This window comes from Dermacentor andersoni, chromosome 4 (assembly GCF_023375885.2).
Source record: "Dermacentor andersoni chromosome 4, qqDerAnde1_hic_scaffold, whole genome shotgun sequence".
Taxonomy (NCBI): Eukaryota; Metazoa; Arthropoda; class Arachnida; order Ixodida; family Ixodidae; genus Dermacentor; species Dermacentor andersoni.
This window is the reverse complement of record NC_092817.1, coordinates 90876779-90937726: the sequence shown is the minus strand read 5'-3', so window position 1 is coordinate 90937726 and position 60948 is coordinate 90876779. Positions and strand designations below refer to the sequence as shown.

At 45.3% G+C, this 60948-nt stretch overlaps 1 protein-coding gene across 1 annotated transcript; it reads right to left on the bottom strand.

Annotated features, from left to right (window-relative positions):
- Positions 1-761: 761 nt before the first annotated feature.
- LOC129386322 (putative fatty acyl-CoA reductase CG5065) lies at positions 762-27280 on the bottom strand. Its single transcript, XM_072287628.1, has 11 exons — positions 27132-27280; positions 24164-24306; positions 21504-21579; positions 18270-18449; positions 16338-16444; positions 15115-15289; positions 12510-12628; positions 10803-11042; positions 7546-7675; positions 6924-7051; positions 762-2140 (listed from the first exon to the last, which is right to left on the bottom strand). The coding sequence occupies exons 1-11, from the start codon at positions 27267-27269 to the stop codon at positions 1978-1980; spliced, it is 1599 nt and encodes a 532-aa protein (XP_072143729.1). The 5' UTR covers positions 27270-27280; the 3' UTR covers positions 762-1977.
- Positions 27281-60948: the final 33668 nt, after the last annotated feature.

The window sequence follows — 60948 nt, the reverse complement described above, 5'->3', positions numbered from 1 at the left end:
CCGGCGACGTAGCTGGGTTAGCACTACTTCCGCTGGTATCTGAGTGGCGGAGGCAGCGTCAGTAGCCATAACAGCGGAACCGATGTGACGCCCGCTGCGAAGATCCAGGGCCGGCTTGTGGCGAGAGTACCCCGCATGTCCACCAAAATGTTACGAGGAGAAAATATATGTATTCACAATATATACAATTACAAGGTTGTAGCTCAGTAGTCAGGGCAGCACCATCTACCGATCATCGAGACACTTTAATCTTCTCTTCACCTCCCAACGTCCCTTTGTCCACAGCGGCACACACTCGTACCTGACAATATACCGGGGCATCACACACGGCGACAAGTGGCCCCAGGGGTACACACCCAGTAGCGCACATCGGCCCGCATTCTGACGGTCCTACTTCCGGGATCGGCCCACGAAAATGGCTAGAAAACACCGGATGCAAAAAAAGTGGTGGCAACTTTCTTAAAAAAAGAATACTAGAAAAAGAATACATGTGGCTTCTCTCATAGACTATCGCATCGCAGCGCTCTCAAGAAGGAAGCGTGCGTTCGGCTTTCAGTGGCGATTGCTTACCTGAGACGGCGGCGCACCCTTTCGGCGCTCCGCCGAGGTGCAGACGTACTGTCAGGCCTTGATGATGGGAGTGGCGGTCGCTCCCTCCGCCATGGTCCGTGCGGACAATATTCCACGATTGCATAATAATGCAATAATGAAAGACGAAAGAAATAAGCAAATTCAAGCAGTGAATAGCTTTGATGGTGTAAAGGTTAGATTTATTATTAGAAGCCACGCGCATTTATATGCCACTTCCGGAAACGAAGCATTTGGTTATTGTTAGTACTCCTTCCTGGTTGTTCCCGTGTCCCGAGTTGCGCCGTTAAATCTGCCGTTGAGCAAGATCTGTGCCAAGCAGTCCGAGCGAGCGCGGCGTATAGATTTGCTGCTCCAACTGCGTGGGCGCTCGCGTGGCTGATGTGTGTCGGAACTAGTTTCCATGAATAGCCATTGGCGTAATCATAGTGTTACCCAGAAGTGTGAAATTTAAAAGAGCTTTCCACTGTTTCTGGCACAGCAAGTGCAGGGATTGAAAAGGGCTAAGCACTATACTGCGATGTTGTTTGTCGGGCTCGGGTCATAGGGATCGCATCATCTTTGACACGTGCGCCGAAGTGTCGATGTATGGCATAAATGCGATGTTCTCGAACTGCTGAACTGCTGAACTAGAAATTATCCGTAAAAAAAGGAAGGCAGAGGCCAGTTGGTCAATAACTTTTTTGACCATGTTCTCAAATCACCAACGTCTTCTACACTGGTCTCGCTTATGCATGCACCCAGCTGCCTTCGCAAAACGTGTACGGCTTGTAACTAGCGTAAGACGTATCATTGAACAAGATACAGGACTCACTTTACGTGACTGCACAGCTTCCTTTAGGTCATCATGCCTGTAGCTTGGTGCTTCTTATCATTTTCTTCTTTCGTATCGCAGGGGATAAAGTGCGACCAATTGCTTTACCTTATAGCCGCAAGCATCGGACTCATGAAATCCAGCTCCGGCGGCGATATGTCCTGCAGTGGCTAAGGATTGTGCAGATAACGGAGTCTCGTGTTTGTACAACTTGGCACGAAAGTTAATGGGGCAGATTCCACAGCAGTTATACGCCGACGAAGCTATATCCCTTATAGCAGTAACTTTAGAATGTCTCAAGATTGTGTATACTTTGCCTTCTGCGGGCTTGTGCGTGTATGCAAAATCTATAGAGAGTCTACTGAAAGCAGCCAACTTTATTTCATTTAGTCAATTTCTGATTCATAATGTATTATGTTGAAGAGCTCTTGAAATAAGCCAGCAGACATGATTTACGAGGTCGTAAGCAGACAGCTTGCTCATATATATTCTCTGGACTTATATAGAAACAGGTCTACAGACTTTCCACGAAAGCGTCTATTAGTTTATGTGAGGGATAGGAGCTACGTTGCCTGCTACAGCTTAGGCGGCAGACCTAATGGGACTAGCAGCGTTTCGCATGTCTTTCGACCAAGCAGCATCGCTGTGGTGCCGAGGTTCCACGCTGTCGGCGTCGTCAGCAGTCGACACGCTGAAGCAAGCAGGAGCGCCTGCAAGGACAACCGCATGGCGTAGAGCCTGCGAAGGATAAATAAAATTGTCGTTGCCTGTGATGCCTTCACTTGTTCAGTTCTTGCGCTGATACGTGGAAATCCTTATTATCACATGTAATTCGACTGGTCTCTGTACACTTAATGTGCACTGTTATTTTGGCGTACTCAAATGTAAGGCATCCTTCTAAGAAGCTCCTTGAATATATGTCACAAACACAAGAAAATGTGCCAAATAATTATAATTTGGAGTAGAACAATATTATTCTGCGTTCGGTCGAAACTGATAAAAATGTATTGACCTAAATTATGTGAAGAATGTATGTAGCCAAGCTGCCACTAACGAGTTTACGTGCGCACTGTCTACGCTGAATAGCCGTTCTAGACACCTAAAACATTTCGTGGTCAGTGAGGCATAGCGGTCGAACTCCAAGGCAACTGCACGGCGCTTTAGCTGTGAAATGTAACAACTTCGATTAAACATTTTTGTGTCACCAAATTTCTGAATTTAGGTGCAATATGTTTTTCGTTTAATTTCGTATTCATCAATAGGACGTGTGGCCTGCGACTACGATAACGTAGTCCCTTAGGACCCAATAAACTTTTTTGTCTGTCTGTCTGTCTGTCTGTCTGTCAAAAGGACGGAACCGTTACACCGACCGTATACTTCCTGTCACTTTTCCGTCATGTCTTGTTATTACTTTTGCCTTTTTTTCAAGCCACGAACCACAATAATTGATTAACAAAGTCTCTGTTGAGTAAATTTCTTGTGCTAAACTAAAGATACAGGAAGCACACAAGCTTACTTCTCCCATATTTGTTTATTGAAAATACTTGAAGACATGACGGTGATACTTGAAAATACTAGAGGATGGTAGTACTATGCGGTGTCAGTGAGCGACTTTTATTCTGTATCTGCGCTAGTTTCATTTTTTATCTCTTCACTTTCCTGTCACTTTACCTCCCCTCCCCTTTCTCCAACCAGCATAGGGAAGCAATCCGGATGTTCGCCTCTGATTACCCACCCTGCCCTTCCCCTTTCTTTTGTCTCTCCCACTCTCTTGAAGACATGTATTCGTGACATCTGTATAATTTTCGGATTTCGGTGACGGAGCACTCTTATTAATTTTTCATATGAACAACAACAACAACAACAACAACAACAACAACAACAACAACAACAACAACAACAACAACAACAACAACAACAACAACAACAACAACTGTAATAATAAGCTATATTTATGTGCACTGCAGGACGGAAGCCTCTCCCAGCGATCTCTAATTACCCGTGCTTTGCACTAGCTGGCTCCCAGCTTAACCTGCAAATTTATTTTCATAAACCATCTAATTCGCTGGTGTCCTCGGTTGCGCTTACCTTCTGTTGGCACCATCCTGTAACTCTAATGGTCTACCGGTTAACTGCCGTACTCATTACATGACCTGCCTAACTCCATCTTTCCCTCATAAGAGGAAGCTTTAGCTCTGGGCCTGCTGTCTAAATACACGGGAAATAAGAAATTGTTTTTCTCGGCAACCACTGCAACACATTTGATTGTTTGTTGCGCTTAAAAGAAAATATTTATAGTCTAGTGACTGTTGGTTGCGAATTTTTTATTTACGGCGTCAATATTATAGTAAAAATTGCCAAAAAGTTGCAAATAGCCATAAAAGGAAACTATAGGTGGCTTGACGCACTGGCGCCGCCAACGTAACCGGACGCGGCCAACGCGCTCCGACGCGCCCTGCGTCTAACGACGCTCGCCCGCGCGCCGATAACATGGAACTATAAACACGCCATTAGAGCCGCCCCAGCCCAGGCAATCCGATAGCAACGAGAAAAAGATAACGAGCTGAGGGAGTGGAAGGCCGAAGCAATCCGGCACCGTCACCTGTGGGTTACTTGACCATGACGAAGGCCAGGTGCACGCAGGACAAGGTTCTCTTACCCCTCTTTTCCGCTACGGGAAGGGTTTGTAATTTTTTTTTCACCGATATCAGATATAACGAAAACATTTTTGTGTTGGATGTGCGACTTCATTATAACAAGGTTCGGCTTAATGCTCAACCAAAGAGCGGTACACAAATGCATAAGCATCCTGCACTTACTGAAATGTAGCTGCCACTGTCTGGAATTGAACCTTTGACCTTGTGCTCAGCAGCAGAACTAGTGCATTGAGTTGGTTGCATGAAGTGGGAAAACGATTAAAAACTCGTAATACAAAAAGACGCCGGACTCGAATCTTATTGCTGTGAAAATAAAGTTTACGCGCTCTCTCTCTCTCTCACAATACAAATAATCACAGAATAAATGCATGAAACTCCATGAGGATGGGTGGGAATACTATGAATTTGTTCGTATCTGTTTAACATCCAATGTCCATTTGGTCGTGATCTAGCCTCGACCTGGGCGAGAGCGCCGCATGTCCTGCACTAAATGTTTCGGTAAATGTAATGCATGGTGAATATTTTTTTCGCCAAGATTAAAATTGTTATTAAGGTTTCATTACGTACACGATTATTTTTATGTTGGCTTTGTCCACGTGAAGTTGTAGCGTTTGACAATTTATCAAGGAGTGAGAAGACTTTGGGATCGTGTATCGTGCATCCTTGCTTGGAAATGCATACGCACGTCTGATGCACACTTACGATGGCTAGCCTTGTTTTTTTGGGGACACTAAATGCGAAATCTCCCGCGTAAACACACATTGGACGTTTATTACGCTTTGTGTACAAAATGTTGGCTGGCCAGTCTACAAATATCCGTTACTGTGTTAATGGATCGCCCGTCTCTCGATATAACGAAAACGGCTATAATGAATTACCGGATACAAGTAAGTTAAAATATTTCTCGCTGCAGCTGTGTTAAACGTGTATGCGTATAACGAATATCTGATGTAATGGAGTTATTTGTCTTTTTGACTGTTGGTTGCGAATTTTTGATTTACGTCATCAATATTTTAATAAAAATTGCCAAAAATCGCAAATCGCCAGAAAAGCAAACTATAGCGTTTAAAACTCTGAAACTCAGCAATGAGAAAAGATAACACAATTCTGTAAATTGCACCTAATAGTACACATAAAGTGGACAAAATTGATACATATGGCTTTTACATAGATCACTAATTTTTGAGCAGAGCTTTTGCAAAACTCTTGTAGCCTACGTAAAATATTCGCGTAATATATAAATTGGCATATCAAATTTGTCCGCTTTGGATAATCCAAAGAAGCCACGCGAGCCTTATGCACTGACTGAGACTTCGTGCCGTCCTTATATACGCCATGTTATCGCCATCTTGCTGGCCGTGCGGACAGCCCGGACTGTGAGAAGCAGACTATATAGATCATGTTCGCTGTGTGTGTGTCCGCTGCAATTGCGTGAAAGACAATTAAAGGTGGGATCTTTCGCACTCATCAATAACCGGCCACTTTGTGAGAAGCTTCCTTTAGGTCCATTGCCAAAATACTCCGCGAGTCAGGCCATGAAGGTCATTGTGTGTGTGTGTGTTTTTTTTTTTAGAAATAGTGAACTGCTTATACGACTGTAGTAAGGGTTTCAGGTAAACTTGTTTTATTCATGCCTTTTCTCATCATCATCTTCAATTTCTCCCTCTGCTTTTGTTCGCCTTTCTCCATACCTTAACCCTGTGTAGCAGGTTAGAATACAGTAGTTCATGATAGTAGTTCAGGCCGACCTCTCAGCTTTTCTCTCATAATGAATCTCTTTCTCAGAAAAAGGTCCTATAGTTATGAAATGTATCGGAACCTCTTGAGCAATGTACGTTTAAAAAATAAATACACAAACTATGTCGATATTAAACAAAAGAAAGCTAGCAACTAATACACTTAAATAAATGCAATATAAGAGATACTTTGACATGAGCACAAAGCAGTGTAATACTATACATTAATTGATTTTGCGTAGGTATTATATATATATATATATATATACATATATATATATATATATATATATATATATATATATATATATAATGAAGAAGAAGAGCACGACGTAGGTTGAATAGGCACAGTATATTTGACTAACGTTCCGGCTGGTGGACCAGCCTTTCTCAAAGGCTGGACCACACACATATATATATATATATATATATATATATATATATATGAACGCATGTCTGCATACAAACCTATTTATGTAGGTATGAGGTAAGAAAACTAGTATATAATAAATTGTGTAAAATGAAGCTAATGCATACATTATTATGCACGTCACGACATTCACAAACAAGCAAAAAGGCAATTGTAGTTTGTTGATAACGAAAAAAATAGATTTTAATGTCTTTTTAATTTCCAGATTGAAGCTTCAACAGCTTTACATCAATAAAAAGTGGCACAATTATAAAATTATAAAAAGCTCGCCGTGATTTGGTAAAAATAATTTTTTTTTACGCGCGGACTTCACAGTATTAGCTTTTTTCTGTAAGGATTTTGGAATGAAGTAATCGGGCAGGTTGTTGGTCTGACAAATACCAATGTTGTACTTCGAGATCCTGACGACAGACCAAAAGAGTTTTGTTTTGTCCATCGAAGATATGCAATAGATTTGTTATAATCGTTTTGGAACCCATAAGATCTTGATGAAATCACGCAGTGATTGGCCGAATCACACATTTATTGACCGATCTATGTAGAATAATTTCATATCTTCTTGACACAATGTTCAATAGAGAGAGAGAGAGAGACAGAGAGAGAAACTGCACCTCTCCTTAACAGGTTATGTTTAAAGGCCACCTTCTGATGACTCGGACAGCACACAAGCCATAGTTTGCATTTACAAATGTACTCACCATCTCAAACGGCTTCGTGCATTTGGAAGCTCCGAATCTTGCGCGTTGAAAAGATATTTGCGAATTCCCAAGAAGTAATGATCCCAGTATGATTGCCAGTCCAGGCTCCGCATGTCAATGTTGAACAACTGAAAAAAAAAAAAGAATGATAATGAAGTCCGTTATTGACAGAGGGAGCTGACTGGGGAGGGGAATGCAGGGGGTGGGGGGTAAGCGAGGCAATTGCTAGACGGCGCGTTCTCAGGCCAATGCGCTTGCTGCGGTAAAGCTAGACAAACGATGGAACATGTTTCACTAGAATATGAAGACATCTGCCCAGGGGTCGATTTAGGCACCACTGGCCTTCTTGAAGCCCTTGGTTTCAGCGAGAGCAGGGGAAAAGTAAACATGTCCGCAATAGGTATTGGTAAAAGGCGATAGGAAGATTGGTGGAAGAAAAGTAGGAAAACGACAAAAAACGGAGACGTAAGAAAGCAAAGTAAAACCGCCCGATGCTTGCGTCGGCGGTTAGGCAAATTTGACGTCAGGACATTGGAATGAAAACATATTGGAATAGTTTTACGTTATAGGGCCCCAGTTTAAATTTCAGCGATAAGCATACATTATCCATCTTTAGACGTGCCTGTTTATCCTTGGGAGAGAGCTCACGTGCAAGTCCCACGACGTTGTTCGTTCTGAACAGCCATCCGTGAGTCGTGAAGTACTGTACAACGTCCATGCGTTTGCGAACATTCTTGTAAAGTTGCACGAACCTGCAGAATAAAGAAAAATGAAATAACAAACAAAAAATATCGAGCCATTATAGCCGCGAGCTCGTGGTTGTCGACCAAGTACTTCGTTCGCCATATATTATCGCACTGCGGCATGATTTTATGACAGTTGTCATGCGAACTAAATGTAGGCTAATCGTTCGGAGTCCTGCTGAGCACATCACGACTATCCCCACACTGCTCGTGCACAACCGTGTAGATTATAGTCTAAACAATAATTAGATACTATATCAGCCGCGAGGCATTTGGTTGGGTTTATTGCGCCCTACTTACGAGCCTTACTTATCAGCGACGATATTAATTGATCAAGTTTCACAAGAAGAAGTTGCGGTGAAAGGGCTAAATTAAAATATGAAAGAAATAGAAGTCTTCAAACCGATACGACTTCCGTGTTCATTCTTTGAACGCTTAAAAGCTCTGTAGACCCTCCGATTATCGCAGCGGAAGCTGACTGGGCTTTGAGACATTTCTTATTTGCATCTTTTGAGTCAGAATGTGATTGCCCAGTTCATGTCCCTTACAGTCAATAAACTCGGCAGGCAAGAGCTATTACGGCTGCAAGACAGCAGGATAAAAGGGGCAGCGTATGGAATCTCGCATGCTGCAAAGCTGTAGCCAATTAGGAGCGAACGTGAATTTTTTTTTGCACAACTTCTCTTGAGTCTGCCACCAAGACCTCATAAAGTTGACGCCGCACTCGCTTAAGTAGCAGAAGTATAAAATCTTCATTATTCATCAAGTCTGATTTGCATGAAACGTATATTTTCCAGTAATATTCGTGGCACTGGAAAGAACAGCCTTGATGGTGTCCGTTCGAGTTTGAGTGTACGTTTAGTAAGGTTACTTTTTTCACACAGTTTCTCTTATGTCCTGGGTATTGTGGTTGCCGATAAGTGAAAGAAGAAAAGAAAGTGAAAAAAGAAAGCTCGAACGGCAGTCTCATCACGTATATATCATAACGACCACTCTAGCCTAATACTAGTTACTTCGTCTCACCGACGTTAATGCCATTAGAGACTTTTAGCGTGTCCGCTATTGCGGCATACCGGGACGGTTTGTGCGGATTACCGGATGGTCGGGGGCGTAAACGTGAGCGGCCGGAGCAGTACAGCCGCCTGGTGTTGTAGAGCTCAATCAGACAAACGCAGAACTAAAATTGCAGTAACCTACTTTATTATGCTTCGCTGCTGGTGCAAATTGTGGCAGCGGCGTAATTGTGTTCACAATTACACCGCTGTCGAAAACTTACACCCCAGCTAAGAAGAATATAGTAATTGGCCCTGTGTTTAGGTGGTTGAGCTTTGCACCACCAGATGGCGAAACCAATCTGGCCACTCACATTTACGCCCCCGACCATCCGGTAATCCGCCCAAACCGCCCCGGTTTGCCGGAATGGACGTCAGACTCTGAAGTTTTGCAAGGCGCGTAGCGCCACCTGCCGGTGCGAAGAGGCAGTAATTGTGTAGTGCGAAGCCCGACTCCCTTGCTAAGTTGCCTATGCAGCTAGCGACTGCGAAACAACGATTTAACTAGATTTTGGTCCATATTGCGAGTGTTTTGCGCATTTAAAACCCAGACAGCGAGCTATGAATTTCTACGCTAGTCGGACGCGCCGCCGAACTGCCATAAAGCGCTTGCTGGCTCACTCTTCAGACCGATGGTGGAAACGACGGCAACCGCGATAGCTCCGCGCGCTACGAAGAAACGCCGCAATCGACGCTGCTGTTGTGTTGTAAATTGCCATGAACGTGAAGGACTGAATCACAACGTTCAGTTTGACCGATTTCCACTGCGATCGTATGAAGGGAAAAGGCGAGAGCGCTGGATACGGGCCGTTCAACCTGTTGGCCAGGTAATCGGATATTACTTGCATTCCCCACAACACAGCGACTTGCATGAGAAAGTGCGATAATTTTGTTCTTCTGTAATTGTGTTGCGTAGCCCTGACGGAGGACCGTGGTAACCAAGCGAAAACTCAAGAATCTGCAGCCGCCACTTCGTTGATAACATAAAAAAACAACGTTGCGAACCATCCTGCTTATCCATCGATATCTCGCCTTTTAACAGACGTCCGCCTCCGCTTGACACAACAAGTGGAACGGAGAAATTCGGCAGGTCAGCTTAACCAAACATTTTGGTTCGTTTATGAATTCAAAATCCTGCTCTAGAGCATCGTTGTATGGCGAGCTCATTTCTACTTTCGGTATTTTGTATGTCCTGCGCCGATACAACAAGCACGCTTCGCAATGTGCTGAGCCTGCTCGACTGCGTTTTTCAAATGTGAGCAATAAAGTTGCTGTAGGAACACTGGATGAGTAATTGCGAAGTAACGCACGTACGTGTGTAAAGAAAATAAAATGTCGCGTTTATTTACATTTATTTGTGCGCGCTTGTTGCTCGAAGCGTCTGCGAAAAGTTCAAATTAAGGTACTGAGCGATGCTGTAGCTCCTGCGAGAAAGAAAGATGCAGTGCGTAGGCACTGTAGGAGCTTACTTTCGTTATGATCGCACGCTGTTTGCTGCCTTGGAAAATGTTTTCTGTTTGCTTCCCTGGAAAAGGCTATGAAAGGATTTACTCTGTAAATAATTGCGAGACAAAACATTACGATAAAATAAAGATATACATGAAAATATAGGGGATACTTCAGTCTTGTGTTCAGGACATATTCAATATGAACCAATTTGAAATGCTTAGATTTTTATGCTGATATGCCTATAGACAAACCGGATGCCCTCTGTACATGCGAGTTGCAGCACGCCGAAATAACACCCGAAACTTTATTTTATATTGTTCACGTACTTCGCCCTGCTGAGCTTCCTTTCCAAAGCGTGGATGGGCGGAAGAAGCTTTCCAGGTCCTTGATTTTCAGGAAACCGTGCCTCAACACAAACGAAAGAGAAGGGTCCATTGTGGCCTATGCACCTTCGCTTGCAGACAGCTCTCCTTGCACTACTCAGTTCGTGCCAAAGCTGCGATGGGGGCGCTGGTCACGGGTTTTTCCGCAGCGCCGCCTGGGCAGAGTCTGAGGTCTATAGCGGACACGTTAAAAGTCTCTATTAATTATTAGCGTAGCAAAACGCGCGGTGGACTACGGTAGGTGATACCAACCTTGGCTTTCTTCTCATCAACTTCAAGGCCAAGTCTGCGGCGCTCGCAGGCAGATAACGCAGGCAATAGAGATGGATGTTGTACCGCAGCTGGCTGTTGGTCGCGAACATCGTGGGGAAGAAGCGGGCATCTGGCAGTGGATATCGCGAGCCTGCTCTCTGTATCGCTTCAACCACATCAGCCCACGTGTGTTGCTGAAGGGTGCCGCTCGTGCAGTGATACACCTTCATGTACGTTGGCCTGCAACGAGAGACTTTGTCCGTCAAGTGTGAAACAGTCCACTTGTGAAATGGTCGTGGTAAGTAAATGTGCAACACCGTGGGGGGTGGTAATGTTTTTACGAAATACATAGCGAGAAATCAGACTAGTGATGCGCTGATCATATCCCGATTTAAATGGGTGTGGAATTCATAACACGCTGGTGCCGCAAACAGTGGGGCATTGTGAACCCCCTCATTGCTAGTTGTCATAAAATGACAAGCACTTTGGTAGTTTCTTCATTAACGACAGTCAGCAGTCATCACTGAGTTGGCAACGTTATCTGATGCTTTATTACCTCGACGCACTGCTTGACTGCGGGAGAGTATTTGAATGAGCAATCACCGTAGAATAGATTGGAAGGATAGGTGAAATAGAGGTGTAGTGGACAGAGAAATATTTGCGCAGCTTTCTCAGAACGCACGCACGCACGCACGCACGCACGCACGCACGCACGCACGCACGCACGCACGCACGCACGCACGCACGCACGCACGCACGCACGCACGCACGCACGCACGCACGCACTGTCTTTAAGAGAGTGATGAATGCATTGGCCAAAAGACAACTATCATGTATTTTAACTCGCTCTCTCTGAGTAAAGCTGTGGGGTCAGCCTCTATGTTTGCCAGCGGCGTCCTCGATGCGCTAACATACTGCTCTGAAACTTGGTGCCTTTCTTGTTTCGTCGTTCAAGAGCTTTAGTTTCTCTACGCGAAAGTCTTACACACGCGTATAAATGATATGGCAATTAATTCCAAACTCATGCGGGGCACGAGGCAAAACGCAGTTTTCGCCTGTCCCCAAACGTAGCATGAAGGGCATGAAGAGCAGGGACCAACATCAGCAGCATCTAGACGCGCGGTTGAGGCACGCATTGGCTTGGTGGGAGGCATTTCATGAGTTTTGCATTACGGCGTTGTCGAGTCACGAGCTTAGCCACCTACTGGTCTGTCTATTCCCATTTTCATTGTTCGCAATGTTCGCAGAATATTTATGGCTAGAGGGATGCGCAGATAGCGTTCGTTTTCACTCTTCTAGTGCTTTCGAGCAGCTGCTCGTACAGTACAACCGCGCGACAGTACAGCTCAAGTTATGGCGGCACGCAAGAAGTTCCCGTTACACGTGCTGGGGGAGCCACTAAGCACGAGTATGACGCCTCATGACACACACACACACACACACACACACACACACACACACACACACACACACACACACACACACACACACACACACACACACACACACACACACACACACACACGCACACACACACACACACGCACACACGCACACACACACACACACACACACACACACACACACACCCACTCACACACACACACACACACACACACACACACACACACACACACACACACACACACACACACACACACACACACACACACACGCATATCGTACGACCGTGTATTGCACGCTTACCTTGTCATAAATGTGTGCCAGGCGACGCATATGAGCGTATTAGCCACAATGTCTACAGGAACGAGGTCGACTAGGTGCTTCTTTTCCGCGATGAACAACGGTAGCAGGCCCAGACCTAGCTGTGAAGGTTTGGAAACAAACACGACACCTTTCACAAGCCTCTAAGAGTACACACTGTTTTGGTCGGGTGTTTCTGCGAGGACTTTAAACAATCTTTATACATCGCCTGAGGCAGCTAGCACAAATGTAGTCCTGAGCGAGTGTGCTTGAAAAGACAGACACTACCTGCTTGACAAATCGAAATTCATAATCGTATAATAAAAAAATCACTAAAAATTTTAACTTGATTAGTGAAAAACCTGGACCCGAAAACAGTTTGAATGAATTCCTCTATAGATGCGCCGAGTGGGCATCCAAGCAATTGACCTTAATTGTTCGATCATCAATTAGTATTGGCACGTTTCCCTCTTCTTGGAAGCCCGCAAAGATCGTGCCCATACACAAAGGTGGCCCCGCTTTCGATGCTAGCAACTAGCGACCTGTATCACTGACAAGCACTTGGTCTAAACTCCTTGAGCATATTGTACCAAAGCACTTAATGACATACCTTGATTAAAATAATTTATTTAAACATTGGAATTCCGCCTTTATCGTACTCAGTTTTCACATCAAACTCTGCCAGTAAATTTTTTAGATACTAAACCACCTTGTGTATCGTTAAGCTTTATCGTAAAAGCGTTGTTAGGTTGAGTGTGGCTTGTGTGCTTCTTGGCTTTTTGTTTGGTTTGCCCCATTCGCCTGTCCTCGTGCGCTAAATCTTTTCTTCTTTTTCTCTTGCAAGTGCACTTCTCTTGCTTGTGTACGCTAATTACTACTCTAATAGCCAGTAAAAGGTTGACAGCATGAATAAATGAAATGAAATGAAAACTAATTATCGTACGGCACTCATTGCAATTTACAAATTGTTATAGGGGAGTTCGCGTCGCTGATCCACTCAGAACGAATTCTCAGGATAACACCAGGTTCGAGATATAAATTCCCGAACTTTGAGAAAGCAAATACATTTTTGGTTCCCTTACTTTTGTGATTCATTAAAGGGCGATCTGTTAAAAAAGCAGGTGGAGCAACATTGCGATTTTACCTCATGTTTGGTGGCACATATCTCGAAAATGACGTCATCCACAATTTTTTTTTTAAGTGGGAATGCCTTGCAGTGAAACTGGCAAGAATGGGTAAATTGCAGTATCTACCGTAATATAATTAGGTTAAAATAATTAACATGTATCGCTAATTAGTCAATTAGGAATTTATCTTTCTCGTGGGAATTAAGTCCACCTCTTCTAGTAGCCAATCTCAAGGACAACAATAGTGCTCCCGACCACAGGAAATTCCGATAAATTACTCAAGGTCTTCTCAGAATCAGCTAGTATCTAACCCTCGCTATTAGAACTGATCAAATATTTGATCAATACTTACCCCTACAACGACGCCAGTGCAACCGTTGTAATTGTCGACCCAGCCCTAAAAAAAGAAGAATACAAGCGGTTACTCGAATACAATTAATACGCTTTCCTAAAAAATTATCGTAAGTGCTGTCGGCATAGTGCCCTTACGATTTACCGACACATACCCGCCAAGCATCGTATTCAAATGGACAACGAAGGCAGCCGCTTAACTACCCACTGCCCCTCGACACAACCCTCCCTGTTCACGCGGCACCAACCAGTGAATATGCACTTGACGCCATCGCCCGCTGTGCTTACGCAAGGGAAATTGCCCGTGACCGCCTTCTGAAATCCCAAGAGAGACAAAAACGTTCGTACGACCGGCGACACCGAGACGTGCAGTTCCCGCCTGGTTCTTTGGTGCTTCTATGGTCTCCGTCGCGTCAGGTCGGCCTGTCCGAAAAACTGCTGTCTCGTTACACAGGCCCATACCGAGTGCTTCGTGCCGTGACTCCTGTCACCTACGAAATCGCACCTACGAGATCTGCTTCCCAGTCCAGTGATATTGTGCAAGTTACACGACTGAAGCAGTTTCACCCTCGTAGTGATGACATTTAGACGCTCCGGGACGTCGCTTCTGCCGCCGTGGGATTGTGCTACACGCGTGTGGTATTTGCTTGTTTGAACGAGGCGCGTGGGCGCCATCACTCGAGAAAAGAGGAGGAAGAACGAACTGGACTCGCGCGGTGAATCTAACGGGTCAGCGCTGCAACCGCTGTTGTAAACATAACCTGTAAATACTTGCTCGCCGTACTGACTCGTCCTTCGCGTAACAATATATTGCAAATCAGTTATCAATGCGAGAAACCACGAAGATAAACACAGTGATAAATTGTCGTAGTTAAGAAGCTTGGAGAGAGTTCCAGGACGCCTCCTACATCCGATACGTAAGCGCCCACCACCGGCACATAATTTCGAGGAGGGGGCTGACCTGGGAACGCCACCACTGCGAACATCACTCCCGTGTTATTTTACCTGCTAGACAGCTGGAGATAGAGATATGAAAGTTATATTGGCTAGGGGGGAGGGGAAAGGGGAAAATATTCGCCAGCGCCGTATCTGATCTTATATTTTATGGTGAAGTGAGGGTAATAGCTCACCGGGAGCGGCTCAGTCAACGAGGCAGTGACAATGGAGGGCCGTACGATGACGACGGGAATGTTTCCTCGTTCTTCCAGCAGCATCGATTCAGTTAAACTCTTGGTCAGAGTGTACGTATTTGGATGGCCAAACAAGCACTCTTTCGTATTGCCCGTTGCTTCGGCGCCTGCGGACCTGCCCAAGAATAATACTTGTTATACGTGACTGGAAGGAATTTCATTACGCTTAAACAGAACGAACCAATTTTTCGGCTTTTAATTACGTAACATTATATGATTAGGAGTGTGTGAGACTACAGATCACCTGGTGCGCGCAAAAAGTTAGTGCCTTCGACAAATAACGCAGCAAAAGAAAAAGAAAATCAAGATGGGGTATTCCCCAAATTCGACTGTGACGTTTTTGAGGCTTAGAGCTAATCCTATAACCTTGCGACCGCGGCATCAACATTTTTGCAGTAAAAAAAAAAGTTCTCGCGGCGTACATTATATATATATATATATATATATATATATATATATATATATATATATATATATATATATATATATATATATATATATATATATATATATAGGAACTTGAAGGCAGTGGTTTATGCACCCCAGTGCATGTCAAGAATCTCATCACGAAAAGAAAAACACAAATACTTAACGGACAGAAGTTAACGGTTAGAATTCTCTATCGCCGCTGATGTACGGTTAAAGCTGTGAAACAACGCGAGACACCTTCATATATTGCGATTCTTAATAATGCATACTCTCGAGTTGCTCTCAACGAAGCATGGCTGAAAATGAAATTCTTGACGACCACGAGCTCGTAGTGTGCCGCGATGGAGAGCTCGAATTCTGCCAAGTTAAGTGACTTCGAGATGCCAAAGGGATTCATAATTCACTGCAATTTATTGATTGGAAACATTATAAGCGATTATTAGAGTGACACTTTTGCTGTTGCTACCAGTATTTTTCCTTGAAAGAAATTTTACCAGAGGTGGCCTTCCATTAAATGTGGAAAACGGGAGTGTGACTTCAGTTGAGTTTCACTGAGTTAGCCCAGTGTAACTGTGCAAGAATATATATATATATATATATATATATATATATATATATACGGAGAGGGAGAAAGAGTGCAGGATAAATGAAAGGGAGGACTGAGCCCGCTTGGCGACCCTATTCTCGGAAAAGAGGAAAGGAGAAAAGTTAGAAATGCGGTAAGGCGTACTTACTGCAAAGCTTCAAAAAATTGTTGGGCATTTTCACACGGCGGTTTTATCACCTCGTGGACATCCGGCTTGTCACAGTTGCAGTATGCTGTTGACACATGCACAAGAACCTAGAACGAAACCCGCAGGCTTAAACTTAATACTTAAAACTAAGTAGACCTGCAGTATAAACGCAGCACTTCATCACTTACTGTAACTAGCAACGTATGACTGTAAGGTGTGAAATACATTGTACAAGGTATTCGAACAGCTATGATAAAATGAAGAAAGATGCCCTGCGACTTACGCATCTATTTCGTAGTTGCTTACAGAGGTCCAGAACTCTCCTTGTGCCCAAAACGTTGAGTTCGAATGCATCCCTGAAATGCAAACAAGTCATAATTTTGGAGTTTTATAATTTCTGCACTTTTATATCGTTGTAGCGTTCAGAGTGGTGAAGCATGATATTTGAACGTAGGGCGCTACAACGTAAAGGTGTTCGAAACTTTTCTATTCAAATTCTGCATTCAGCCCTGCAGGATTGATAAAAAAAAAATTTCGGGCCACTCCCACTTCGCTTGTCTGTCACGCGACGTGACGAAAACTGCGAAAACGCCTCATCTGATCCCATATGTGCAGACTGATCATGCATGATTAGAACGAACGAAAGCAAAATAGTTATTTCTGATTCGACGCCTTTTTCGCCAAAGTACTGTGCTATTGATCAAACGTTTTCCGGCGGCGTCCGGTTCGCCTGTCGGTCAGGCGACATCACAAAACCGCGAAAACTCACCGCGCGAAAGTTACGCGGATGCGTTAAAGACGCACCAACATAACGACGAAAGATGCTGATTTTTTTTCTGGATAGACGGACAGTGTCCGTTCTGAAAGGACTAGAAGATGGCTGCCTTTCGTTTTCTTGAACGAAAAAAAACCAGTCAAAAACACAAAGGATAAGACCTTGTCTTTTGTGTTTTTGATTGGTTTTTTCGTTCAAGTATGTACCAACTGGCCCAGATTTCAACCTTTCGTTTTCTCTGGCACTAGGTACTCGGAACGGCCGGGGAGCACGGATTTATTTGCGTAGAATAAACATTTTTCCGTGGCAGCATAACGTTGTCGAGCCCTTTCGGCACGCATAAGACATCGCTCTGCCAACTCTTCTTTGCTGAGGATTCGTTTTATCAGCGTTCTTGACCTTTTGTTGCACGCCGCAACGATTTTGACCAGGCACCGTAAGCTAAGCAAGGGGAAGCGGACCAATCGCAGTTGCCGGCATCACCCTCCTCATCCGGTTATGTATTTTCACTGTGCTGGCGCGGCACCACTGAAACTTTCTCCACTTGGGCGCGCTCCTTGGCCCGTGTCAGCCAATTCCATAAGAAAATTTGCTCAATGCAGGAAATTCTGTTCCCTTTGAAAGCAAGAAAAGTGACCTCCTTTGACCGAGGAGCGCATTTGATTTAGCTTTTTGAACAACGCTGCGGATTACCACCCGATGCTTGTGTCGGTGGTTATGTAAATTTGACGTCAGGATATTGGAATAAGAAACAGATGGGAGTAGCTTTATGTTATAGGGCGCCAATAATGCGCACGGAAGTGACATTCTTTCGCATTACGTCTGGTTTTTGAAGAACCATCACTTGAAAAGATTCTCAAAGTTTCATCAACCACATAGTTCTACTTATGACTATACAATGTGCGACGTGTGAAATCTTTGACAGCAGTTTGCACTGTTAATTCGATATGCGCTAAACTGCGAGGAATATTAAACCTGTCGATTTTTGTTGCACTACTTTGCGTTACGGACGTCAAGTTTATGACATAAAAGAACTATACATTGCTGTTGCGTGACTCCTTTTTGTTGTGTTATGAATGGCAAGTTTACGACATACTTTGCTGTTGTGTGACACTTCATTGTGCTGTTTAGCAAACAGCCGAAGGCGTTTATCTCACTTGCCTGAGAGGCTCATCAAACTTGATCGTGGCACCGGAGTGAAAGACGACAGACACATTGTCGACCAAGGTGGCCCGATCAGACGTACTGAGCCCCAAATCTGGCTGAGCCAGATCTCCTGCCATTGCCGTTACTTTTTCAAGAGCTCCCGGTTGTTCTTTCTTTAGGTGTTCGAACATCTACGAACAAAAGAAAAAATGCAAGACAGATAAAAACGCGGTTAGTTACATCCTACACTGCTACTCGTAAATCTATAGTTTGTGCCCAACTGAAGTCAAGGCTGGAAGATTATTACGTATATCGCGGAATTACTTTTGATCGTGCTTGGTTCGACGCTGATCGAACTGAGTACATCTTAGCTACACGTGGCTACACGCTCATATTCAAGAACACTCGACTGCATTCGATTATTCTCGACTCGCACTCTGCAAATCGTAATCCAGACTATCCAAAGCGGCCATAGATTATCGTTAGAAATCTAGAGAACAGTGAGTGTGGGCTCTGAGTGAGAAAAAAAAATCCCTAGAACGATTGGTATACGTTATAACAAATATTAAGGTACCACATTGGCGCTTGTGATTACGCGCATGAATTTGCAACAATGTTTTCGTAATATCTGTGCTGTGCGGCTTTGTCAGTTGTCTGACGCAAAAGTAGCGGTGAAGCCACAGCAGAGATCGCACAATTGGCACAATATAATGCTAATGAGGATGATGATGGTTTATTGGCTTTGAACAGAGCGATGACAAACAGTCACCTAGCCTGCTTGATTTATTCACGTATATGCTATACATGTTTTTCATTCCAGCAATTTTGTACACATCTCCTTAATCTTGTTTTTCTTCCTTAAACTTTCTCTGTCTACTTTGTGCCACTATCTATGAACTGTTACATGGCGTTCCATCTGCTGTAATAATATGCGACTGCAATGCGAATTGCGCACGTATCAACGCTACGTGACGCGCATCTCAAACCGCGTGAGAAGTGGCACAATGCGATGAAAATGATAATGATGATGATGACTATAATGGTGGTTATGATTTATTAGCATCCCATTTGAAGAGGGGCGCTGACAAACTGGGACCTAGCCTGCTTGGCTTAATCAGGTATGCCATACATGTTTTTCATTGGGGGATTTTTTATGCATCTCTTTAATATTTTTCTTCCTCAAGACTTCTCTGTCTAGCTTGTACCGCTACCTGTACAAATACGCCATGGCGTGCCAGCTGGTGTAATATTATGCAACTGCAACGCAAAGTGTGCACGCATCGACGCTATACGCGGCGCGCATCTCAAATCGCGTGTCTATAGCGCGCTAGAACGCGTGTATAGGGCAATATTACTTTACTAGGAAATGAAGTTTATTCACTCAGAAGCTAGCAAGCGCTGGCACAGTGGGACGAGCAATACTGAAGAGCTGCTTGGACTAGATGTAAATTTGTTTTGTATGGAACGTTCGTTTTCAATGCAAGTCTGGTGAGGTGCAATAACTAAATACACTGCATACTGGAGTCAATTAGATAAGACTTTTGCATACATTTTTTAGTCTGCATTCGTCACTCTAATGGGTCTATCCATTCTACAGGCCGCAGTTTTTTTATCACTAACTTTATGGATTAAGATGATATTACTCGAGATCGTGGTAGACGAATTTCATCAAAATTGGCAGTAAATATATTAAGTAAAACGGAGCTCAGTATAAAATTAAAGGCTTGATAAATTTATCTGGAGATTTCATCAGGACCTGGTGCTTTGGAGAGCGGTAACAGTATCCCAGTAACAGTAACTGTAATAACAGTATCGTAATCCTCTGGGAGAGGGTTAACTAGGGAGTCTAAATGTGCCACAACATCAGGATTGGGCTTGTGAGCAGAACTGAATGGCGTGCAATATATTTGCGATTGCTTGATAGTATTGCTCATCCCACTGTGACTTTGCCATTTGAAACATTCAGAATACGTCAATGTGGCTCCGTTGTTTATAAAGACGTTCGCATGTGCTACACTAACTCTTCTACCAATACATTATTAATGGTAATCTGTCCGAGCCGGTATCTATTCTTTCCTCTCTAAAACAGGGTTGTCTACTATCGGCACTTCTATTTGGCCTTTACTTAGAGCTACTGTAGATAAGCACTCAAAAGTGCAGTGACATTCATGGTTTTAACATCTTGGGCTACGAACTCAATGTATCGGCTTACGCAGATGATCTTGCCTTTTTCTGCTCAGAGAAACCGAGTATTGACAAAGTTCTATGATTGACTTAAAAATTTGGTATGGCTTCTACTGCCCAGATAAATTGGTCTAAAAGCTTAGGTATTTGATTTGGTTCACGAGGATGTACGCCGGCTCACTATACTGGTATAGAATGGACAACCGTGCCACCTAAATATCTTGGTGTTCCTTTTGATGCGTATAAGCTTAGTGCCCATTTCTGGAGAGAACGTGTAGCGGCACTTCAACGCCATGCGGATACCTTTACGCCACACTGCCGTTGTATATTTGGCAGGGCGGCGGCTTGTAACTTGCTCCTGGCCACAAAAATATTTTGCGTGCTTCCATTCAAGGTTCTCATAGAACATTCACTACTTTTGTGTGGTCTTCTACTTATGAGCCTATGAGGATATATAATATCTTTAAACCCGTATGTGCTAATGGACCTGGTCTGGTGCGTCTATTTGTGCGACAGATTGTTTGTCGTTTCTTTTATTTTCAAAATATTTCACATCCAACACTACAGTCATTCATACAATTTAATTCAGTGAATGTTTTACCCAACCTCGTTGTCTCATGCCAGGTTGTCGACCTTGTTTGTGCGGTTCTATGTATGAAGTGTATTTCCCTGTGCAATTCCTCTTATTTCGGTTTTCTAGTGAGCATCTCTACGCAGCGTTCAGAAAACAGCTGTATAAAGGTTTAATATCAATGATTTTCCCACCTCCCCTTTATCGTTCTGCAGTTATCCAGTCTGCCAGGGCCCTACGTACTTCAGGGAGTCTGCAACATGCCTTTATCCTTATGTAAACATTTTTTTCTTGAAATTTTTTGACAGGATTAAGACGAAGAGCTTCTCCTGTGCAACACATCTCTCCCGTCTCTGGGCTTTGCTGGACTTCTCACTGCACCTGTGGGGCCTACCGCTCCCTACATCGCGGTAATGGATGTACAACCTGCCGAGGCCCCTCCCGGTTCGCGTTGACCCGTGGACATCGTTTCGAGGAAGTCAGGACTTACATCGAGCGATAGCGAAGACACAGAGCTGTACTCCGCTTCAGGTGACGAGTCCTCGGAAGATAGCTTTCGACCTGTCCTGGACCACAAGGCCAAACGAAGAATTATCAACGCATCGTCGGCGTCAAGTTCGACCACAGTGAAAACTGCGCCTCAGCGATGGCCTCACTCTATCCCGTTTGTGCCACAGAACGCTGCTGACAATCTACGGGTCCTCCACGGGCAAGCACTCTCCGTGTATCTAGAAAACACCGTGCCGAATGACATCAAGTATGTCAGCATAAACACTAGGAGAAACATCCTGGGAATCGTTGTGATGAACCCGAGCGCGTTGAACACACTAAAACATGTAACGCAGCTGGGTAACATCAACGTTCAGTCCATCGTGCCAGCGAATGGTGCCACAATAACAGGAGTCATCTATCACATTGACAATGATATACCTAACGCAGACCTCCCAGTTCTCATAAAACCAAGTGAACACAACGTCATTGTGCACGTTGGTCGCCTCGGTAACACACGTTGTGTTAGGATAACGCTCAAAGGGGACTGTCTTCCGTCCTACGTGAACGTTGGCTGCTTTCGCTACCAGGCTCGACCATTTATTCCAAGACCAATGTAGTGCTTGAACTGTCAGAAGATTGGCCATGTGAAGGGTGTTTGCAGAAATACCTATTTGCAGAAAAACACTATTTGATATGTTACCTAATTGGATGACAAAGCTTATGGAAGACATGCATGTTGGACCGAAACGCCGAACCCGTTGTTTCATCGAAATTTCAGCATTCTCAAATGATTGGACACTTTAAGTACATGTATGACTTCACAGATTTTCAACTGGACTGGTACCATCTCTTGATAAGTTGCTTCTCGTTGCCAGTTTTTAAAAGTTCAAAACTAGTTGCAGTTTTGTGCGGTGCATGGCGTCCTCAACGTGATCTATAGGTCCTTCCTAGGCCATGAATACGAGATGTGTTGGCTAGTGCTTGCACGTTTCTCGCGTATAGTATGAATGTTGCATATTCATGATGGAATAAACAGCATGTAAAAAAAAAAGCGCTGGCGTGGCTCAGTGGTAGAATAACTGACACCCACGCAGCGGGCGCGGGTTTTGGGAATTTTTTTTCTCATTCCCGGCGATAGCTGGGACGGACACCTGCGGTGGCGGACAGCATCGCCAATCGAAACGGCTATTAGGATGAACCTGCGTAACGGCTCACGCTGCGAAAATAACTATTGGCGCATTAGTGATGCTTATGAAGGGCATATACCTGAACGATCACTTGTATGAGTAGGTTGTGCAACCGTTGTGTAGTCGCTGAGACCACTCTCTCCTTTTCCTCTTTCTACTTCCATTTTTTTTATCTACCGGATGGGTTTCCAAACCAGACGCTCGACTGGTTGACTTTACTACCTTTCATCTTCTTTTTTTTTCTCTTTTTCTATCTCGCGAAGAAAAAGAAATGAAAACACATTTCCGACCATATATCTCAAAGGGGACAATATGTCAGTGTCCTTCAACCTGATACCAAGTAATTTTCTTCAAAAATGGGGAACAGAAATGGTGGGAATGGGGTCAGTTGAACAATTTAGTGACCCGTCCTGAAATCTGCTTTTCTTTTTTTTTTAAAATGAAGTTTTCTTTTTCATGTTTCTTAACTCCGGTGTCTGACATATCGCCGTCGTCATATCTGGCCGAGAAACTGGGCCCATTTTGGAGATAATATGTATTCAAAACTGAGCCATGGCCGGATACTGTGCAATCATGGGTGGAAACTAGGTGGGCCGATTGTCACGCCGCGGCGGAAGGTACGCGTCCTCGCAAGGGTATGAATGGGGATTGTAACGCGAGCCAACTCTGGAGACAGTGCAATTAGAGGCGTGGGCGGGCCGGTCCTCATTGTGCTATAGGGTTACAGTCGCTCAGGTGTAGCATGTTGACCTAACTGCATTGCCTCTTTCTTCGTGTTTGGTGTCAATGTGGGAGTTTTGGATTTTGCGCATGCAAGTGGGTTTAGGTATCCACTCCCGGCCTGCGTTCTTTTGTACTCCTTTGAGGTGCTTTCGTAAGTCAAGCGGTTTGCGTGCCCTAACTTTGCGTACACCAAATCTTAAACTCCCTAGTTGTGCAGGTGTAACAGAGGCCTTCCACATAGCTGAGACGAGAGAAGGGAAAGCACGAAGAACAATTAACTACGACGTCAGCGTGAAGCGAGTTTGGAGAGGGATTACTTAGGCGCTGGCGGAGATTTGTACGTCACAAATCGCGTTTGTATATTTCAGTGCGACTCCAAAGGACACTTAGCAAAGTTTGTATCGGGAATTACAATTGATTATCGAACGTGAAATCGTAACGACTGTTCATTTCGTTCAAAGAATAAAGAAGTCAACTTATTATCCGGCAGCGGCTTGAACAAAATGAATTTCATCACATGCATGACATCAGCCTATTATCTACATTACGTAAAAGCGGCTTCTACACAACGTAACGTAGTACACTTTACATAATGTCAAAAAATTAATCATTAATACAATCATCTCCCTCAAAGAAGCCTCGCGTTCACCGATTACCACACTACATGGCATCCGCGTTGCTTTCATTTTTTTTTTTCAATTCTGCAAGCATTGTGAGTTATGGCGGCCGGACGAATACATATCTTTACATATAAATGGGGATGTATGCACACACCTGTGAGTCGAACATTTTCTTGAGCCTCGCCTGTGGTTCTTTGCCGCGCTTGCTTCGCACGAGGAGGTAAACTCGCTTCAGGCCAGAGCAAGATCTCAGGAGTTTTTCCAAGAGAACCTGAAATATGGGTGTATAGGAATGAAACGCACGTGGAGTGGCACTCTGGAAATGCGTTACTGTTTCTGCAGTTGCCATCAACTTTAGAAGCTTTGAGCATGTGATGCTCTATATAATTGCCTCCTAATAGGCCTATTTGCACACTTTTGATAGACGGTTTACAGGAGCATGAGGGAAAAAGATCTTTAGCTCCAGTTATAGTTCAGAGAGAAGAAATAAGTGTGCTCGTTCATCTTCTCTGTAGCAGAAATAGCGCCGCTATTTGGTGTGGGCTCCGCTGGTCATCGGACATGAGCTTCTGCTAACCATGCCGCTCACCTTTTCGCCGTAGAAGCTCCAACATAGCAACTTGCAAAGACGCAATAACAGAGGCATGTATCTCCTCATTGCACAAACGTACGGCTACAGATGACACTTTTTCACTCTTTTTCACTGTTTGTTGCGTGCTGTCTTCCACATGCACTAGACGACATGCGCCGCTGAGAACCGTTGTGCTGAGCGCAGCGCCACTTTTGCGCCATGATACCGAGAAGTGGCGAACTACGCTCCAGACGGGTCGGTCATGTACGTCTTTCTCTATCGGTCGGTCAGCACACCTACTCTTCCAGCCACCATAATCCTGTGCTCGCTATGCGGACGCGTCTCATTCGGCCTACGGGCGCCGGAATCGCAGAAAGATCTCACAAATTGGACGCTCAATGCGCTCAATGCTAACGTTTCAGGTGAGTTTAGAGAAAGCGGAAGATAATATCAATAGTTCCTGACGATCAACGCGAATGAGATCCCAGGAACTATCCTGGGATCCCATAGTGAAGCGGCAGCCGTGGATGCCGCCATGTTGGACAGCGCTATTCCTTAGCGTGTGTAAACATTAAGCAGACCACACGTACGCTTGCGGACGCGCGCAAGCTCGCGTGCGCGCGCCCATGCATGCGCAGACGGTGCGGCATGGCTCGTACGCGTCGAAACGCGGCGTGATCTCGCGCGCTTGTGCTGCTTCGCGCCGGCGCGCTTGGCTATGCAGCTGCAGAGCGGTACATTCAACTCTCAGTGAAGCAGATTTATATCATGCAGGAAAGTGCTTCTTCTTTCCTTTTTGTGGTGATCTAACAGCTATAAAAATATAACAATCACGTTTATAGATATCGAAGCATTTTGAAACACTGCCAGTGACAAAGTACGAAGCGGTGTCTGCCAAGGCGTCTGTGAGTGTGCCCAGTGAGCGCGCGCTGTCGCGCTAGTCCCGCGTCTTTGTAGATGCAAACCGCCATGTGACCGCCATTCCTCGCGAGGCGGGGCAAACGCAAGGCGCGCATAGGCGAGCTTGCGCGCGTTCCCAAGCGTACGTGTGGTCTCCGCTTTAGATTTCTGCGCTCGCCCCGCGCTTCGAAGCGTACGATTAGTTCTGCACAATCTGCGCATGCGTGAGGCGCCTGGGCGCGAGGTTTCGTTCGCTGATACGCGTACGTGCAGTTAGGCATCTAGGCGCCCGTTCGAGCGGCGAGTGTCGGCGTTACTGGGCTTCGGAAACAGTGCGCATGCGCTACTTCGTCTGCGGCGCCGCCGCCGCTAGAGAATGGGCACTGCACGTGCCACACGTTCCCGTGTTCACGTTTTCTTTCTGAACAAAGAGCAACATAGCTGATGGAAAAGCTGCTAAACGAGCCACCCGAGCAGAGGCCCCGTGCCGCCGCCGAGAGAGCCCTGTCGTTCAGAATCCAATTCTTTGCCACAATATATTGCGAATTCAGAACACCTAAATAGCTGCACTGAAAATTCGCAATAGGGAGTATCGTAATCATCGGTGAAATTTTTTCTTCTTCCGTCAGACCATCACAAGAGCTTGTTGTTAAATTACGCTGTAAGTACCGCGACTGTTTAGTATATGGCTGGGCTTCTAAGGTAGTACAAATTGGGCACTGAACCCTCCCACTCTCCCCTCAATGCATTAAACGATAATGCTATACCAACTAGCTCCCGTCGAAGCATTCTTGAAAGTATACGGCGCTGAAAATCAAGAACGCCTCTTTTTTGTTCTTCATTCTTCTCTGAACTGGCCAAACAGTTGGTATTATTAGCTCCTCAGGACAAGGTTTTAGTAAGGCAACTACGGCTTAAAAGAATAACGCTGCGAGTGATGATAAAGAATACTTGAAGTAAAGAATGTAGTGTATACACACGGCTCTAGGGCTATTATTTCTTTGGCAGTTGAAACAATTGAAACAGTAAGCTCTTGTATATAGGTGAAATAGATAGTTGTAAGATCACTGACTGTTGGGCCAGTTGGTGCACCTTGTTGTGTTGAGCGGAATAAGGGCGGAGCGGAACGAGACAGATAGTTATACCATGTCGGCTAACCCACTTGCTCTTAATTGTTTCCCACCATTTCCAGCGTGCGTGTCACATTTACAATAATCAGAAGAGCGACGGTGGTTACTGAACTGGCTGACCCACAGAGCTTATCACGCGCTGTTTTGGGGCTTCTTTTCTATAGCTACCTGTCTGTTGTGAAGGACAACGTAAGTATTAAAGGGAGGCAAGAAACATGCATGCGCTAAAGGGACATTACCGGCACCTCAGGAAAATGTGTCGGCGCTGCAACGTGGTCGCAGAACCCAAACCTTGCGCTGCTTTTCTGTGGCTACACGGTCCACATCGTGCGCTATCATGATCCAATATTTCCACAACTCCCTAATGAAGCTAAGGGGGGGGGGGGGGGGGAGAGGGGTAAACGCACGGAACTCAGCAGATTAATAGTCCCCCCTCCCCCCTTAATAAATGTAGACGTCACAAGGGCCGTGAAAATCACGGTATCAAAAGGTTACCTTTCCAATGAATCCTGTTCCTCCTGTGATGAGCACCACCCGATCCTTGTAGAACTGGGCTACCTGGGAGCCATCGTTTTCATCGTGGACTCCCACCGGTGTGGCACTCTGCTGTTCTAGGTAGGCTTCAGGTGGCATGGCGGACGCTTCATGGAGCACTGAGATAACACAAAAGTGAACAGTGAGGAGAAACAAAAACGATATTCAGCTGCAGATGCAACGTTCAGTTACTTGCGAAGGGATTAAGCCTAGGGTAGTTGCCTGCCATGTTGGCTGACTGACTTTCATCATTCCTTAATTACACGTTTTATTTCACAAGAAACAATTTACCTTGAATCGTACCGCACATGCTGCCTGTGGTATCTCTTACAGTCATTTCCAAAGCTGAGTTCATATACAGCAAAATAATTATAGACGTCACCCATACCACGCGTGGAGACCCAGTGGTCGCGAACTTCCCGTAGAGTACATATGTGTGACGGCGCAGCTTGTTCGGTTTGTCACTGTAGCGCGTTTTATATTCTTTAATTTTCTTGTAAATCTATGTATTAGCGAACGCATAAACCCCAGCACTTCGCTAACGCATTGAAAAGCTTATAGACAGTTTGCTAATGCTAAGTACGATGCGAACGCCTGATGAACCTATAGAAAGTTTTCTGTCATAAAGAAAGTGTCTGAGTGCTCCAGAAGCTTTCTATGTTCCGGAAATAATTTGGCCATCCTGCCACTAGAAGTTCCACACAAAATTATTGGCATAGAGCGTCGGTCTAGATAAGTTGCATTTCTGAAAACAAAGGAGGAGGGTGCTATGCATAAGAAATGCCGATTTTATGACAATACAGCCGAAGCATATTAAACAAACTAAATGTAACAAAAGAAAGACACGACGAAACGGATTAATACAGCTACTGTTCACTGTCCGAATCATCGAATGACATTCGTCGACAGTCATCTGCTGAAAAGCTGCCCCCAACTTTTGTGTTACGACAAGGCTCACGTCAGGAAAGAAAATTGGGGGGTGGGGCTGGAGGGAGGGGAAGGGGTGTTGTCGTCGTAGTCGCTAAATACATCACTGAGCTCATTTGCACACTGAATGCTACAGAACTGGCTATCATATTTTGCCAACGCGTACACTCTTGGGACGGCGCCGTCGCATCTGCGTGACATCACGTTTTATTGCTTGTCAAGACATCAGCGGAGGCGAGTGTGGGACTTTCTACTCAGCACGTAGCAGGGGGCGGAGTACAGCAAGTGCAATTATGTATATTCCTGAGTATGTACACTCGAACGAAGTTATAACGTAGTGCTCGGGACCTCAGAAATTCTTCGTAAGACGTGTTGTTCGTTGTAAATGTCGCGCACCGTATCGCTCACACTATAGAGAAGGCTAAGAACGATTAATATAAGATAAATGTTATCTTAAACATAATTGGAAAACTACTTAATGAAATAAGTCGCTAACTTTCTTGTCCACACACAAATGTTTGTGACAGAATGTGGGACTGCAGTGAACCTTATAATATTGCGCCGAGGTTCATAGCGTGCTGCGCGGGCAGCTGCGAATAGCAGAGGCGCAGATTTTGTGATGGCGCTATCCCCTCCTTTGCCGTCAAAAAGCGCGGCTCGGTCACAAGATGTTTGTCACTATTGATTTCGCAGGCATATTCGCGTTATTTCCACCCTACCTGACCTTGAAGGCGTCGTCGGTCGTCACATCGCCATCGATTGCGACGTATACTTTAGCCGTCTGCCGCGCTGATGAACCAAAGAGTGCATGTGCTCAGTGATTCCTGGAGCAGCGCAGGAGGACTACTTATGGCAATGGCGCGCTCGTCAGTTGCGTCACTAGCGCTAACGCTAACTCTCGCGCAGAGCGCACCACGATGACCTTTGCGATGGGCGCTGGCGGCACCGCTGAGGCAAATCAGCCATTCGGGAAGCCTGTATTTCTTCGTTTGGGAGGCAAATTCGTTGTAGTGGTCTTGGCTGTTTGTAGAGGCGTTCTCGATGCATACCAAAGATACGTATTCTGCCGGGATATGGTACATCATCCGCTGTACAGGTAATTTCGTTGTAAATGCGTCCGTAGTAAGGGCGAGTGGTCTCTATCGGACTGTATCGATGCAAAAAGAGGCTTCAATTTTCGCTTCGATTCGTTCGAGCTATGTAGTTAGGCATTGAATTATGCTAGTCTGCATGAAGCCTCGAGTAGGAATTCGTGCAGCTGTGGCCACGTTTTGGCGGGAAAGGAATGTTAAAACTTCCTTGTACTGAAAATAGGGAGGGCGCAATATAATTGTATAGCTGCTCGATAACAATACAGAGACTTGCACCGAGGTCTTACAGGCAGAGCTTCAATAGATAAATAAATAAATAAATAAATAAATAAATAAATAAATAAATAAATAAATAAATAAATAAATAAATAAATATCAGTGACTCAGTGAGTGAGCGATGGCTTCCAAGCGCTGTCGAGGCGCCTAGTTGGAGGGCGACCAAAGCACAGATTTGTATTGCTGTTCCCGTAAAGCAGACGTCAAGAAAACAGAAGTAAGCATCCTTACATTTTATTTTCGCACCATTTATGGTACGCTGAAACGATGAATAGCACACGTAAGCATCAACGAAAGATCGCAGCGTGCTGAGAAAATCTGAAAACTATCTCCATAGAAAATAGTAGTTTTCGGCCGGATTTTGAACAAGTTACCGCGAGGCAAGATTACGCAACGAGAGCCCATTGCACACGTTTCAACGTACCAGGATTTCATCGTATTGAATGCATGCGAGGTTGTGGCTTCAGCCCCGCAGGCTGAAATGCGGCGACCGTGTACCGTAGTGCTTAAATACAATGGCTGCTTTCACCATCGCTTTCACCAGAGCGAAGGCCACAATGGAAACAAGGAAAATATCTTTCTCACACTTCCTCTTGAAATAAAAACAGCATTCTTTCGCACCGTTTGCTTCCCTGTTTGCTTTCGTGTTTTTCATTGGGAGTACATTGGCTGACAAAAAGGCAATGGGCGTAATTATGGGCGTAATTACGGTACTTGGTGAATGTTTGCGTCACGTGCGCTAGACGCTATGACCCTCATCAGGCTAGCTTGCTAGCACACAAAAAACAAAAACAAAAAAAAGACAAAAAGGAAAATAGGACGTTGAGGTAATTTCAGGAGCACACAGTTACTGCTGACGAAGCGCCTAAGTACTAAGCAAAGTTTTAATGAAGAAACAACATTGTGGAAATGTGGCTAAACGAGTTGAAGCTTTTATGCCAGACATGAAAGAACGTGGCGAGGGAAGCACATAGCACGCACTCTACACTAATTTCTTTGCATAATTTATTCGTAGTCCCCATTCAGCTGTAACAGACGAACTGAGTGAGAATTACGAATACTTCACATTTTCCGGGTACCCAGAACATGCAGTGAAGAGTCTGATATGAACGCTGTTCCGACTGATTTGAATATTATTCGCAGCTAGACGGACGCTTACACACTCTCGTTACATCAGAGTGGCTACGTTTAAATCGGGCCTTTGACTTAAGAAGCAATGTCCGTGATCGCTTGCGGGTGGTGACAGCCTTAACAAGTTCGTTCCTCACCAGAATAATTTACTCAAATGAATACGGGCAATGGGTACATAAGCGGCTGCCGAAAGCTTTTTTGGGATCGCGAATTGGCTATGACGCCATGTATATAGAAAATCCAATATTTGGTAAAAAGGTGGCTACAGAAAAAAAAGATCAGCTTCGAGAAAATTTACAGGTCCTTAATTCACACTTGAGCGACACTATGACAACAGCAGTAACATGACCTGCCCAGCCAATCCTTTGATTACACAGCGTCCATGTTACGAACTGCAGTGGTGTTTTTGATTTGTCGCCCCAGTCTACCCGGGTTTGTTCGAAAAACTGCGCGCGCCAACGCTTACTGTCTGAAAGCCGCGCCTCAGGCAGCCTTGGTCAGCCTTGGGCAGTTCGCGACGACAAAGCAACTCTTTCCAGCAAACATAAACTTTGTGTGAAATAGAGTTATCTAGGGTTATTACTAAGTATAGCTGATAGCGGCAGTATGACACATACCTAAATGCTTTGCGAGCACGCTATTTATTCCACGTGCATCTACCTCTGCTCGCAGATTTGTCATAGCCTTCCGACTCGCTTTCGCTAAATGTCGGTCGCATTTCTATTCCAGACAAATGGGCTAAATTCTGCACACACGTACAATACTCATATCGCTCCTGAGTGCACGCACACGTAATTCATTGCAGAATCAGCCCTAAACTCACTGTAAGGCAGCATTGATTGTTTGTGTACTTCCTGAGTTTCGCGAGTCGCCCGCGTGTTTTGTGTATGGAGAGGGGGTCCACTCCCCTACACTTCCGAGGGGCAACCGTTTGTGTTTTATGAGGGGTCAGACGGCCCGCGTGGTGTCGGCTGACGAGTCACGGCGCAGTGCGGATTAGGGGAAGGCGGTATTGTGCGCAGTGAGTTGGGATTCCGCCGACGGCCATAATAGGTCCACACAGACGAACCTTGAATGGGACTGCCGTACGCGGTGTTGTGGCGCCTACTCCCGAGTCTCTGGCTGGCTGGAGATGCAGCCGAGGTTTAGAACGACCTAGCAATATTGACCACGTGCTGCATGTACGGAGTGGGGTTCTACTCCCCTTCGCGTCCGCGAGGCAACCACCAGGATTTGTTACTGAGTGCTGAGAAAAGCCCGCGTGGTGTCAAATGACGACTTACAATGTGTGCTGTAGAGAAGCATTGCGCATGGGAGGAGCGCATTTGGAGAACGTCGTCCTGTAGACGCGCATTCGGAGAACGTCGACTTGTAGACAATAAGTTCGGATGCCATGGACGGTCATAATTCTCCCACGCGCACAAACCTTGAGTAGAGCTGCGGTACGCGGTGTTGAAGCCCCGGCTTCCGAGACATTTGCGGGGTAGAGACGCCGCCGAGGTTTGAGACGGCCTAGCAATAAATGGTGCGGACGTGGCATGTTTTGCTGAGGCTGTCACGGACTAAGTAGAAATGACAGGGGAACAGAGTTTTAGGAAGAAGAAAAACAGTTTTGTTTTCAATATGTTTACTTTTAAGAGTAAGCCCATTCCTCTGGGTTGTGGCTTATGAAACGTTTAACTCTCATTGGCAACTTCATCTGTGGGACGGGACTGCGGTGCTACCGCCTTTTTTCTATGTCCGTTTGAGCTGTAATAATCGGGAAGATATGCTGTCCCTCAGACGGGGCTGAAATCAGGATTGTTGGTATATCAGTGAGGCTCCATACCATGTACATTAAAACGAGACTAGGCTGAAATCAGGACTGCTGATAGATCAGTGAGGTCCACTCAAATGTAGGTTAAATCAACCATGTAGGTTAAAACGAGTCTGGCCTCTAACAGTAATCAAAATAAGGAAAAAAAAACGAGGGCTCAGTAATTTTTGCTAGGCTTTTATTTGAACCAGGAACGTGAATGCTTTGCTACACATTACACTTAACATTCTCATTATTTTCGCTGACCTTGAAGATGATGTTTTGTACAGTTGTTTTAGAACATTGAATATATAGCAAATAACGGCATAACTATGAAAAAACCTATGAAACGCTTGAATAAATAACTTTCTACAATGACTGTAATTAGGTTACAGAGAAGTAACATTTGTCGTTAGTTTACCACGAGATGCTCCCTAGATGAAATATAAACACTATGCTCGCATAGGTCACCAAGGAGACCGGAGAACAGCAGCTGTATGCTATCATCATCATCATCATCACCATCATCATCATCATCATCATCATCATCATCATCATCCTGGTTACGCCCACTGCAGGGAAAAGGCCTCTCCCATACTTCGCAAACTACCCCGGTCATGTACTAATCGTGGCCATCTCGTCCCTGCAAACTTCTTAATCTCATCTGCCCACCTAACTTTCTGCCGCCCCCTGCTACGCTTACCTTCCCTTGGAATCCAGTCCGTAACTCTTAATGACCATCGGTTATCTTCCCTCCTGATTACATGTCCTGCCCATGCCCATTTCTTTTTCTTGATTTCAACTAAGATGTCATTAACTCACGTTTGTTCCCTCACCCAATCTGTTCTTTTCTTATCCCTTAACGTTACACTCATCATTCTTCTTTCCATAGCTCGTTGCGTCGTCCTCAATTTAAGTAGAACCCTTTTCGTAAGCCTCCAGGTTTCTGCCCCGTACGTGAGTACTGGTAAGACACAGCGTTATGCACTTTTCTCTTGAGGGATAATGACAACCTGCTGTTCATGATCTGAGAATGCCTGCCAAAAGCACCCCAGGCCATTCTTATTCTGATTATTTCCGTCTCATTATTTCCGTTGATTATTTCCGTCTTCGATTATTTCCGTCTACCTGCCCTAAGTAGATGTATTCCCTTACCACTTCTAGTGCCTCGCTACCTATTGTAAATTGCTGTTCTCTTCCGAGACTGTTAAACATTACTTTAGTTTTCTGCAGATTAATTTTTAGACCCACTCTTCTGCTTTGCCTCTCCAGGTCAGTGAGCATGCATTGCAATTGGTCCCCTGAGTTACTAAGCAAGGAAATATCATCAGCGAATCGCAAGTTACTAAGGTATTCTCCATTAACTTTTATCCTCAATACCACCTGTAAACACGCTGTGAATAGCATTGGAGAGATCGTATCTCCCTGCCTGACGCCTTTCTTTATTGGGATTTTGTTGCTTTCTTTATGGAGGACTACGGTGACTGTGGAGCCGCTATAGATATCTTCCAGTATTTTTACATACGGCTCGTCTACACCCTGATTCCGCAATGCCTCCATGACTGCTGTGGTTTCGATAGAATCAAACGCTTTCTCGTAATCAATGAAAGCTATATATAAGGGTTGGTTATATTCCGCACATTTCTCTATCACCTGATTGATAGTGTGAATATGGTCCATTGTTGAGTAGCCTTTACGGAATCCTGCCTGGTCCTTTGCTTGACAGAAATCTAAGGTGTTCCTGATTCTATTTGCGATTCTATTTGCGATTTGCTGTATGCTCTACAAAGTATAAAAATAGGGAGAAAAGGAATATTTAGCAGTTATCTTCAAAACACATAATTGCCCTAGACAGTTCAAACTTTCGCTACACTTCTCCGATAAAGAGGCCCCTATTTTCCTTAAATATGAGACTCTGCCGTTTATATACCTTCCCTCTGAAGAAAGAAAACTCTTTGAGCGCTTCTAAACGAGCCCAAAAACGATGGTTGAACAATTTTCAGTGAACGCCTAATAGAGACAGACATTTCAAAGTTTACCTACACATTACCCATGACAATCGCCACAATACCTTAGATTAGACTTCGGCAGTGATTTAGTTTTTTCCACGAAACCATGAAAACTAGCATATAACGTTTTTGAGCTCCTCTGGTCGCATTAACAGCCTCTCGATGGCTGCACAAAATTGCAACAGAACCCATCACACGATTAATGTCTACGTTAACGCGATTAGCACATTGAAGCAAGGTAGTGACGCACCGCGTTACCAACGTGGAAACGTGTCACGTATGAGGCGCGTGTGAAGCCGGGCTCCTCTTTCACGATTTTCACGGGACACGGTGAGCAATCTTGGGCCCTCGCCACGAAGTGGGCGCGTAGGGCGCTTATGAATATATGTTCAGACAAGATTGTGCGAATAGATATGACGTGTGTTCGATTCCAGCCAGAAACGGAGAAATTTGAAAGGATTCTTTAAAGCGATAGTTTTGAGGGCCCGTTTAAATCCGGCGTCGTCGGCGTTGTTCGCGTGTTGACGGTGCGTTGGACGTGCGTTGGACGTGAGCGAATACTCCCGATGGAAGTAAATAACTAAAACATTCGTTAGTATGTCAAAGATTGTTCGTATTGACGCTAAATTTCTCAGGTAGGTTCCTGTAACCAAAGTAATCTTTTTTAATTGAAGATCGACGCACATCCAGTGACACATGCCCAGTGATCCAAGTTAGCGTCAAGGAGGTTTATTGATGAGGGGCAGGCACCGAATGCCGCATACCCATGGACCCAAGTTGGCTTCAAAGAGGTTCCTTGAAGAGAGGCGCATACCCAGTGTAACATGCCCAGTGACCCGAGTTGTTCCGACGGTTGGTTTTGATCCCGGTTCCCTCAGCACAGCAGCCCGTTGCTCTCTCCATTAGACCATGGACTAGGGAGTGTTGGCGGGAAAACGGTTAGATACACAGCTACCGTGCGCGAAGTATTCTGAGATAGCTAATAGCATTAAAATTTCGTCAAATATCATCGGGGGATGGCTGCTCAAGTCTGGCGACAGCCACGTAGTTTAAAACGGACGAGATGTCACGTGCGTGATGCAAGGTGGAACGACAAGAGGACAACGTCAATGACGACAACAGTGTGATGACGAGGGCATGACTAAGACAACATGACGGCAACAAAGGGAAGACAAGAGTCTGAAGTAATAATTATGCGGAAACCCGCAAGGTGAAGATACGATTAAAAAAAAGGGAAAGCGAGACACCCACCCAATTGTAGCAATTGCTACAAAGAAAACCGATATGGTTTCCTCGAAAGAAATGCCTCTCAGTTGAAGAAAAATTCATCCTGCTCCGGGACTCGAACCCGGGAGTACTGCATTTCCGGGGTAGCCGTTCTCCCATCTGAGCTAAAGAGGTGGCTAGCAGGCGGCTAGCAGATGGCTAGGAGATGGCATAGCGAAGTCGAACTTATCAACAACTCGAAGCAAAGGCAAGAATTTGAAGTAACCAATTACGTAATCGGTGCCTGAGGAATAAAAACTGCTCCAAACGTCTCAGCGATTACTGATGAATTCTGAGGAACAACCAAAAGTAGGAACCGGTGCGAACGAGAAGGAGATACAGAACAATGTTTGCAACAGCTTTAGAGCCCAAAGTACAGACTCAATGCCAAAATAATGCGAACGCGTGCCCTGTAGGCCAGATCTTGAGATAAAAGTGCGCGACCGGATTCGAAAACAGGACGAACTCACATGCGATATGCTAATATGGGTGCGTCTCTTCGCATTCCTATGCGGTGGTTGTTTTGCCTACGCAAAATGCCAATGACACGTCTACCTTTTCGGGCTAAATAATCAATGTATGGGCGCCAGTTCACGGACGTATAATAAATCATCTCAAGGTATCTAATGTACCTTGCCTGTGGTACGTCTTCAAGATGACAAGACAGGGAAATATGCAATGGGTCATGTAATGGGAAAACGAGAACGGCACATTTACTCGCATTGAGTAAAAAATTATCTAGCCAGTCCTCCAGGGTACTGAAGTAAGCAGTCGTTCATATAACGTGGGGATATCGTCAGAGGGCCCGAAAGATGAAATATCGTCAACTTAAACCTGACAGTTATTAATTTATTATGAACAGTTGTGCTCATAAGAGTATTAAATAGGCACCGGAAAAAGGACTGAGCCTTGCGGTAGTCTTCACATCTGTTTGTGTTCAGGATGCCCCAACTATCACACACCAATATTTAAAAGTATGTAAATGCCACGTAGCTGAACAGAACCAAGGTACTGTTGTTTGCCGCTGCTTAAAGATATTCAGATTATTTTTTTTTGTTCCGCCTATTCAGATAATTAGGCTAAATAATTAATCAGCTTATCAAATATCATAATTAGATTAAACGTGTCAATGAGAAAATTGTAGAGCAACATGAAAAACTGTGGATATAGCTACATAAAAGTGTTTTTCTGAGCGTGACAGATGCCCGCGAATACATGCAATGTCGCGCGGCAGTCTTGCGTCTATTCGCGTACTTCTTTCACGTTCAGAAAAACTTTTATGTATCACGTATTGAGCAACAGAAAGCTACATCGGGAGTTTTTGATGCTGCTCTACAATATTCTCATTGACATTTTCATCTAATTATATTACTTGGTAGGTTTAATAGCTAATTAAGACTCATGTTGTAACAAGGCAAAATGCAAAACATAATCTGAGTATCTCCAAGCGACGGCAAACAACATTACCTTGAGTTCTGTTCAGCCACGTCTCATTTACATATCTTTAAATCTTGGTGCATGACAGATACGACACCCTGTATATATGTAAAAGAAAAGCCGCATTTATAGCGATAACATTCTCCATAACAAGTTTCGCTACGGTGGAGCAATTGCCGGCAGCAACTGCAAGGCTAATCCCACCAGTAGCGTTCAACCACTCAACTCAACACAACCACGCTACAATGAAAATTCTCGCTCGCCTTGTCAAGCACGTGCTAAAACGAGCAAATGTGAAGCTCAGAGTTATCAGCTCTGCAACATTGTCATCTTTCAAAGCAATATCCAACTGCGGTCGAACGCGAACTTTTACCTCCGTAATGTTGAAGCGGACTACAAAGTTGTTGTCTGTAGAGAACAGGGGTAAACACGAGGTATACTGCAAACCACACGGCGCGGAACAACACACCTGTCGATATATTTCGCGTCACCCAAATATTACCTACCGGTCTGAGGGGAAGCCTCAGCGCAGGATGGGGCTGTCGTGCAGAAAACAGAGGACGCCGCAGCTGCAACATCTCCACAGGCAGCGGACGCTTTTCGGGCGGAGGCCATGAAGATGTCTCCAACTCTTGTGTAATCGTCCGGGTCGCTGCAAATATTCCTCGGTGGTCGTTTTCTTGCGTGTCTGGCGCCGTTCTCCATATTTCAGTTGATATATACAAGCGTCGTGCTCTTCGTCACAGTGGTACTTCTTCCCTCTCTGGTCCGCACCGCCCGCCTCGAAATAAGCAACAGCGTATTCGCACCCAAAGGAAACTTTCCAGTCAGCTTGTAGCGTGCTGGGCTGCTCGAACACCCACTCGATCACTGGCGCACAGCCTTTCTTTGAATTGTTGGCCGATGACCCACGAGGAATGACGCTAGTACCGCAAGCGTAGCACCACCTGCTACAACTTAATTTGCAAAAGCGAGCGAAACGTGATGAACCGATAACGGCGGCGTCATATTCTGCGCGTATTTCACTGTCCCCCAGCCTGTTTCATCTGTCCTTGAAACTGCATAAACATCTAATTTGCAGTACTTCGTCTCTTCAGCTCGCACTTTCTTTCCTCGACCATACGGCTTGTTGGCGGCACCACGGGTTCTGTGAATCCCTTTCTAATTAATGTTCGTGTGTTGCTTCATCTTGCTCACGTGAACCAATGCTGCTTCTCTAAATGCTGACGTTACGTGGTCTTGCGCAGAATACTTAACCCTTTTCGTTTTTTCGATTGCGAAATTCCTGGACATCCGAGTTTTCTCACGTACGACCACATGGAACCAAATCTCCAACTTTTTTTTTTTTTTTTGCTATGCGTAAAGAACATAGCTGCGTTGAAAGGACCTTTCCGCATGAGCTGTAGAGAAGCATTCTTGGTCGACAAACTAATCCCCAGAGATTCAACGGGATAGAAAGGGTGAATTAGGCTTAATTAGTTATTCTCACTAATATGCACCGTCTACGTACTGCCGGTTTTACAGAAGTATCGCAGATGCCAAGCGCAGAAACATATAGAAGAGGAGCAAAGTGAATAGAAGTTGGTTGGAAAACATAAACAAGAACGTAGCTGCAACATGAGCGACTTGCAGCAAATATACATTACCCGCCGTGGTTGCTAGGTGGCTATGGTAATTGAGCTGCTGAGCACGAGGTCGCAGGATCGAATCCCGGCCACGGCGGCCGCATTTCGGCGGGGGCAGGAACCCCGGTGTACATTAAGGAACCCCAGGGGGTCAAAATTATTCCGGAGCGCTTACAATCAGATCGTGGTTTCGGCACGTAAAAATCCAGATTATCTATATATATATATATATATATATATATATATATATATATATATCGTACGTCCCCGCTAACGTTAGCCAACCTGTTCAACGAAAAAAATAAAACAAAAACATGCTGCTAGATACGATCTTAAGACATGACGTCGTGAGAAGTATGAACGCAAAACACCGTAGGTCTTAAGATCGTATCTTGCACCATGTTTTTGAGCTTATTTTTTTCTTTCAACAGCGTTGCTAATGTTAGCCTGGAGACCCTACGGACAGAAAACTGCTGTTGTGCAGCAGCTGCGATGACAGCAACTCTACCTATAGTTTGAATATAGTAAGGCGAATAGACGGCCCATGGGTCGAAAAATGCGACGACCGTCCGGCGTTATTGGACCGAAATTCAAGCGGAAGCGCCAGGAAGCCACCGATTTCTTAATCCAGAAAATAGCTCGATTGCCTCTGTTGGCGTTGAAGGGGCATGGCATGGCATGGCAAGAACATTATTTTAATCCAGAGAAACTGGGGTCCGAGGGCACGAGACCCCAGGCTAAGTCGGTGGCTCCGCCCACGTGGGCACCGGTAGGCCAAAGGCTTTCCCGATGTCGTGAGCTCTCCGGACGGCCAGGAGTTGAAGGGGCACCCTTCTAAATAATCAGTGTGGTGACAAAAGTGTCTGCGCGTGGTTTTCCAGGTTTTGTTCGGATTTGCCGAGCAATGTACACGTGTCTTATGACGTTTCGATGAGTATAAGTACGCCTACAAAAATCGGAAATAAATCTGTTGTTGAAACTTAGCACTGTGAGTGTGTGTAATAAACAAAAAATAGAACAAAAATTTGCCTTTCCGTGTTCCTCTCATTCCATCTGCGCTTCAAGAATATAGAAGGCGCCATATATACAAGACCATTTAGCTACCCTCGTCGATTGAAGTGTTAAAAAAATAATTGAATGAGCCTGCGTATGTGTCATGACGGTCGTAATAGACTTGCCACGACCGTTCTAACGTGCAATTAACCACGGAGAACCAGTGGCGAGGTCTAGGCGACCGAAAGATAGAAACATGTAAAGAGAAAAGAACTAATAGATAGTAAGAACAGATTTGAATGAGAATGACAAAGTAATTTAGCGAATGCCGCGTGAGCGCGTAGGCTTTCGCCTTCGTCCTGTTTAGCGTGTACTAAAATGATTGTCAACTTTTTATTGTTGAATGGTGATACGGAGACTTTTACCGCAAAGCTGTTAACGCGGTTAGAAGCTCTCAAAAAAGGGTATACGTCAGTTTTCCCAATCTTGTGAAAAACATATATGCTGTTTACTAAAATTATATTTTAAGCAAATGTAGGCAATGCAAAGGCCAGTGTGGAAGAAAATTTTTAATTGTGTGTGTCAATTAGGGGTTCAATGAAAATTGTTGCACCCTCGTTTCTGGCCCGTTTAAAAACGCTATAAGAAACGCTTAAAAAGTTACTCCCGACTCTTGGAAGCACCATAAGCGGCAGGCATTTCGTATTCGTAGGAAATAGGGGCCTTTCTATATCTATAGAAAGGCCCCTATCAAAAGTTTGAAGTACACACCTTAATTTTGAGCTTTCAATATAATTACTGAACACACTTCATCATTCAATTTTTATTCCTTATATAAGGCATTCTCGGCGAACTATGCTACTGGGCGAACTATGCTATGTACAGTGTTTGTATTTCGCTGAAGAACGAAGCATGTTATGAGTGAAGGAGGAGACATGTTTATTGGGTTTACGGCAATTACAGCCTTTGTAGAAAGTTACTTATTCAAGCGTTCCGCAGTGTATTACCGCCGGTATCCTCAATGTTTCCCTACGTCCTAAAATAAATGTTTTCGAAGCAATGCAGGAAAAAAATTGGTAATGCGAGCTTTCTTTTCGCTCTCGTGGTAACAGCCTACGTGACAAACGGCGAATTTATCTTGTATTCTGTCATTTAGTGTTGTTGGCAGTAGATCTATGTAGTTTTATCTTTTACGCTGCAACCATGTGATGTTTTCCTTGCGACGGGCCATTATACATGTGGCTACGACATACAAGTCTTGTAGCAGACTTTTCTTTGTTTTTTTTGCAACTTCTGATATTCTTTAGGCAACCATTTAGTTAGCGCTTTTTGGAAAGCTAATTATACAGCTGCCATTATTTCCTGGAGAGTTTGGAACCAGGCAATTATGTGGTTGAGAGGCTATTCATGCAGTTTCTTTTAATAAAGTTTAGTGTTTAAAACGGATCATTTGTCCCCGTAGCTGTGTTATTTTCACTAGTTAGTATAGGCGTAGTATGCAATTATGCGAAAGAGATATTCCTGTTGCAAATATAAATATCTGACTATTGGAGATTCAATTCGAGATTCAATACTATCCAATTCATATTCGAGAAAAGTGGCAATGACTCACCTGTACCATTCAGGTATGCACCACCCGCTGGAGACAGGTGTAGCCGCCTAAAGACTACCGCCATCGTTTTTTAGGGCGTGGTGTCGTCCAACCTTTAACAGCAACCAGTTTTCTCATCGGTTATTGGTTTAACGAGTGCGCTATAACGTAAAGCTATTCCAAACTTTTCTATTCTGATTCTGCAATCAGCGCTCCACGATAGGTAAAAAAATTCCCTGGCCAGCCCCACTTCGGCTGTCTGTTACGCGACACCACGACAACTGCAACAGCTTCCCATCTGAATGACATGTACAAGCTGATTATGCATGCTTACATCGAACAAAAGTAAAATTGTTATTTCTGATCTGACGCCTTTTCGCCACTAGGCTTCCGCTATTGGTCAAAAGATATCGGGCTGCGCCCACTTCACCTGTCTATCACGCGATGTTACAAAACCGCGATACCTCACGGCGTTAAAGTGACGTGTAGGCGCTAAAGATTAAATTAATATGCCGAAAAAATTCAATTATTTTCTGATTAGCCAGAGCTTGCCCCGTTCCGAAAGGAATAGAGCATGGCTGCCTGTCGATCGCTCAGGCACTTAATTGGTACCCGCAGCTGCCGGAGTGCATTTATTTATTTTGATGTAATACATTTTTTTTGCTTGGAAGTATAACGTTATCCAGCCCTTTCGGCACCTATACGACATCGCTCTGCCAACTCTTTGCTGAGTATTCGTTGTAGCAGCGTTCTTAACCTCCCGTTGCACGCCGCCACGATTTTCGGCCAGCCACGCGCCGTAAGCTAAGCCAGTAGAAGCGGACTAATTGCGGTCGCTGGCACCACCCTCTTCATCCAGTTATGTACTTTGACTGCTCGGCCCATCGATACCCTCTCCACTTGAGCGTGCTCCACGCCTCTTGTCAGCCAATTAGATAAGTAAAACCACTCAATGTCGGCAATGTTGTTCGTTTTGAAAGGAAGCCAAAGTGACCTCGTATAAACGAGGGGAGCGTTTGATTGGGTTGTTCGGACAACGTGCCGGTCAATGCCCCATGCTTGCGTCGAAGGCTACTTAAATGTGATCTCAGGATATTGGAATAAAGCAAATTGAAATAGCTTTACGTTATAGGGCCCCTAGATTTAGTGATTTTCTGAAACGCGTAAGAATATGTATACTATATATACTACCGTATGAACGCGTGTAAGGGCCGCACCCGTGTATGGGCCGCACCCCCAACTTCCCGAAGCAAATATTTAAAAAAAAAAATATCCGTGTAAGGGCCGCACCCCGAACTTTCCACGACCCACGTGTGATTAGCCTTCAAAATGCGCGCGCACGGAAGCTTCCAGATGCCGCCCACGGATGGCGCCGATGTCGCGGGTCATCATCATCATCATATTTTCTTTCTGTCGCGAGCTTCCGCAATCCATATCGTCATCGGTATCATCAGCCCTGGCCACCATGCTGGCCACCCCGGCTTTGTTTTGCGACTGTCGAAGGCACGCGAGTTGTAGCAGCGTTGTTGGCGTGGGCGCACGCTGTTGATGCGGCTCTCGTGTGTGCTCTGCTTTATTTTTCACGAATTGCCATCGAGCGTTGCCATTCTAGCACGATGGGCAAACATATCAATAGCTACACGGCAGGCTTTAAATTGAAGGTAGTGGAGTTTGCTGCCCCCGTATGTGATTTTGAAAAGGAAGAGGATTCCGAATGAGGCTTTCCCCAAGGGAATTGTAGTTCGAGCCCAAGAAAAGGGCTGGATGGATGATGAGCTCGTCCTCGATTGGATCAAGAGCGTTTGGCAGAATCGCCCAGGCGCGATGTTGGCCAAACGATCGCTGCTCGTCTTGGATAGCTTCCGCGGTCATTTGACGGATAGAGTCAAAAAACAACTGGGCAGTATCCGCACAGACATGGCCGTTATTCCGGGCGGCCTCACCGGCGTGCTGCAACCACTGGACGTGAGCATTAACCGGCCTTTTAAGGTTGAGTTCCGGAGGCAATACTCGGAATGGATTGCAAACGGCGATCACGATGAGACTCCGACCGGGCGGCTCAAGAGGGCACCGCTCGCGACTGTGCTGGGCTGGATTTTGACCGCGTGGAATTCGGTGTCTACGGACATTGTATCCCGCAGCTTCAAAGTGACCGGGATTTCCAACGATTTGGACGGAACTGAAGACGACGACTTGTGGGGTGATGAGCCAGAAGAATGCAGCACCAGCTCGGAGTCTGAGGACTCCGCGAGTGATGATGACTGATTGTAAATAGTGATGATTGATGAGGATTATTGTAAATAAACGCGCATTCACTTATTGGTATGTTTTTACTTGAAAAAAAAAATTTTTTTTTCGTATGTCGCGTGTATGGGCCGCACCCCGAAAATAGGCCCTCGAATTTGTAAAAAAAAGTGCGGCCCTTACACGCGTTTATACGGTATATTGCTGAGAGCACATTTTAAGTCATCATCATCAGCCTGTTTTATGTCCACTGCAGGACGAAGGCCTTTCCCTGCGATCTCCAATTACCCCTGTCCTGCGCCAACCGATTCCACCTAGCGCTCGCGAATTTCCTAATTTGATCGCTCCACCTACTCATCTGCCGTCCTCGACTGCGTTTCTCGTCTCTTGGTACTCATTCTGTAACCCTAATGGTCCAACTGTTATCTAACCGGCGCATTACGTGACCTGCCCAGCTGCATTTTTTTCTCTGAATGTCAACTTGAATGGCGTCTATACCCGTTTGCTCTCTGATCCAAACAGCTCTATTTCTCTCTCTTAACGTTATGCCAAGCAATCTTCGTTCCATCGCTCTTTGCGCGGTCATTAACTTGTTTTCAAGCTTCTTTGTCAGTCTCCAAGTCTCTACCCCATGTCTCAGCACTGGTAAACTGCACTGATTAAACTTTCCTTTTCAATGATAATGGTAAGCTTCCAGTCAGGCACTGACAATCTCTGCCGTATGCAATCCAACCCATTTTTATTCTCCTGTGAATTTCCTTCTCAGGATCAGGGTTCCCTGTGAATAATTGACCTAGGTAAACGTACTCCTTCACAGACTCTAGAGGCTGACTGGCGATCTCGAACTCTTGTTCCCTTGCCCGGCTATTTATCATTATCTCTGTCTACTGCATATGAATCTTCAACCCAACTCTCACCCTGTCTCTGTTCATCATTTGTGGTAATTCGCCTGCATTGTTGCTGAACAGAACAATGTCATCGGCAAACCGAAGGTTGCTGAGATATTCGCCGTCGATCCTTACTCCTGAGCCTTCTCAGTTTAATATCTTGAATACTCCTTCCAAGCACGCAGTGAATAGCATTGGTGAGATTGTCTCCGTGTATGTCCCCTTTCTTTATAGGTATCTTCCTGCTTTTTTGTGCAGAATTAAGGTAACTGTGTAACCTCTGTAGATATTTTCCAAGGTATTTACGGAAGCGGTCTGTACTCCTTGATTACGTAATGCCTTGACTGCTGGTATCTCAACTGAATCAAATGCCTTTTCGTAATATATGAAAGCTATATAGAGAGGCTTATTGTGGTCTGCGGATTTCTCGATAACCTGATTAATTACATGGGTGTGATCCATTGTAGAGCATCCCTTCCAGAAGCCAGCCTGTTCCCTTCGTTGACTAAAGTCCACTGTTTTCCTTATTCTATTGGAGATTATTTTGGTAAATGTTTTATATAATACTGGGAGTAAGCTAATGGGCCTATAATTTTTCATATTCTTAACGTCTTTAACGTCTTTAACGTTTCATATCTGGGAAACCTCTATAGTAGAGGACGGGTCCGTTATTCAGAAATGTATAAGCCTCACCAGTTCTTGTAATCTCACTAAGGCCGATGATATCCCGAACAATGCCAGTTAGTTCGTCAAAGAGTCCTGCTAAGGTAGCCTTACTCGACAGAGTTCGGCAATTAAAGGCTGACAGGGTCAGTTTCCATTGGCGGCCTGCCCTGACCCATAGATTCTTAGCGCCCTCTGCTGCGTTACAGGTCTGTCCGCCGACTTGCTCAGGTGCTACGCAGCTGCTGGAGACTGAGGCCCATGGGTTAACTGTAGGAAAACATTCGAGAGGTAGTGGCCGAATACTGCACGAGGAAGGTCAATTCCTGTTCTGGTGAGGGAGTGTCTTTGTTGAAGCTTAGTGGGCCTTCCTAATTTTGTTGCAACTGGATTAGTATAGCCCCACTCACTCTCGGCACCTTTTGCCGGTGTCAGGCGTCACTACAAGCCTGCAGATGTTATGCACTGCAACGTAGTCAGCTTAGCGAAAGCAAAATAAAAATTATTTGACTGTAGCATTCACTTCGCATTGGGCATGTTTTTTTTTTTTTACAACCTGCACCGCTCATTAGGGCTTTTCTTTAGAAGTCTTTAGAAGTGGACTGTTAAAAAAATGAACGTAAAATTACACGAATATCCTACGGCACTGCAACCACACGAACGCCGTACCTGCCGCGTCCTGTAACGGGCTTCAGCGGATCCGAACCCGCTTCACAATGGAATTTAATTTTGGGGTACGATAAGTAGTTATGTTTAATGTGACCGACGTAGTGACTACCCTTATTGTCTGCGCTTGCCAGGAAGGCCATCCTATATTCGTTTCGCTAATGCAGCATTAATAATACAGTCGAACTAACTTTTTACTCGGATCTTGCGCGACGGTGCCACCGCGCGGAAGAACACGGCCAGGCGCACGCAGTCCTAGGTTTCTGTGGTGGTTTCGGTTGTGCGAGTAGCGGCGGCTTTGTCGCGGGTCTCATCATTTCCCGCGTTTTTCTCTGCTGAAAGGTCCGACCGTGCAACGTTGTGGATTCTCCGGCTCCTGTCAAAGTATTGCACGGTAAGTTCGAATGAACTTGAATTCTTTGTTGTGGCAGGAAGGTGTTCATTTACGAATCACTGATACGCCGCCTGCCCGTGCGCCTGCCTTTCTATATGGCACGCTTCCTTGCTATAGGTTAATATTCTAGACTTCGTGCGAGTGCTTTTGTGACGTTCAGCCGTCGCCATTCTTTTTGGCATGCAAATGAACGGCACATCTGGCTCTACCGCCCCTGGGAATTTCAAATTTGAAGCCGAATCACCGGCCGGTGCTCTCTTGGCACTTCGTCTAGTCGCTCACAGCGCGGATATGTGTAGTTAATGTGCCGGTGCGGTGATTTGGGTTGTAGTGTCGCCGCGCGAGTTTGTATCGGAATTGATGGCGTGCTAATGTCTCCTGCGTACACCTCGCATCTGCTAATAATAACGCGCGAAAGCGCGGCCAGAGATTCCACCCGCGCCTTACACTGCATGGCGCGCCGGCGTTAGATTACGCGCCGCTACTGAGGACGCGTTCGACTAGTGCTGGAAAGAAATTCGCGAGTCAGCTCCGGTTATCACAACACGATTATCTTTCTTGGGGCATTGCACATCGTTCCCAACGCTGGCGGCAGACGACGCGCTGGTAAGACTGCGCTACTTCGACAAAAACACAACTCGTAGCCGCCTGCCAGCCGGCCCGGATCAGATATCTTCTGTAGCTGTTCTAAAGCGAAGCTTTCTTTGCCTATTCCGACTTTCCGGGCGCTGCTGTAATGGTCTTGCCGCGCGTGCCGCTTGGTTTCTTGCAAGACCACCAGATGGCGCTCACCTGCACGCATGACTACGCATGACTGGCGCCGCCGCGGGTCTGGATGAGTAGTTTGTGCGTATGGCAAGTGCTGTGCTTGCTTCCCTACACGACAAGAGTGCAGGTGGTGGGCTGTGGAGGTCGCGAGCTGGGCTGTGATAGTGTAAACGTTACCATCGCCTATCGCCTGAAGATAGCCCTTGTAGCTGGCGTCTCAACAGCGTGCTGGTCAGGTATGCAGAAGGAGCACGTAAATACGTGCCAGCTAAATGGCTTCAAATCGTCCACTCAGCGTCGAGGACACCCAGGCCCGAAAGAAGCATCGCGCGGAACAGGAGCGTCTTCGCTATGCAGCGAAACGTGGTGTAGATCGCTATGCAAAGTATACATAGAAGTTTATAATAATTAATACGTCTCCCTTTGTGTTGTCTGCACTACGCAGACAAATTGCATTGGTGCACGCAAAGTTACATGTAACATCAACTCACCACTCTCGCGTTGGACAACATGGTGAATAAATTACACATTCACCGCCAACATCACCGCTAATTATTGTCCAGTCAAAGCAAACAGCATACAAAGCTTCGCTTACATCGATTCCTGCAGTGCGTGGGATCCGCCATTTTTTTTATCTGGAATTCCACACATACGCCTGAGGACGTTGTCGCGCGCAAGGCGAGGCGTAAGGGAGGAGTGACTAAGCGCCACGGCACGCATGCATCTATATATTGGCGGCGAGGAGTTACGGAGTCGCCATCTATCGGAAGCGCCTCGCTGGCGTAGTATGAGGGATCACGTGGCGCGCTCCTCATAGGTTTTGCTGTCAGCGCTCATTGAAAACACCACACGCGAGCTCTCCCGGACATTTGTGTAAGTACTTTCGAAACGAGAGAAGTTTTTTACTGTCTAAATAATAATCTTGGGCAAACTGAAAGCACACAATCGCTTACAGACGCTATCTCTTTACCGAATACGTACAGTGAACGCCACTGCGCGCGGTCGCCGCGATGGAGTCTCCCGAACCGGCCTCTTGCGTGAAAGGTAGGCAAACGCTGAGAGCAAGCTATGTGAAATATGTTCTTATAGTGTTCGTATAACTAAATGGAGCGTAATAGAACGAAGCCTCAATCCAGCGATCGCGCAGGTTCGCAGCGACCGACTGCGCGTCTGCATGCTTGTCCGCGCACTGTTTCGATTTCTTCGCGCGCGCGTTTTCGCACCGTGCCATGAGCTTTAGGCCGCAGAATATGAGCATTTGACAGTATACAAGCAACCATTGTTGCGTGGGCGCTATCAGAGCTGTTCAAAAATAATTTCATTGTAGAGACTTCGACGCCTACGGGGACTGTGATGTGCCGTCGCGACGATTCAATCTTTTTTTTTTCTTCTAAATTCTTTGACCTTTCAATGTTATTTCTCGAGTTGAGTCGCACTGTATGTTTATGGGTGTTCTCAGCGTGCAATTTCCCGCTGCTCCGTTTTTGCAATCCCGTGCATTAATTCATAACACAAACATGACCATATGTCATGCTTTTTTAAATGTGCTTCTTACCGCTGCCTTTCCACTCCACTGAACTTGCCAGTATCTATAGCATTGACAAGTTCATAGACCTAACCATCATGACATTAGTCGGGCAGCGGACTCGGGCGAGCGTCTCAGTGCGCGTTTTCAGAACATCGCAGACGTTGCGCCGTAGCAGAAATCTTCCTCGCGTCTGTGCTTGCTGCAAACCCGAGTTGTAGCCGATGACTGTTTGCCGGTTTTATGTTTCGCGAGCCAAGCTTCACGCAGCTTCTTGTCCTGCGGCTACGTGTGACTAAGGCTGACACCGGCCTCCGTTACGTGCGTCCGGCCCTGCGGCACCGAACAGTAGCCTACCATGTTGCGCGCCTTCAAAGATAGCCACTACCTATTGTAGTGCTTTCAAGTGTTTTAAAGGAGACACTCGAAGCGGGAAAATTTCGCCACTAAATGAGGACGGCAGCATACCAGGCAGGCACGTACCCAGGGGGGGGGGGGGGGGGGGGGGGGGACCGCCCCCCCCCCCCCCCCGAAATCAAGTGGCATACCCCTTCCTCCCCACCCACGCCACCACTGCTCACACATTTCTAAAGCGCCGCCAGATCAATGTTGAGACTTGGCAGCTGTTCATCGGTCAGCATTATGCTGCCTTTTTCACTCCTTTTAGATGGCGGTAGTTATCGGCATCTCTTGTAATGTGAAGGACAGTTTTCTCATAGATTCCGCACCCGCGCGATTAACTCGAGATGCGTTCAGTTGTCACCATCTATTCAACCGTCACGCGCATAGCTGTTGCTTTTGTTAGTTCAACCTTCTTTGTTTAGGCTGATCCTGGGACCAGGAGAGGGATGCGGCTGTTACTCAGCTGGTCTGTACTCTCATGGAACGAGTTGCTGCCGGAGAAAACGCCAATTGCGTTTAACTTCTCCCTTTGCTTCATTATTTCCTTGAGTTACGGCTCGCCGCGACGCTGGCAGATGCCCGGAACCATATACACGTGATATGGGTTATATAAGGTGGGTAAATAAAATAATGTGAAAGAGCGTCCATCCTGAAATCCTGCAATGACCCTTAAACCCATAAGAAAGATGACTGTCGCCCGTTACCTCGTCTGTTTTTCCCTAATTGTATAGCACTTTTCGTGCAAAATTGGCAACCGGAAACAAAAATCGCAAGGGGTTGAGAAATTAAGCGATCTACTAAGGGAGAGAGCCATGGCAACAACCAAACTGCAAGCAAAAGCGAATAATAAAAAACGTTAACCGTTGTTTATGAGAATATTTATGGATCAACATCTTTTTATTTAAAAAGGAAGTAGAGAAAACGCCGCCGCCGGAAGTGGAGAACAATTACTTGTTTTGAATGACGCTTCTCCACTTATCGGTCGAACCGCCTCACGTAGCCACTTCTCTGCTCTGCTTATGTGGGTGTTTTTCTAACCTTTCGCGGTGAGCGCAGTACGTCTAGAATCCCAGAGTCCTGCGCTCTACGCGGTTGTATGGGACTGGCGGCCGCACAGCGTTACGCAATTCGCGGAACTGTCAAAACTGATCAACAAGGCAAAAGTAACTGATATTCGAAACTATAACATGAGAAAGACTGAAGAAGCCGTAAAAAATTAACGCAGCCTGAAATCAGTAAAAAAGAAACCTGGCATAGGACAAACCATGATGTATGCACTAAAGGATAAGAAGGATAATATCATCAGCAATCCCGAAGCTATAGTAAAAGCAGCGGAAAAATTCTAAGCTGACCTGTATACAGTACCCAGAGGAGTCACGATACCTCACTTAGAAACAGTAATGAACAGGATACAGAAACTCTCCTATAACTAGTGATGAGGTCAGAAGGGCCCTGCAAGACATGAAACGATGAAGAGCGGGAGGAGAAGGAGGAATAACAGTCGATTTAATCAAAGATGGAGGAGACATAATGCTTGGAAAACTGGCGGCTCTTTATACGAAGTGTCTATCGACTGCAAGGGTCCCAGAAAACTGGAAGAATGCAGACATTATACTAATCCAAGAAAGGGCGACGTAAAAGAACTAAAATTTATAGGCCCATTAGCTTAATCCCAGATTATATAAAATATTTACCAAAATAATCTCCAATAGAATAAGGGCAACACTGGATTTTGTCAACCAAGGGAGCAGGCTGGCTTCAGGAAGAGATACTTTACAATGGATCACATCCATTTCATCAATCAGGTTATCGCGAAATCTGCAGAGTACAATAAGCCTCTCCATGTGGCTTACATAGATTACGAAAATGCATTTGATTCAGTAGAGATACCAGCAGTCATAGAGGCACTACGTAATCAAGGAGTACAGAACGCTTACGTAAAAAGCTTGGAAAATATTGCTACATGCGTGTGGTATTTGTTTGTTTGAACGAGGCGCGTGGGCGCCATCACTCCAGAAAAGAGGAGGAAGAACGAACTGGGCTCGCGCTGTGAATCTAACCGGTCAGCGCTGCAACCGTTGTTGTAAATATTATCTGTAAATTGTTTCTCGTCTTACTGACTCGTCCTTCGCGTAAGAATATCTACAGAGGTTCTGCAGCTACCTTAATTCTACGCAAGAAAAGCAGGGAGATACCTATAGAGAAAGGGGTCAGACAGGGAGACACAATTTCTCCAAAGCTATTCACTGCGTGCTTAGAAAAATTCAAGCTATTAAACTAGGAAGGCTTAGGAGCAAAGGTCGATGGCAAATATCTCAGCAACCTTCGGTTTGCGGATGACATTGTTCTATTCAACAACAATGCAGACGAGTTAAAACAAATTATTGGAGACCTTAACAGAGAGAGTGGGAGAGTGGGGTTGAATATTAATATGCAGAAGATGAAGATAATGATAAATAGCCGGACAACGGAACAAGAGATCAGGATCGCCAGTTGGCCACTAGAGACTGTGAAGGAGTACGTTTACCTAGGTCAATTAATCACGGCAGACATTGCCAGCTCCTGACTGGAAGCTTACCATTATTATTGAAAAGTAAGGTGTGCAATCAGTGCATTTTGCCAGTGCTGACATATGGGGCAGAGACTTGAGAGCAAGTTAAGGACCGCGCAAAGAGCGATCGAACGAAGATTGCTAGGCATAACGTTAAGAGAGAGAAAGAGAGCGGTTTGGATCAGAGAGCGAACGGGTATAGACGATATTGTAGTTGACATCAAGAGGAAAAAATGTAGCTGGGCAGGTCATGTAATGCGCCGGTTAGATAACCGTTGGACCATTAGGGTTACAGAATGGGTACCAAGAGAAGGGAAACGCAGTCGAGGACAACAGGAGACTAAGTAGAGCGATGAAATTAGGAAATTCGCGGGCGCTAGTTGGAATCGATTGGCGCAGGACAGGGGTAATTGGAGATCGCAGGGAGAGGCCTTCGTCCTGCAGTGGACATAAAACAGGCTGTTGGTGGTGATGATAATGATGATGATGATGATGGAGGTGGTGGCCCCCCCCCCCCCCCCCCCCCCCCCGAAAAAAAATCCTGGTACGTGCCTGGTACCAGGGAATTTAAACTCGTTTCCAGCTCGCTTCGGCGCTCCCGAAGCAGCCGACGCGGCCGCTATGTCCACGTGATCCCTCCTAGCACGTCACGCCGACGGTGGCGCCAGCTTTTCCAGTGGTGGAGCTCGAGGCCAATAGGGAGCACGGTAACGTTTCATGACGTCAGGCGCGAGTTGTCACAAATAAAGAAAACGAGGAAGTGGTACGCGGTGCACAGGCCGAGTGTTTCAACCAGCTGCCTGGCTTTGAAGCGAGGGAAGTATGCATGGGATCGTGGCCTAATGTTTGGAGCACCGGGCTGCTGTGTTCTGCTGTCGAGGTTCGATTCCACCGTCGGCTACACATTATTTTCACTTTGCGCGGGGCTGTATAAAGAGGCTTCATCCAGACGGAGCCGAAATCCATGTTGGTAGCTAGTAGTGTTTTGTCACGGTGTAGATTTCTTCACCCTACTAGGTTCTTTAGCGTGGTCATTGCAGACCGATTTAGGAAATACAAAGCGTAGGCCCTCTGTCGCACACACACAAACAATGCTTTATATGAATTTGACGACATGTAACTGCTGACAAAGGTTAATATGGATCACTTAAAGTATGAAGTCTCTAAACAGTCTGCAGACTACCGAATCAGATGATTAAAGTTCACACATCACGATATTGTTCGGTGTGGGGCGTCGGACGAGGTCATGGCTGTAATGGTGGAGACGACGAGTGGGCTGCTGCTGAGGTATCGCAGCTGGAGATGGGAGGCAAGACGACATGGCATGACGGGGCAGGAACGTAAGCCAGGAGGGAAGGTCGCGAGCACAGAAGCTGTGGTTGGTGCTCCGCTAGGCGGCTCGCAGACAAACGCGAGCTTCAGACGTTGGGCCGTAGGCTCAGGAACACCAGGCATGGGCAGGAGCCCGGACCGATGGGCCAACGAACTGCTTTTTCCGCCGTGGTATTCTTCGCTCCGATTCCTATATCACCATGGCCCCCTCCCGCGTTCCACGCGCGCGCCACCAGGCTCTCCGGAGCTTCTCCTTCTTTTTCCCTTTTCACCTTTTTCTGGTGCCATCGCACTATCATGCTCTCGCTTTCGTCGTCATCGTTGCTGTCCTTTCCTTTTCATCGCAGCACGTGCACCTCATGACGTTACTCCATAGTTCACGTTTAAAAAAACAACAACAAACAAACAGAAAGCAGAGGTGCGTACTACATTGATTTGGTGTCAACTAACAGCATGAATAGTTGTCATCCACAGTTGGGGCTGTTTAACATGTTATACGTATACTCCACAAGACAACATAACACATGTTATTAGAACACGAAAATTCACAGCGTCTTTCAGCTAGCAAACACTGACAAATTATTATAAATCTTATTACAACGAAACCCCATCTTCTGTAATACGTGGTTACACTCGGCTTATGTAGTCCGCTCCCTAATTTTCAACACCCTTAATGTGTACAACTCTAAAGTCAAACTCTTGTAATACTAACGCCCAGCACAGTATGCATGCGTTCTCCAACTTTGCTCTTGCCAAATATTGTAATGGTTGGTGGTCTTTCTGTACTCTGAACCGTCTGCCGTATAAGTACAAGGAAAACTTGCAGATTGCTCACACAAGAGCTAAACTTTCTCGCTCAATAGCGGCATATTTTGTTTCCCGTTGGAGAAGTCTTTCATGGGCATACGAAATCGGGTGCACAATGCCTTAATGTTCTTGCATCAGTACAGCTCCCAGTGCAGTACCCGATACGTTTGTACGAAGGACAGACTCCTCTTAAAAGTCAGGTGCTTGCAGTATTGGATGCGATGATAGCTCAATCTCGAGTTTCTCAAAAGCTATCTCACATTCTGGCGTCCAGTGGACATTGTTTGGACCTTGTTTTCGGGTAAGTTCTGTTGACGGCTCGGCTATTAGAGCGTATTGCTCTATGAATTGACAGTAATAACCAGCTAGACCAAGGAAAGCCCGGACCTGTTTTTTGGTGCGAGGTCGTTCCACCTCAATTACTTTCTGAAGAGTTGTCGGCAGTGGTTCAATCACACCGGAACCTATCACGTGTCCCAGGAATGTCATTTTCCTTGCTCCGATCTGGCACTTCTCAGGTTTTATCGTGAGCCCAGACTCATCGATCCGTTTTAGCTCCATTTCTGGTGCAACCATATGCTCCTTCCACGTGTCCGTCGCCACTACAACATCGTCAATATAGTGCTCGACATTTAAGATCCCTTCTAGTACTCTTCTCATTGAAAGAGTGAAAATTGCCGATGAAGTTTTTATTCCAAAAGTCATGAAACGGAACTGATAGTGGCCTGAAACTGTTGAAAATGCCGTTTTTTACTTCGACTGCACTCATTCTTCTACCAACAAGCCAGAACAGGTTGCTGCTACATTGGAGAGGCCCTTTTCGTGTTGTCGCAAGACAAAATGACGTTGATTGTATGTTGGACCTCGGACATAAAAAACAGTTGTCAGACTTGCCAATATCCTTTGACAAGGTCGAATTTTGAAAAGTAGTGCTTTGCGCTCACTTCGGCGAAAACCATATGAGTTCGTGGTATTGGCTCTGCATCTGGAATGAGCGTGCCATTCAACCAACGAAAGACGATGCATGTCCTGTATAAGCCATCCGACGTTTTCACTAATACCAGAGGAGAATTACATGGAGATGAAGATCTTTCGACGACACCCAGTTTTAACATCTCCTGTGTTTCCTTTTCGATGACATCCTACAAAGCAAAAAGGATGGAATATTGTGGAGTGTTAAGAGGGACTGCTGTTGTCAATTGTAAGTTGCAATGCACTGTCGCTCCGGGCATGCTTGAAAAAATCTTCTCGGTGTTGTTGCAGCAGTTGGTTAACCTGCTGCTGTTGTGAACTGGTCAGTTCTTTCGACGATGGCACCCCGACGATATCGCCGCAGCCTGTCACTTCTATAATGTTGGGACCATGTCGGGGAATGCCGAATCTTGGACAAGCACGCAGCTAGCTGCAAAAGTTGTTTCGCGTGTCGTTTCACAATCTTTGTAAGGTTTTAGCATATTCACGTGGAACAACTGTTTCTTATGTTCGAAGTCCCACAGATAATCAACGTCATCTTGTCTTGCGACAACACGAAAAGGGCCTTTCTAATGCAGCAGCAATCTGTTGTGGCTTGTTGGTAGAAGAATGAGTGCCTTGTCTCCCACCTTTAGCTGTCGGCGTGAAGCGCGTAAGTTATAGTGCTTCTTTTTGTACTTTTGTGCCTCCTGGAGTTTCTCATGAGCAAGCCTTGTTGTCGCCTCCAGTTTTTCTCTCAACTGTAAAATATATTCGTAAGTGGTCTTCCCTTCGCTGTCGAGGTTATCATCCGTCCACAGTTCCTTCATCACGGTGAGAGGGCCACGTACATGATGCCCGTAGAGTAAATCGAAGGGCCAGAAGCCCAGGCTGGCCTGTAGCCCCTCACGATAAGCAAAAAGCAGAGGAGCCAAATAATCCTTCCAAAATTTAGGCTTTTCTTGGCATATCTTCCTTAACATCTGCTTGAGGGTGCCATTGAAACGTTCAACCCACCCCTTACTCATTGGGTGGTAAGGAGTAGTTCGCATTTGTCTGATTGACAATAACTAATTGACCTCTCTCATTAAACCTGACGTGAATGAGGAACCTCGATCACAGAGTATTTCCCGTGGAAAACCGACCCATGAGAAAATCTGTAATAATTAAGCTATCCACAATGAATGCTGAATCAATTTTATTTAGAGCTACCGTGTCTGGATACCTCGTGGCGAAGTCTACCACTGTCAGGATATATCGCTTACCAGTAAGGGATGGGTGTGACAAGGGGCCGATTATGTGGACGGCAATCCTTTCAAAGGGCGTATCAATAGTGGAAATTTTGCCCAACCCCACTTTTCCTACCTTGCCCTTTGGCATGGTTCGCAGGCATGCGTCACATGAACTCGCAAATCTATTGACATCTCTTGGGATTCCAGGCCAATAGAACGCTTCTAGAATCCTATCAGTAGTTCGTTTTGTGTCTTGGTGTCTAGCTAGTGCACATTCATGTGCAGTCTCTAATACCTGTTGACGTAATGCCGAGGGAACTACTACTTGTTCGAATTCCGTACCACTCGACAGTTTATATCGCCTATATAGAACTTTCTTCAAGAGGTAAAATTTCCAGTTTCTCCCTTTCCGGCTGAATCCTCGGCCTATCGTCCGAAAGCAGGTTTGCAGACTGTCATCCTCCTCTTGTGCTTTCTTAAGGTCTTCCTTGGTCACGCCCCTCTTCTCAAGGCTAGTTCTCGGCATATTCGTACATTTCGTACCTTCGGCAAAGTCCTCCTCCTGCCGGTCAAATGGTTCTAAAACTGTATTTGATATAGACCCCGTGGTACCTTTAATTCAGGAAACTTCCGCGTAGAGTCCGAATCACCCGGTCTACGGTATGGCGCATTACAGGTTCGGCGCACGTCTGAATTCGTCGTCGTGGCTCGTCCCGACCTCAAGGACACAGCGACACGTCTCTGTGGGCCCCGCTCGACCCTTCCTTCCCCCCGAGGGTGGTCGGCGTTCTGCCCACGAGTCTTTCGCTGGGTTATTTCACACCAAAAGAAGCAAGTAAGCTAACTGCGTTCTTGATTACTTGCGTCGTTCCTTGATACTCGCACCACTTTCTGTAAAACTACTAGCATATTCTACAAAAGTACGACCAAAAACGAAATATTTTTGTCCAGTCTTAAATCATCGGGATCTATTCAAAGCCCTATAGTTATATTTATTTATAAAGAGTATTTCGACTACCTTAGAGTATCCTCAAAGACCAACTTTCAGGACTTAGAAAGAAGACACAAAACTTCCAAGCCTTTTTTTTGTATTTCAAATTATTCCTCTCTTAACACCGCAATTTTTCCTGTACATGACCACTTCCCCTTTGTACATACACCATAAGAAGAGCATGTATCTGCCGCTTGCACGTACTTCTTTGTACCTGAAGTCCTTCTTTTATTCACACGGCCAGGAACTCGAATGGTTTCGCTGATCAAACTGTGTACCATTTCAAAGCCACTATAAAAGAAACCTTTCTTGATCAAACAGAAACCCACCCCTTATGTAATACCCTGACAGAATGCTTGAGGAATTATTAAATTATTTGAACCAAGAAAATAGTGGGCATCCCACAGCGCTAACACGGGTTACGGCTATGTATTGCCGTAGAGAGACTAGCTTTTCAATAGCGTTGCTTTTTATAACATAGCACTGCTGTAAAATGTGTGCTACAATTGGCAGTTTTAAACTTGTTTTCTGCAAAAGTTCTTTCTAGGCAAGACTCACCTAGGTAACTCTCCAAGGTAACGTTATCTGGTATTGTCTTGTCTGTTATGCCTTGACATGTTCACAGGTTAGCCACAAAAAGCAGGTAATGATGCTCTCAAGGAAGTATGTGCAGCTAGTCAGTAAATTTTGGCAGTTGTATCCGCAAGCTACATTGACATATATTAGTATGCTAAATCTCCCTTACCCCTTATTGCACAGATAGCATTACCTGTAAACAATATTACTCAAGAAAATGAACACAAAACACATTTATTGGATAGTGTATTTAGGGTTTTCTTTTCATTGTAGCTAAGTTTGACTTCTCCATCAGAAAGACAACTTGACGTCTTTCATTTCTGCATCGTGTTACATTGAAAGTATCACTTTTTATTTGATGAGACTTGGCAGTGTCAAGCTGATAAGTTATCATAACCACATTATTTATTGCATATATAAAAACGAACTTTTCAGTTGGTCCATCAGTGATCATGCCCGGTAAGAATGCAGGTGCACATATAGTTACACAAGCTGTTCATGCATGTATACCATCATGGCTACACCTATTTCCGTTGCAACGCGGAATAGCCTAGCATGGTTGCCAAGATTTAGATAGATGATCGTGTGTGGCTGCTGAGATCTGTGTGTATCTTGATAAGTTATAATAGTGGTAGGGGCTGAAACAACATGTCTGGCTTAGTAGGTGATGCGGAATAAACCTGGGATTATAGGTTAGTTATCACAATTATTTTTGCATGGGTGTTTTTAATTGCATTTGTCACCTGCCTATCTCATATTCATTCCAGATATATACCTCGTTGTCACGTGCGAAGAAGAGGGCGCACGCCATCAAATGAATAGAAAGAAAGGAGCCCGCTCAAAGGCTCTAGCGGCTTGGGCAGAGATTGTGATCTTCAAGAAGAAATGGAGCTCGGTGAGTCTTTTTATTATTTCTTGGCTGACTTCAGTTACTGACACACGTTTCCTGCTTTTCATTTTGAGCTCATCTGATGGCCTAAGATAGGCTGTTCGTGTTCTTCAAGTACAGTACAACTAAAAACTGACCTTCTTGTGTGTTTTTTTCAAAGACTGTCCTGAGTGTTCATGTAACCTTTATGGAGTATCAATTATTACTGCACAAAAAACATTTGCTGGTGTTTGCCAGAAAAGGAGAAAGCTCACCAACGAAAGCTGAGCTCCTGATACCCATATAAGTGCCGAAAAGGTGGTTTTATTAATTATTCTGGCTAACGTATTTCTTTTGTCATGAAATCATGACTGTATGAGTTCCACTTTAAGTGGAATGGCTACACCACTGGGAAATTCTGCAGAACACAGTAGTAAAGGAGTCACTCACACGAGCACGTGTAGCAGTCGCTGGTGTTATGATTCCTTCCGTGTATTTATGTTGCATTACTTTAGGAGGTTTTCATTATTCATCATGGCTGCTGTACAGCACAACAACCATACACATTCATTACGGTGTCGTTACAGTCGCAATGTCTCACAGGTGAGATTCCTTATGCGCCTGTTACTGTTGCGACACTGAACTTCAACGTTACATATATACCGTACTTTCGCGATTCTAAGCACCCCCGATTCTAAGCGCCCCCCCCCCCCCCTCCCTCTATTTTCGCGAAAAAGTTAGAAAAAAAGTTTGCATGCGAATCTAAGCACCCCCTTATTTGTTAGGAAGAGCGCGTAGCCAAGGCCGCCAAACGCGCTTGCTCACTCTGGAATCATTGCTAGGCGGACCTGCAGGCACGCGGTCGATGCTTCTGTTGGACGCGTTTCGCGGCCATCCGACCCCGTAGGCAAAGACAAAGCTTCGGAACATCAATAACGAGGTGGTTGTGATTCCGGGTGGCATGACGCCAGTGCTGCAACCCCTCGACGTTTCAGTCAACAAGCCCTTCAAAGCCACTCTCCGACAGGAGTACGAAGAGTGGGTGCGAAACCCTGACTGGAAGAAAACGCCGACGGGAAAGCTGCAGAAAGCGTCCCCATCAACCATCGCAAAGTGGATTTCGGACGCGTGGAAGAGGGTCCAACTGGACGTTGTGGTCAAATCATTTAAGAAGTGCTCGATCACAAACAACTTGGACGGAACGGAAGACGACCTGCTGTGGGATACCGAGAGCAGCGGTTCAAGCGGTGCGACGAACTCGAGTGGCAGTGATAGTGACTGAGCATCCTACACAAGCGGTTTGTTCACTGTGTGCACCGATTTTTCTTTTGGATGTTTGCAAAATAAAATGATATTTCTCGCACCCATCTCGTCATGATGTCGCAGCGAAAAGAGGGAGGGGGGGGGGTCATTCTAGATTTTTCGAATCTAAGCACCCCCCCCCCCTCACTTTGGGCATCGCGATCGTGAGAAAAAGGGGGTGCTTAGAATCGAGTAAATACGGTATAACCGTTTACGCATGGTACGGCATTGACAACGTCGGTAGTTAGCTAGCTGCGGCTTTAAATGTTTTCGTTCATGGTGCGGCATTCGCAATGTTGGCAGGTACTACGGCTTCAATGATAGTTTCGTGTCCCAGGGCATTTGTAAGGTTGGTAAATAAGTGCCGCTTCAGGTGTTTTTGCTTGTGGTGCGGCATTCGTAATGTTAAGGAGCACTACGGCTTTAAAAGTAGTTTCTTGAGTTACGGCATTTGTAATGTTTGTTGTTAACTACGGAATTAGTAGTAGTATGTATCATTACGGGAACTTCCCGGCATCAAAAGTTTGCAGGTTGTTATACCGTAATATGACGGGACTTTTTTAAAGAGTGTAGTACTAAAGTTAGTGCATCGTCATGTTCAGAAACGCAAAGAACCGAAGCTAGAACTGGTAGCTCCCATGGTCTTGTGCTGGTGCTAACGGACTCGTGAAGGGCCCAGGGTTTGATTCCCGGCGGCAAAAAGTTCTTTGTCTTGCTGCCTGTTAATATGACACCAGTGGTATATTTACGATACTATTATAGAACGGCGACACGACATACGCTTAGGTTGGTGAGATCGCCGATCAGCGAAACAGTACAACTGCCTAGGCTACACCTGCTGGACACTGTCTAGAAATACTTCGTCCTTCAATAATAAGTAAATGAATGAATAAAAAGGAGTGTGCTATTCGTGGTTAGTACACGCGCGTGTAACTGGAACATATACCTGAACTAAAGAGCAACTGTTTTTCATGCTTTGAACGCACAGTTTCAAAACTACGATCAATGTAGGCATAGTAATTTTATGGTTCGAGTACAGCGCTCGCGGTGGTTTAATCCTGAGCGACAAAAAAGTCAGGGCGGATGGAGTGATTTTAAGAACAAATTTAGATATTTCTACTAAGCTTATGTGCAAAAGTGATTGAACATGTGCTGATTATTGTTGAACTCGATTAATAATTAGAAAAAAGACAGAACATCCGTTTTGAAAGCGTGCAAGAAAGCTGCCTATATATATATTGCGACATTTCCCGGTCCGGAAAATTATAGTAAGCTAAGTATTTGCAAGCACTGTAGCATATGGCAGATATCTGCGTAATCCGGCGAGCTGCACACTTTGATATTAATCTGGAGTAGGTTTCTGCTTTTCCTCTTTGTAGGTGACATCAAAACATTTGAGAAAGCGGCGCATGAAAAGAGCCGTCTGAATGGCTACAGCAGATAATGAACTTGAAGAAACTCCGAGCAGTCTAAAGAGC

Bases quoted from the DNA above. Each gene is read 5' to 3' on its own strand.
- LOC129386322 (XM_072287628.1), bottom strand. From the start codon at position 27,269: ATGCCACCTGAAGCCTACCTAGAACAGCAGAGTGCCACACCGGTGGGA. The intron at 18,450-21,503 runs GTAAGTCCTGAC...TTTTGTTCGTAG, and splicing joins TGTCTTCGCTATCGCTCGAT to ATGTTCGAACACCTAAAGAA. The intron at 7,676-10,802 runs GTTGGTATCACC...TTTATTCTGCAG, and splicing joins TTGATGAGAAGAAAGCCAAG to GTTCGTGCAACTTTACAAGA.